The 72,089-nt window shown below is 39.9% G+C and overlaps 1 protein-coding gene across 1 annotated transcript; it reads left to right on the top strand.

The window, feature by feature from the left end:
* The first annotated feature begins 24,583 nt into the window (after positions 1-24,583).
* On the top strand, positions 24,584-60,212 carry LOC147614306 (very-long-chain aldehyde decarbonylase CER3-like). The gene is made up of 6 exons (XM_086780438.1): positions 24,584-24,836; positions 42,480-42,587; positions 57,896-58,099; positions 58,300-58,410; positions 59,324-59,497; positions 59,900-60,212. Exons 2-6 carry the CDS (start codon positions 42,486-42,488, stop codon positions 60,020-60,022), a joined length of 714 nt encoding a protein of 237 aa, XP_086636564.1. The 5' UTR covers positions 24,584-24,836; positions 42,480-42,485; the 3' UTR covers positions 60,023-60,212.
* The last annotated feature ends 11,877 nt before the right edge of the window (positions 60,213-72,089 follow it).

Genomic DNA, 72,089 nt, shown 5'->3' with positions numbered 1-72,089 from the left:
GGGGGGGCGCTGAAGAGGAGGGGGGAGGGCGCGAAGGCGAAGAGCTACGGGAGGGGGGGCGCGATGGCGAAGTGCAGGGAAAGGCGCTTCAGCGCAGGAAAACCAGGCGGAGGGGGGGGGCGGCGCAAACCCGAGGGCAGGCGGAGGGGGGAAGGCGTGAGGGCGGGCAGGGTGAGGGGTGTGCAGATAGAAGCGCCAGCAGGGGGGAGAGAGGGAGACTCAGCGAGCTGCATCTTTCATGTATCTCGAGGAATATTTATAAGATGATACTCTAGAGCAAACACCCCCAGCATTCTACTAGGATACTCTTAGTGTCAATTGAGAAATGGGTACCCACGGTTGTGTGTAGATACAGTCTTATCTTCAGAGGCTAGTCATGGTTGTTATTAGTTTTCAATTACAGAACTTATTGTCATGAAGGGTTCAGTTAAAGAGAAACCAGTGAAGGTACTCTTTCATATGGGCTCTAGTCATAATGTGGTTAGTTCTCAACTTGTCAAGAAGTTAAAGTAAAAAAATCAAGCATCACCATATCAGTACATAGGAGATGACAAAGGAACATAGGGTTGGGATCAACAAGTTGTAGGCCTTAGTCTCACCATTAAATCCTACTTTTAGGAGCTCAACTTTGATGTTACTCAACTAGTGATGACCCCTGGATCGAAGCCATTTTTTGCAATTTTTAGGGTTTAAATAGGGTCAATTATGGTTATTTTAGGTGCATTTTCATGGTATTTGGAAGCATATGTGTGTGGAGTGTCATGGTATTTGCATGCATTATGATGGTCGATGTTGTCCATTGGTGGAAGCAATTGCATGGGAATGATGAGACGATTAATATTATTTTGTAGACAAAGGAGGTTGTATGTAAGTGGGTAGAGAGAAGAGAGAGATCGAGGGGAAGAGAACGAGGGTTAGTATGGTTAGGTGGGAACACAAATTTGTAGACCTTAATGTGGTTAATGTGGGTACAAATTTGTAGACCTTAATGTGGGTAGAAATGAAAAATATCAAATTAAAAAAATTGGAGAGGTGGGTAGTTTTAGCACCCGTTGGCACCCTCTTGAGAGAATAGAAGAGAGAGAGAAAACGTTTTTTTTCTTTCTGGCTGGCGTGAAGAATACGAGGAGGAGGAGGAGGAGGAGGAGGAGGAGGAGGTAAGCCGTTCTGTTTATTTGTTTGTTGGTTAATTTATGTATGTTTGAATTCTGCACGTAAAGGAAGAGAGAGAGGCGTAAGCATAGAGAGAGAGAGAAGGGCTCGCGTAAGCGCAGGTAGAAGAGGCGACAGAAGCCTCTGGGGGCTGAGGTGGCATGGCCAGCTGAGGTGGGTGACCACGTGGTTGATGATGGAGCAGGTACGTGGCATTGGTCACAATGTTGTCAACAGGTGAGGGCAGTGTAGGAGATGGGCAGAGCAAGCCTGCAGTCGAGCATTGGAATTGAGAAGCGCCTAGAGGGGCTTTGCATGATGGCGACCAGAGATGACAGGTGGCTACAGAGGTGGGCGGCAAAGGAATGGCGAGGAGATGTCCCAGCAAAGCACGGTCAGCAGGTGGGAAGCCAGTGACGAGAGGGAAAAGGACTGGGCTGAGGTGGCGATGGTCAGCAATGGTGGGTGATGAGGAGGCTCTGCCTCGAGGTTGGTGGCCGACTAGATGAGTCGTGCGCCTATGGACCACGGGCTGGCCAACTCTGCAATGCTCAGGCGTGTGCTTGCAGAAGAGGGCCAAGTTCCTGCGCATGGGGTAGTTGGAGCGGGCCGTCTACTAGAGATGAAGAGAACCATGGTTGTGAGGCTAAGGCCTGGCACTCGTGTGCATTGACGAGCACTAGTGAGCGTTGGCTTGCTAGGCGCCATACCTCACAAACGGCCAAGAGTCAAGCACTGTGTGTATGGGCTTGTCGGTGGCTTGGAAGCCGTGCGTTTGTGGTTGGACGCCCTGCGCTCATGCGCTCAGGAGAGGGTCGTGACAGCCGCAAGGTGGCGTGAGGTGGTCAGCTTGCCTCATATGAGATTTGCGCCTAAGGCCTCGGCCGGGCACGGATGGAGATGAACTCCGTGAGGTGGTGGGCTAGGGAGCCGCCATGCGTTTCATTGGAGATACACCTTCATGGTGTGAGAGTTTCGCAAGACCAATGGGTACCTTTGGCTATGCGGTAGGTAGCTAGGTTGACCGTGCACTTTGCATGAAACAAGGTTGCCAAGGCTTAATGGACATAGCCTGGCCGTGAGGTCATGAAGAGTAGGGGGCATACTTGCAACGAAGGCAAAGGCAGCCTAGACCGTGTCTTGAAACCTATCGGGCAAGACATCATAATGGCAAGCCCTAGCCACACTGCTAAGGGGGATGCTCATGAAGAGAGCAAGCATGCACCTAGGAAGGCCACCCATGGTAGACTGTGTGAGAAAGAAAGAAACGTGTGTGTGTGAATGTGGGAGGTTTCCATGCTCTCATGGTAAAATGAGGAGAGAGAAGGTGGGGAACCATAGCAAGTAAAGGAGACATTGTGTGTGAGTAGAAGAAGAAGGAAAGAAGAGAGAGGGCAATATGGCTATGCTATATGTGTATATGCAAAATAGGAAAGAGAGAGAAAGAGATTTGATCATTTGACATGGTGCATAATTAAAAGTAAAAGCATGAGAGTGTGAGAGAATGTATTTGTATGCCTTATTCTTGTGTTTGTGTTTCAGGAGGAGGAGGCTGGAGAAAGAAAGAGCTAGAGAAAGAGAAAGAGCTAAAGAAAGAGCTAGAGAAAGTGAGAAAGAAAAAGGAAGAGAAAGAGAAAAGAAGAAGAAGAGAATTCATGAGAATAATGAGTAGAGAGAGAGAAGAAAGAAAGAAAAAGTTTTGAAGTGTGAAAGAGAGAGAGAGTAAAGAGTAGAGTAAAGTGAAGATTAGCCAACTGTGGAGTGCAGTGATGCTGTTGTCTGCTGAAACATGGAAGTGTTGAAATATCGGTTCTTTCTTGGAAACAATTTAAAACAAAATCATTTTAATATTAAATTTCTTTATTCAGTTTAAAAAGTGAAGTTGTGTCTTGAAGATCTGTTGGGGTCGTAGTTTGTTTTTTTTCCATTTGTGTGTCCGTGTGGGTGTGTGTTTCTAGGAGTTAGGCTCTGTGTGGTTGTTATCTAGGACGCATTCATTGTTTTAGTGGATATTTAGTGCGTTGGACTAGAGAGTGGGAAGGCAGGTCATTTTTGGTGCGTTCGCCGGGAGATCACTAGCTATTTAGTAGCTACGGGATATCTCGGCGCATATATTTTGCGTGTGAGAACCAGGGTTTAGGAGTTCAAAAAAAAACACAAACAAACAAACAAAAAAGGAAAAAAACGGCACGACCCCTAGGATCAAAAGGACTTAGGAGTGGTCGCGAGGAGTTAAATGAGAGAGGGACATTGGTAAACACGTGATTTTTTGGAGAGTTTTGCTAACTGGGTTCCGTACGAAGATGAACGACAAGAGTGGGAGGACATATTCATTCAAGAATATTACCCACAGTTTCCTAGTGATGTGATACGTAAGATCAAGGCCACGTATTGCAAGGATTATCTTAGATCCATAAAGCCCTTTGGTTTGTTCCATGCACGGCCAATTTGGTGGAAGTGGTTTATCAAGGCAATTTTAAGGTCCATCAAGCTAGATAATCCAGAGAATCATGAAGAACCTCAGGAAGTAAGAAGTGTATGAGTGAGTCTACTCAGGGTCGAACAATTGACCCAAGACAAGCAAGGGAAGAAAGGAGGAAAAGGAGGGCTGAACGAGCTGAAATCCGTCTCGCTGCGCAATTAGAGTTAGTGAACCTATTGTTGAGAGAGCAAGAACTGAACGGGACACAAGGAAGATCCTTGGATAGCGGCGGTCAATTTAAGGTTAGCGTTCCTTCTAGTCTAAGCGGGGAAGATCTTTCGTGTGATGACCAAACAATAAGGGATTTAGGAGTCAGCAATCGACTTGTACAGGTTGATAGCCCATTAAGAGAGGAAAGAGAGACTATTGCAGGCACTAGCGGTAGTGTGCCTAAAGGACTTAGAAGCTATCCGCGATTACCTAGGGTAAGACCTAGAGCCTTAAATTTCTGGGACGATCCAACTTTTGAGGTATTACCATTTTTCCAAATGGCTGTTTCCAGCACAAAGAGCAACAATCCGGTTAGCCGACTTTGTGCAATTTGTGGGACTTTGGGACGAGGATCCTGATGCGCATTTACAAAAGTTTGAGGTGACATGTGTTGCTAACGAGATAATTGATCAAGATCAAAAGCTGCATATCTTTCCGGCAACTTTTAAAGATGAAGCAGCAAGTTGGTATGGCAACTTGGATGCAGCTTCCAAGGCCACGTACCAAGATCTATCAACATCTTTTTTGGCCAAATTTAGAAGGCAAGGTTTTCAAGATAAATTGGCCCAACAATTAGACTACTTGTTGCAAGGAGTGAACGAGAGCATTGACCATTACATACAACGCATGGAGACCATTGTGAGGAAGATGGGAGTAGCAGCCCCTAATGATGACACACAAAAGCGTCGTTTGATTGATGGTCTAAGGGATCCAGAGGCTCAGAAGTATGTTGGGCTTCGTCGGCCTATTGATTTGAACGCGGCCAAACAAGAAGCTAGAAACTGGGAAGAGGTACAACTAGGACAGCAACGACGGAGGGAATTACTTTATGGCCCTATGGGGACATCACCTATGGTTAGCTCTATGAGACCCCATGAGGTCTCAACAATGGCCGGTCCCTCACAACCACAAGTGGTTGTTAATACCAATCCAGCACCATACATGCCTCCAAACCCATATATGACTGCACCGGCATATATGCTTCAGACCGGAACACCACCACCACCTTTAGTGAGCGAGGCAAGGGTGGGGGACATTGTGACAAGTATGTTGGGAAAATTTAAAGAGGAGATCTTAAGTGCTGTGCGAGCTCCAGTAAGGGACGTTATGGCTATAGAGCCACAGCTGCCTACTATGCAAGCCAGTGTACAAACTCCACCCCGATCGAATATATGGTGTGGGAAATGTCATGGCTATGGCCATTTGGCGACAGAGTGTCCTACTGTATCTCGAGTCGTACCTGATCAACCACGAATCTTGTTTTGTACTTATTGCTTGAGAAACAATCATACAGAGGAAAATTGCTTCATTAAGCAAGCACATGAGAGAAGGCAAGCGCAGGGGATGAACACTAATTTTAATTGCATGGATAAGAATAATATTACTTATGAAATTGGACCTCCACCTCGACCTTTTATGCAAAGAGGAATCCCAGAACCGTATAAGCAACAATTGCAGCAAGGATTACCTGCACAAGCCCGACCTCCATTTCCACGAGGGCGAGGGCAAGGTGGAATGAGGGGACAAAGGCCAGGGTCACCATATCGGCCATATTTTGGCCGGGGTTATCAAGGATATGGAAGTCCTAATACAATTACCCAAGGAAAAGTGATTTGTTGGAACTGCCACCAAGAAGGCCACATTGCTGCATATTGCCCGAATGCAAGGGCACACCAAGATTATGTTCCTTTATGCAAGCAATGCAGTGAGGAGGGCCACGAGGAGAAAGATTGCCCTAAAAGTAATGCAAAATTAATAGGGGACAAAGGGAAGCAAATTGTAGATGAGGGTCCAAGTACTTCAGCAAATTTAGTGGAAGTAGTCCCTATAGCAGGTGCTAGGAAAGAATCGGCAGACAGAAAATCTAGAAAGGTGACATTTGCTCATAATCATCCAATGGTGGGAGTTGTCACTAGATCCCAGGGGAAAGTGCAAAGGACTGTAGAAAGCGTGCCGAAATCAACCCAATTAGAAGGAGGAAAAGTAAGCATGCTTAAGGAGGCATCTTTAGAGGAAGTTGCAGAGAGTCAAGAGCCGGTGTCGGATGAGCAATCGTCTGATCAACCTCCCATAGCACGCGTAGGAAAAGGCCCTCACTTCCAACTTGGTGTAACACCTTTCCCTGATAGATTAAAAGTACCACATGCTAAGAAGGTCGGGATAGGTGCTAAAGTTGATCCAAAACCTCAATTTGACTTATGGGATATATTGGAACGGTGTGAGGTGTCTATTAGTCTACCTACATTAGCGGAGATCTCTCCAATATGTCGAAAGCAGATGTATCAACGACTTGCACGTCGACGTTCGCGGGTGAGAAAAGAAGTGACTCCTAAAGAACCTTTGGAAACAGGAGTGCAAGTAATTGATATGTTTATGGATTCTGAGGCTCCGACTATTACGGTGGAAATTGGACATCATCAGGTCATGGGGGTACAGCTAGATGGAGGAGCTGCGGTGAATCTCATGACTGAACACACGATGGAAGAGTTGGGCCTAAAGGGTTTAGAGCCCACAAATATCATGTTGCGAGTAGCAGATCAACGTCGAGTGAAACCCTTAGGTCTGCTTCAAGGAGTAAAGACTATAATAGCTGGATTGGAGTTTTGTGTTACCTATCTAGTAGTGCGACCGCATTCCTATGGTGCAGCATTTCCAATCTTGGTAGGACGACCTTGGTTAGTACAAGCTCGATGTGTTCAAAAGTGGCATAAAGGGATAATAACCATAGGTCCACGCACGGATAGAGTTCAATTAAGGGTTGTGTCTAAAGAATTCTTGAGGGAGTTCATTAAACCACCTTCTACAACCGAAGAAATGACGGGATATGGAAGTGATACATCCGTTGGTGAGGAAGTAGTCCAAGAACGCTTTGCATTAAATAAAGATAAGTATGCTCGTTTTCTTCAAAATGGGTATCAAATGCAAATGGTTGATACGAATGAGCCTATAATGCAAAAGAGAGAGTGCTCTAACTTTGCTTTGGATGCTGGTATGGGAGAATATCGAGTGCATTTTTCTTCAGAGAATGACTCTGACAATGACATTACCGATTGGTTGTCATCACCAGAGGAGTGTGTAGCGGATTGCTTTTGCATGGATACAATCAAGCAGAGGAGAGCAGACGATGGGGATAAAGCAAGGCACCAAGAGCTAGATGCCCTTATTGAGAAATTGCAAGAGCAGTTAGAGCTAGAACGCGTTTTTTCTAGTGAATCGATGGACGCATTATTAAGGAAGGTGAAGCTGCTAGAGGAAGATAAGGGACGAGCTGAGATAAAAATTAGACATTTGCAAGATTTGACCTTGCAACTTGAAGAGTGCCGTCATGAAGAAGAAACTTCTTGGGAAGCCTTACTTCGAGAAAAAGATCGTGAGATTGGTTGTTGTCGACAAGAACTCCAATATAATGCGAGGTATACTCGAAAGTTGCTTAGAGAATGTGAGAGATAAAAGCAAAAAAATAACAAGAGTGAGGAATACTCGTCGTTGCAAAAGATGAGTAGAAGGAAAAATAAGTCATTTTCCAGAGAGTTCTTGAAAGCACAATACAATGAAACAATAGGAGGTGATAGAGGAGAGTTCAATGATTGGACTGATTCCAAGATGATTGAGGTAGCGACGAGGGATGCTTTTATGGTTCAAATTGAGGAGCCTATCAATGAGGAAGAAGAAATAGACCCTTTAATGGTGAAACCTTATACCCATGAAAGTCTTGTAAGTGCTCGTTCTTCGCATGAAGAAGAGGAGGAGTGTAACACCAAGCAAAAGTTTCACCTTAACTAGATTGAGAGAGGTTCTACAAACATACAAACATGTCTTTGCTTGGTCCTATAAAGACTTACAGGGAGTGAAACCTGAGATATGCCAGCATTACATTTGATTTAGAGCCAAATGCTAGGCCGGTATGCCAACGTCAAAGGCGCACAAACCCTGTCTATGCAGAGCTTGTGAAAGCAGAAATAACAAAGCTATTAGACGCGGGTTTCATTTATCCTATGGCATACAGTGAGTGGGTTTCCCCTATTGTAATTGTTCCAAAGAAAAATCGTAAGATTAGAATTTGTGTGGATTATCGAAAGCTAAATGATAAGACTAAGAAGGATCACTTTCCATTGCCTTTCACTGATCAAGTTATAGATCGAGTAGCAGGGCATAAATTGTATTCTTTCTTAGATGGTTTTAGCGGTTATAATCAAATACAAATCCACCCAGATGATCAACCAAAAACCACTTTTACAACAGAATGGGGAACTTATGCTTATCGAGTGATGCCATTTGGATTATATAATGCTCCATCTACTTTCCAACGGGTGATGATGGCTTCATTTCAAGAGTTTTTACAAAAGTGGATGGAAATCTTTTTGGACGATTTTTCAATTCAAGGGGATGAGGAGGATATGCCTGAGAAGTTGGCTAAGGTCTTTGATCGTTGTCAGCAAACCGGTATTTCCTTGAATCCGGAGAAATGTGTTTTTGGCATTAAGAAAGGAATCTTGTTAGGTCACGTGATTTCATCTGAGGGCATTACTGTGGATGATAGTAAAATTAATAAGATACGTGATCTGCCTGCTCCTACAACCATAAAGCAATTACGAGGTTTTTTAGGACATGCTAATTATTATCACCGCTTCATATTGAATTTTGCTTCGGTGGTAAACCCTTTAACTACTCTTCTTCGGAAGGATGTACCCTTTGAATGGTCACAAGATTGTCAGGAGGCTTTTGATACGATTAAAGATCGATTGATAAAAGCACCAGTTTTGATACCCCCAGATTGGGCTAAACCTTTTCATATTCATGCAGATGCTTCACACACAGCTGTAGGAGCAGTTCTTTGTCAAGCAGACAATAAGAAGGTAGACCATCCGATTTATTATGCGAGTCGGAATTTGACACAGACAGAGAGAAATTACACTACAACGGAGAAGGAATGTTTATCCATGGTATTTGCCGTGAATAAATATCGACATTATTTATTGGGCAAGTTTTTTACAATTTATGTGGATCATCAAGCACTAAGATATCTTTTGAACAAGACAGATCTTGCGGGGCGAGTAATTCGATGGATGTTACTTTTTCAAGAGTTTGATTTTGAGGTGGTTACTCGTCCTGGAAAATCTCATGTATTGGCAGATCATCTTTCTCGGCTTTTGACTGAGGATATTGAGGAGGGAGTGGATGATGAATTGCCTGATGCGGCATTATTTCTGACCGATTGTACACTTCCTTGGTTTGCAGATATTGCAAATTTTTTGAGTACTGCTCATTATCCAGGAGGCGCCAGCAAGCATGAAAAAAAGAAAATTTTATTGCAATCTCGCCACTACACCCTCTTTGGTGGTTATTTGTATCGTTATTTTCCTAGGGAGGGGGTGTATCGTCGTTGTGTGCGAGAGGATGAGATACCTTCTATCTTACGTGCACTTCATGATGAGCCATGTGGAGGTCATTTTGCAGGGGAATTAACCGCTCGCAAAGTATTGCTAGCAGGGTATTGGTGGCCAACTGTTTATAAAGACTCTTTTGAGCATTGTAAACATTGTGATAAGTGTCAACGGGTTGGTCGACCCACACCACAATTTGCGACCCCTTTAAATCTAATCTTGGCTTTAAAACCTTTTGAGAAATGGGAAATTGATTTTGTGGGTCCGATTGATCCACCCACTCGTTATCGATCCAATCGATACATTCTTGTGTGCACGGATTATGTGACCAAGTGGGTTGAAGCTAAACCTTTGAAAACGGATAGGGCATTGGATGTCGCCAAATTTTTATATGAAAATATCATTACTCGTTTTGGTTGTCCGTTGGAGTTGGTGAGTGATCGTGGTTCTCATTTTTTAAATGAGACTATTACGGAATTGACGGAACTTTACAAAATCAAGCATCGGAAGTCCACTCCGTATTATCCTCGAGCTAATGGTCAAGTGGAGGTGACCAATCGAATACCGGGAACGATTTTAACCAAGACAGTATCGGAAAATCGACGTGATTGGGATGAGCGATTGTTTGAGGCTTTGTGGGCATACCGTACCACATTTAAGGTTACGACTCAAAATACACCTTTTACTCTAGTGTATGGTACAGAAGCAATTTTTCCAATAGAGAAGGAAATACCTACATTACGCGTTGCCTTGGAATCTCGACTAGGTGAGAAGGAATCTTTAGAGGCTTGATTACTCGCCTTGGTGAAGTTGGATGAGATACGTTTAATGGCTCTGCAAAATGTTGAGGCGATGCAACATAGACGAAAGGCTTGGCATGATCGTCACATTAAGGTGAGGGAGTTTCAAAAGAATGATCAAGTTTTAGTCTATGACAATCGATATTATAAGTTTTCTGGCAAATTACAAATGAGGTGGTTAGGTCCTTTCAAGGTGTTAGAGGCCTTTAATAATGGTTCTTTGATTGTCCAAGACCCTGATGCTGTAATAGCTCCTTTTCGTGTTAATGGTCTTAGGGTGAAACATTATTTTGTTTAAGTTGGTAAGTGAATCCATGTTGAGATTGCATATTCTAGGTTCATAGGAGGACTATGAATAGGAGGAATGACCTTTTAGAAGAAGTGGTAGTGTTGGAAGAAAAAAAAAAATAATAATAATAAGTGGTGAACCAAGAAGATAATCATTGCCATAGGGATTCTTGGTAGGTTCCTTGGAGAGAAATTTCCTTGGACCGATGCCTTGGCTTTTATGGGGTGAGACCTTGGTTGGTTGGAGAAAGGAAACAATAAGACCAAGAAGATAACCAGCGCCATGTGAGATTTTTGGTAGGTACCTAAGGTTTCTTTACGAGCCTGGGGCCGATGCCTTGATTTTCTGTGGGTTGGGACCTTGTGTCAAAAAGAAAGAAGAAAAGATGTGAAAAAGAAAAACAAAAATGAGGAGGAGAAATGAAACGAAAAAAAAATAAAAAACAAAAAAAAACATAGGAATAATGAGGGATTTTTGAATGTTTGTAGACTTTCTATGAGGTTAGAATGTGTAGTTTTGGGATGGTTTTCATGACTAGATGAGGTGTTTGAGACTAAGTTCATAACCGAAGACATGTTTTGAGTAGTGTTTGAGTATGATTTGGATCTATTCTGGTTTTGAAAAGTGGGTTAGTTTTAGTGGTTTTCTTTCTAGTATGCCTTGATGGAAATGTAGCTTGGTTATGCAATCCAATATTATATGTGTGAGTGGTATGGTGTGTTTGTGACTGAATGATTTTTGTGAGTGTTGTTATGAGGTGTGTATGTGTGTTGATGTGATATGGTATTGGAGTGTTTGTATTGTAATAATATGGTTGATGAGAGAATGCTATATTTGGAACTTTGCATTGGTGGTAATGTTTGGTGGCAGATTTGGTGGAAGACATAACGCAATGGATGAAGTGATGGATGTTCGAGTTTTATGTTCGCGAGGACGCTCACATTTCAGTGTGGGGGGAATGATGACCCCTGGATCGAAGCCATTTTTTGCAATTTTTAGGGTTTAAATAGGGTCAATTATGGTTATTTTAGATGCATTTTCATGGTATTTGGAAGCATATGTGTGTGGAGTGTCATGGTATTTGCATGCATTATGATGGTCGATGTTGTCCATTGGTGGAAGCAATTGCATGGGAATGATGAGACGATTAATATTATTTTGTAGACAGAGGAGGTTGTATGTAAGTGGGTAGAGAGAAGAGAGAGATCGAGGGGAAGAGAACGAGGGTTAGTATGGTTAGGTGGGAACACAAATTTGTAGACCTTAATGTGGTTAATGTGGGTACAAATTTGTAGACCTTAATGTGGGTAGAAATGAAAAATTTCAAATTAAAAAAATTGGAGAGGTGGGTAGTTTTAGCACCCGTTGGCACCCTCTTGAGAGAATAGAAGAGAGAGAGAAAACGTTTTTTTTCTTTCTGGCTGGCGTGAAGAATACGAGGAGGAGGAGGAGGAGGAGGAGGAGGAGGAGGTAAGCCGTTCTGTTTATTTGTTTGTTGGTTAATTTATGTATGTTTGAATTCTGCACGTAAAGGAAGAGAGAGAGGCGTAAGCATAGAGAGAGAGAGAAGGGCTCGCGTAAGCGCAGGTAGAAGAGGCGACAGAGGCCTCTCGGGGCTGAGGTGGCATGGCCAGCTGAGGTGGGTGACCACGTGGTTGATGATGGAGCAGGTACGTGGCATTGGTCACAATGTTGTCAACAGGTGAGGGCAGTGTAGGAGATGGGCAGAGCAAGGCTGCAGTCGAGCGTTGGAATTGAGAAGCGCCTAGAGGGGCTTTGCATGATGGCGACCAGAGATGACAGGCGGCTACAGAGGTGGGCGGCAAAGGAATGGCGAGGAAATGTCCCAGCAAAGCACGGTCAGCAGGTGGGAAGCCAGTGACGAGAGGGAAAAGGACTGGGCTGAGGTGGCGATGGTCAGCAATGGTGGGTGATGAGGAGGCTCTGCCTCGAGGTTGGTGGCCGACTAGATGAGTCGTGCGCCTATGGACCACGGGCTGGCCAACTCTGCAATGCTCAGGCGTGCGCTTGCAGAAGAGGGCCAAGTTCCTGCGCATGGGGTAGCTGGAGCGGGCCGTCTACTAGAGATGAAGAGAACCATGGTTGTGAGGCTAAGGCCTGGCACTCGTGTGCATTGACGAGCACTAGTGAGCGTTGGCTTGCTAGGCGCCATACCTCACAAACGGCCAAGAGTCAAGCACTGTGTGTATGGGCTTGTCGGTGGCTTGGAAGCCGTGCGTTTGTGGTTGGACGCCCTGCGCTCATGCGCTCAGGAGAGGGTCGTGACAGCCGCAAGGTGGCGTGAGGTGGTCAGCTTGCCTCATATGAGATTTGCGCCTAAGGCCTCGGCCGGGCACGGATGGAGATGAACTCCGTGAGGTGGTGGGCTAGGGAGCCGCCATGCGTTTCATTGGAGATACACCTTCATGGTGTGAGAGTTTCGCAAGACCAATGGGTACCTTTGGCTATGCGGTAGGTAGCTAGCTTGACCGTGCACTTTGCATGAAACAAGGTTGCCAAGGCTTAATGGACATAGCCTGGCCGTGAGGTCATGAAGAGTAGGGGGCATACTTGCAACGAAGGCAAAGGCAGCCTAGACCGTGTCTTGAAACCTATCGGGCAAGACATCATAATGGCAAGCCCTAGCCACACTGCTAAGGGGGATGCTCATGAAGAGAGCAAGCATACACCTAGGAAGGCCACCCATGGTAGACTGTGTGAGAAAGAAAGAAACGTGTGTGTGTGAATGTGGGAGGTTTCCATGCTCTCATGGTAAAATGAGGAGAGAGAAGGTGGGGAACCATAGCAAGTAGAGGAGACATTGTGTGTGAGTAGAAGAAGAAGGAAAGAAGAGAGAGGGCAATATGGCTACGCTATATGTGTATATGCAAAATAGGAAAGAGAGAGAAAGAGATTTGATCATTTGACATGGTGCATAATTAAAAGTAAAAGCATGAGAGTGTGAGAGAATGTATTTGTATGCCTTATTCTTGTGTTTGTGTTTCAGGAGGAGGAAGCTGGAGAAAGAAAGAGCTAGAGAAAGAAAAAGAGCTAAAGAAAGAGCTAGAGAAAGTGAGAAAGAAAGAGGAAGAGAAAGAGAAAAGAAGAAGAAGAGAATTCATGAGAATAATGAGTAGAGAGAGAGAAGAAAGAAAGAAAAAGTTTTGAAGTGTGAAAGAGAGAGAGAGTAAAGAGTAGAGTAAAGTGAAGATTAGCCAACTGTGGAGTGCAGTGATGCTGTTGTCTGCTGAAACATGGAAGTGTTGAAATATCGGTTCTTTCTTGGGAGACAATTTAAAACAAAATCATTTTAATATTAAATTTCTTTATTCAGTTTAAAAAGTGAAGTTGTGTCCTGAAGATCTGTTGGGGTCGTAGTTTGTTTTTTTTCCATTTGTGTGTCCGTGTGGGTGTGTGTTTCTAGGAGTTAGGCTCTGTGTGGTTGTTATCTAGGACGCATTCATTGTTTTAGTGGATATTTAGTGCGTTGGACTAGAGAGTGGGAAGGCAGGTCAACTAGCACATTTTGATGTTGTGTTAAGGAAAGAATGACATGCATGAAAGAAGCCTCTTATCTACTTCATAATGCATGTCTATTAATTTATGCATGAGGGGAGGACACATCACATAAAAGGTGAGCCAGATCTACCCAAGAACGCATTAATTATTGCTATCCAAATGCTTAGAATATCTTGTAAGTCTCTCTTTTTAGGTTGGGTTCAAAAATTTCCAAGTGTTATAGACACACATGAAAGTGGAACTCTAACTTGTAATGCCACAAAATCTTTGGGAGATTTTGGCCATTATGAGTACCTTGTTATGCTAGTTTGGCTTACTAATGCACCAACCACATTTATGATGTTAATGAATAATGTCTTTAGGCCATTCATGCCTTCAAGTTTTAACCATAATGACATATGCACATACAACCTTCTTTTATCATGTGAGAATATGTTACTACTACCTTCCCAAACATTTAATGTGCCTACTTGTCTTTATTTTACCTCTCATTTTGCCTGTCATGGAGGTACATTGTTTTAACCATAATGAAACATACATAGAGGCATCAAGTGGGCATTAAATGTGCATACTTGTTATTGATTTCTCTTTTCTATCACCTGCGAGAATAACTTCTCCAAACAACTTTTATCTGCACGTATAGGAAATGTGAATTCACTTTCATTATCGTACGTATAACATTTAAGCAAACATTGAATGACCTTGTCATTGTTTTACCTTTTCTCTCATGTGTGACTATGTACAACCTCGAAATGGGCATCAAAGTGGGCATTAAATGTGCGAATGTGCATACTTATTGTTTTCCCTTTTCTCACATGGGCATTAAATGTACGAACCTCCAAGTAGGCATTAAATGTGCCAACCTCCAAGTAGGCATTAAATGTGCCAACCTCCAAGTGGGCATTAAATGTGCCTACCTCCAAGTGGGCATTAAATGTGCCTACTTATTATTGTACCATTCTCATGTGGAGGTACATTATTTTAACCATAATGAAATATACATACAACCTTCTTTTATTCTTTTATTATGTGAGAATATGTACTACCTTCAAACATTTAATGTGCCTACTTGTCATTATTTTACCTCATGAAGGTACATTATTTTAACCATAATGAAATATACATACAACCTTCAAGTTTTAACCATAATGAAATATACATACATACCACCTTCAAGTTTTAACCATAATGAAATATACATACAACCTTCTTTTATCATGTGAGCATATGTACTACCTTCACAAACATTTAATGTGCCTACTTGTCATTATTTTACCTCTCATGGAGGTACATTATTTTAACCATAATGAAACATACAGAGGCATCAAGTGGGTATTAAATGTGCATACTTGTTATTGTTCTCGTTTCTATCACCTGCGAGAATATGTACAACCTCCAAGTGGGCATTAAATATGATAAAAATATTCGAGTGAATTCTCACGCATCATATGGAAATTTTTTGGGGATGGGAGTGAATTGACACGTTTTCCAAGAAAATTGTTGTTTTTACTATATAGAAAACCACATCCTCGTATAGACGCTTGTATAGTATAGTATAAGTTCAATATGAGAGCAATGTGAGAACAATCACAATCTTGTTCCCACAAGGAGAGGGATTTGCTATGTTCAAAGGGTCTACACAACCAACTACTTTCTTCACAAACTATAATTTAAAGCTACAAAATCACCTAAAAACACCATTTTAATAAAGGTGAAGCATGCAATATAAATCCTTTGCACAAGGTTTCTAGACAAAATAAACTTTTACTTCAATATTTCAATTAGTCATAATGGAGAAAAAAACCTTATTACAATATGGAAAAACAAATAATCAGCAAACCACATACCACATGAGGTAGGTTAATTATGAGATAATTGGGCCAATAATTATATAGGAGGGGAAAAACCTTATTACAATACGAAAAAACCTCATTACAATACGGAAAAACAAATAATCTCCACCAAAAAGCAAACCACATACCACATGAGAGGTAGGTTAATTATGAGATAATGGGGCCAATAATTATATAAGAGGGGAGAAGCCATGTTTCAAGGCAGCTTCCCAAGAGTTTTCCATGTGATGGGTGGAAATATCATCAACAAAGTCATGGTGATGCCAACCCTCAAGGCAATGGACCATGGTTGCAGCATAGCAAGCCCTCACAAAATACCTAGGCAACACATCCTACAAGCAAGATAAGCTCATTAACGACTCAAAGCGACAATTAACACAAAATCATATGCATGTAACATTGGTTATCACATCCTACAAGAAGCAAGGGAAGATCATTAATGACTCAAAACAACAATCAACACAAAATCATATGCATGTAACAATAGGTTATCACATCTTTCAAGAAAAGGAGTTCCATTAATGCTAGGCATCACATCCTACAAGCAAGGGAGCTCATAATTGACTCAAATCAACAATTAACACAAAATCAATGTGCATGTAACCATACATACCTTAAAAAAAGGGAGCTCATTAATGACACAAGGTAACAAAACCAATGTATAGGTGGCAATTTGAAAAAATAAAAAGGGGTGCTTTGTATAAACCATAAATTCAATATTTCATGTTTCTCACCTCACATGCGTTGATGGTTTTTGCATTTTCGGGCCGGGCACAGATCCATATGTGCAATCTTTTCTTGAAGTGTGCACCGGGAACAATGTGAATTGGTGGAAATGAGACCCATGTGGGGCAAAACTTTGATCGTGTGCACCTATTCGCTCACCTACAACACACACCTGCCATATACAATAAGCTTTATTATCTCAGCAAATAATCAATTTCAAATAAAGGGCAGCTTATATTAAGAAGTGAAGAGGAGGCAGATAGAGTGCTTTAATAAGCATCACATCCCTATCAAATAATCAATTGCGCCCACCTACCATATAAGAAGCTTTATTATCTCAACATATAATCAATTTCACAATCAATTTCTAATGCATGCTCCCAACGTAAAGTTGGGCTAATTCGAGCCTTTCCCCAAGTAACAACTGTGGTTAGAGATTGTTGAGAGAGACTGATATTTTTATTTCAAATCTCCCAATTAATTATTATTTCAACCATTTTTCAAGAAAGATTTTCAAAGAAACAAAGGAAAACTTTACTCTTAAAAAAAACAAAGCTTTTTTTTTGTAAAAACAGGAAAATATATTTAAAAAGTGTGAAATTACAGCGCCCCATGAGGAAGGTCCATGGGGGGGACCCTGAAGACAGCTTCACCCTCAGGACACTGGATTTTCTGCCATCTGTCTCTGTTTGTTCAGTTCGAAGTGCTTTTGGTTCTGTAGCTAAAGCATTTGTTTAAGCTTTTTTCCAATATTTTTCAATCATGAATCTCAAGTCATACAAAGATAAAAATACAAACGTGCATTGACAGAAAAATGATAAGATAAAATAAAAAGATCTTAAGAAAGCATATAAACGCAATAAGATAAAAAGACAAGATAGATATAAGTGTATGTACGTGTATAATGCAATTCGCATTTATATTGTCCGTTGGGGTATATATGTATGATATAATTCATATTTTTATTTTTATAATGTATAAAAAGATTCATGTTTTCATTATAATTCATATTTTTATTTTTATAATGTATAAAAAGATTCATCTTTTCATTACGTGTGATTCTGTGCACAAAAAAAAAACGTACATTAAATACATCAACATAGTGTGATTGTGTGCAAAAAAAAAAAAAATGTACATTAAATACATCAACATAACATCTATATACATACCTACATTAAATACATCAACATAACATCTATATACATACCTACATGCAGACAAACACACGTAATACATATATCCATATAGTGGATATACATACAAACATGCACATTTATAGTATGTACACGTTCATAAATGCACTTACAGTCGCAATGTGATCCATATACTACATATACATGCGTCGTCACGCACATACATTTAAGGCTCACCTTGCAGCTTTTTCCAGCTTCATAATGGGTTGCATGTACAAGATTCTGTTGAAACTTAGGGGCAATCTGCTGTGCCGCAGATTCTGCAACTGGTCCTTGAAGGGAGAGAGAGCCTAAAGAGGAAAGAATTTGAGAAAAAACACAATACAATATTAAAAGGATTCATCATCAAAACATGAGCTCGATTTGATTTAATTTATATATAGCAACACCTTCATGCAGGGTATGAAAATTGTGGAGGATGTGATGTGAAAGATTAATTGATGTTAATGATTGATTAGTAGTGTCTAATGTGAATGAATCAGATGTCCATATTACCAAGACTCTAATCCCATTCTCGCACAAGTAAATGGCGATGGCACGGCCGACCCTAATCTCAGTAGGAGTCAGGAAAACCTCCTCCACATCTGTCTTGGCCACCACCTCCTTGAGAACAATCACTGCCGCCAAAGACTCCCCTGTCACAATGGGAATACTCCCTCCTTGCTTGCACATGAATTTCTCATCCATATTCAATTTTTGGTCCTGTTATCACACATCCACATTTCATTCACCAATTTGGTTTGGTTTTAATCACATTAGCTAACCAAACAACCATTGTTTTTACACCACATAAATTAATACTAACCCACATACATTAATACTAGGTGCCTAAAAAGTCAAGATTTTAGTTATTTTTGAGAATTTATCATATATCATACAAAATTTCTTGCTCCTTTAGAGAGAGATTAATTATACATCTTTTTCAAAAGTGTAGCCAATCAAGCACCCTTGGACCACATACATTACTACTAACTACCTAAAAAGCCAAGATTTTAGTTATTTTTGTAGTTATTTTTGAGAATTTGTCATACATCATACAAAATTTCTTCCTCCTTTAGACAGATTAATTATACATTTTCTTCAAGACGTCCAAGTGCATCTTTTTCAAAAGATTTTAAATATATAAATCTCTCTTTTTTTATAAGAGTTGAAGTATTTATTATTAGTCTAACTTTTTTTTAAAAGAAACAAAATGCTCAGTGTGTGGGAATCTTTTTCAAAAGCAATTTATACAATAATGGTGCCCTTTCAGAGTGTCCATATTTCTAAATAATAGTACTTGCCCTTTCCAAGGATTTAGAAATAGTATCTTTTTCAAAAGAATTAAAATATATAAATCTTTTTCTTTTTTAATGAGACTTGTATGTATTAAAAAAGGAATGAAACGAACTTTATTATATTTTTTAAAAACTATTAAAAAAGGAATGAAAGGAACTTTATTATATTTTTTAAAAACAAAGTATTAAAAGGGAAATGAAAGGAGCATTATTATATTTTCTAAAAAAACAAAATACCCAGGGTGTGTGGGAACGGGTGGCATTTAGAATTCCCAATTGGAATTCGACACTGCCTTTAATTTTTTATTAAGGGTTGAAATATGTACACTTCTGATTATTTTTTCAAAAAACAGGCTAATGAATTATGATAAAGGGAGGGGCGGAATTAGAACGACTACAACCACGTGTCCATCATGCGTGGACACATGGCACATGTCCCCGACGCGTGGACATAGTGCATGTTTCAGCACGTGTCCATGCATGAGAAAAAAAACAAAAAAAAAATCCTATTGGCTACCAGTCTTTTCCAGGTAAGTCGTCTTCATCCCTGCTGATGGCGCCCAAGAACGGGAGATGGCGGGCTCTCCCAGTGGCTAGAAACCTTCATCCTCGATCATCCTTGCAGCTATCTTTGCCAGTGGTGCCCCAGGATGGATTTTAGAGGCTCAGCACCAGCTACATCTAAGGTACATCAACCTTCAGCAAGCTGATCTGATTCCTCAAAACGGCCTTGCAGGAGAAGAAGATGAGCAGAGGTCGTGAGCAGCGGCAACTTCATGTTCTGGTGTACCAGTCTTTTCTGGGTTCGTCGTCTTCATCCCTGCTGATGGCGCCCAAGAATGGGAGATGGCGGCCTCTCCCAGCGGCTAGAAACCTTCATCCTGGATCATCCTTGCAGCTGATGGCGCCCAAGAATGGGAGATGGCGGCCTCTCCCAGCGGCTAGAAACCTTCATCCTCGATCATCCTTGCAGCTATCTTTGCCGGTGGTGCCCCAGGTCCGATTTTGGAGGCTCAGCACCAGTTACATCTAAGGTACATCGTCCTTGTTGTCATTCAGCAGCAGCAGCAAGTCTCTGATCTGATTCCTCAAAACGGCCTTGTAGGAGAAGAAGATGAGCAGAGGTCTTGAGCAGCGGCAACTTCATGTTCTGGTGTACCTGCGCTTCGAGTTTTGGAAAGGGATGTGTCCGATGGGGGGACTGAGGGCCTTGATTTTATTTTATCAGTACTAAACTGTTCAGTCGTCCTTGCAGGAAGCTCCCACGAGCCATGAGCGGCGATCCGGTGATAGGAGACAGGCTGAAACTTTGGTGCCACTCCACTGCCAGCCAGGTCACTTTGCCTTAGCTTCATTTTCAGCTTCACTGAATTAGTTCCTGGAACCTGTCTGCATGTAGATCCACTTCTACACCTGTTGAGCATTGAGAGGGATTTGCTTACTACTGCCTGCAGATTGCTTCTATTAGTGATCTGTCCTTAGATAGGATGAGGATAATCTTATCTCTGGTTTTTTCTAGTTTTTCCATGGTGTAGTTTGAGGCTCTCTTTTGGAGCTTGATCATTAACCTCTTCTCCAAACTGAAGAGGACTTGCGTTTATTTGGTCCAATACCTGATGCATGTTGTAATTAAACACACAGAGAGAGGAGGGCCCTTGATTTCAGGGTTGTCAAAAGTAACTACAACCCTCTGTAACCAGGCATGCCAGAGATACTCACATCTGATTACATTCCATAGTGCTGATGAACATCCTATGTTTTCTCCTAACATTGTATTCTTCCAGTTTACATCTTTACCCCACCTAAGAATAGATGCATGTAGCTCTTTGAAAGTGTTGGAAATGTGCAGTGGAAGAAGATGTGGAGATCGTCCTCAGGTAAGCCACATCTTGCACATTGATCTTGCAGCCTTGCTCTGTGTCCATATGGCTCTATAGGCTACCAGCCAGGCAAGGCATGATTTCTTGGGTTCAATGTGTGGGCTCCACAGCTCCTTGAGACTGTTATACCATTTTTTTCTATCCCAATTGATATTCCATCTGCGGTTGAGAGTGACGTGAATTGGGGGGGATTTTTCGAAATTAGGGATGGGGAGAAGGGGTTTGTTCTCTAACCATTCAAAGGCTAAGATATTGAAGGTAGGGGGCCTGCTGATTTTCCAGATTTCCTGTTGGTTCCATTGAACTGCTCTGCTTTGGATTAGATCTAACTCTGGGGTTCTACAGTTGAATTTGGCTACAAGTTCTGCTCTTGTGAGCCAGGTACCATGGTGGGGGTTGAAAATATCTGCCCAGGTTGCTAGAACTTTTTTGTGGAGATTTAGAGCTTTTTTTTCCTTCCTCTGGCTCAAGGGGGGACAGTGGGAGAATAGGCCACCAGCAAGAATCGTTGGCTAAGATACCTTTTGATTTGTTGTCCTTGGGTATGATGGAAAGAAAACTTTTAATTCTGAACGAGGCTTTCCAAATGGAAGTAACTAGTTGGCTCCCTTTAGGGGTTATGGGGTGTTTGGAAGCTACTATGGTGATGATGGGTAAATTGAACCATTTATTGTGGCCTGTGATAGTGAACCTAGGGGTATCCTTAACCAGCAGCTGTGCCCAGTCTTCTGTGGGGTTCTCTATAGCTCTGATGATCCATTTTGAGGCCATTCTGTCAGCATACAGGCGTATATCTTTAATCCCCAGCCCTCCCTTGGTTTTGGGGATAGTACAGGTGTCCCATTTTACTTTAGGTCTGCTCCTGTTCCATGGGTCACCTCCCCATAGGTAGTTTCTGCATAGCTTGGTGAAATCATTGAGGTCAGCGTCGTCAGGGGGCCTCCAGTAGCTGAGGAAATAGATAATAGAAGGGATGATGAAATGGTTAAGCACCATAATTCTCCCTGCTAATGACAGTTGCTTCCTTTTCCATCTAAGTAGCTTGATTTCTATTTTCTCCATTACCCATTGCCATTTTTGTCTTAGTGACACCTTGAAACCCATGGGTATACCGAGGAGCCTGAAGATCTCACCATCCTGAATGATGTTACAGCTTGTATCAAGGAGCCAAGAGGGATAGGGTTCAATGAGGGTTTTGATTCCTGTTTTGCTGTGGTTAATTTTGGAGCCTGAGGCTTCACAGTAGGTTTGTAGACAACTCCAGAGTGCCTTGATGTTCTCTTCTTCGTTTGCTATAAGACTGTTAGTGTCATCAGCAAACATCTGAGTGCACATTTGATCTCCATTGGGTAATTTGATCTCCATTGAGTGCACATTTGATCTCCATTGGGTAATTTGATTCCAACCAAATCTCCTTTGCTGATCTTGTCCTTTATTAGCCAATTTAGACCATCTGCTGCTATAGCATAAAGCAGGGGAGCTAGAGGGCAGCCTTGTCTGATACTCTTTTCAAGAGGGAAGGGGTCTGAAAGTTCTCCATTGATGATAATTTTAGCTTTGGCATTAACACCATATTAGTGAATTTGGGAATTTCCCAATTCCCATTTTTGAATACCTAAAAAAGGGGACATGGAACTTTTGACCACGTGTCCCAAACTTGTGGGAAATTCCCATATTCCCCAATATGGTGTTCATTTCCAAATAGGGTTTTTACCATGTGGGTGAATTAGGGGCCCAGACCCATGTCTCTGAGGGATTGGAGGATGTAGTCGTTCGGAAGGGCTTGACTCAGGTTAGGGGGGGTTTTTTTCAGCTGCTTGGGGGAAGATGAACTGCGGGGTTTCAATGGGGCAGTTTCTGATGAGGTGCCCTTGCTTCCCACAGTGGAAGCAGGAGTTTGGGAGGTGTTTGTAGAGGATTGTCTGAGTGTGAGAGAACTCACCACACCCTATTGCTATCTCATCTGGGAGAGGGAGGGACAGATCAAGTTCTACTAGGACTTGAGGGTGCCAAGCAAGGTTGAAGTCTGAAAAAGCTTTGGTACCTAGGACTTGACCTAGGGGAGCTAAAATAGATTTGATCCATGGGTTCAGGTGAATGGGGAGATTAGGGAGTTCAACCCACACAGGGTATGCTGAGGATTTGGGGCCATCAGGATTGAAGTCCTTTGTCCATCTCATGAAACAGAAGGGGAGATGTCTATACATCCATTGTCCTCTGAGCTAATAACCTTCATTGCCATGCTTGGATCTTTGAATAAAAAAAGGTAATAGCCTTTGGCTAGGGCTTGAGTTAGGGTAACCTCTATTCCAAGAGGTGTCCAGCTTTCCCTTATCCAAGCTCTCATTGCTTCCTTTAGATGGTCTCGGACCAAAGAGAAGTCCAACCAGGCATCTTTCTGAATAGTCTTCTACTTTGCTTCTGACCTGTTCTATTGGTAGACTTACGTGAACAGTGTTGGTAGAGTTTTTACCTGGGAGGGTGTTATTGGCTGCCTCTTTCTGATGGGCTGCTGCTGCTGTCGGTTCTTTTGCTTACAAGAGGGACGGCTCTTTGAGTTGTTCCTTGTTCTTCATATTTAGAAGTTGTTCTTTGGCTTCATTAGTTCCTGAACAAGTCTGGTGTTTTCATCCATTACAGCGTCTATGATGGCTTCTCCACTCCAAGGTTTTTCTGGAATGGGATTCCAGGGGTTTGAGTGAGGGACTTGATGAGAGGTTGAGGGTGAAGCTAAAGGGAAGTTACTACTGAGCATTTGGTTTAATTTTGCAGGTGATGCTGAAGAAGTCTGGGGTCTGATAAGGGACGGGCTCCTCCGCTCAATGCCCATGCACTTGGGAGGGCATCCGCCCGCGAAGAAGGAAAGCCTACGCTGTAGGATTAAAAAGGGTGGGAAACTAGGGAAGATGAAGCGCAGAGGGTCCTAGCCTTGCTCCTTCTTTCGGTGCCTCTTGCTTGAAGTAAGGGCTATGATTATAAATCTGTGCATTTGTATGATCTTTATTGATTTTCTGTGCATTTGTATGATCTTTATTGATTTTCAGGCCTAAATTTATTGAGTTTTTATTACACCTAAATTTATTCAGTTTTATTACGGGCATTAATTATTTGATGGCCCACACCCATAGGCTCGCCCAAGGTCGGCAACCTTAGGCGAAGCAGGACGAAGCCAGGGGGAACGACGGGCGAAGGCAGGCAGCCGAAACTGCACGAAGAAGGGTGAAGGCAGATGAAGGTAGGCAGTGCGAAGGAGGGTTAAGGTAGTTGACTAGAAAAAAGGAGAAGAGGAGGAGGAAATGAGTGATGAGGTCATAGGAGAGCATGGAGAAGAGAGAAGAAAGATGGGCTTTGCATTGTGCTGTAGGAAAAGAAAAGAAAACAAATAGAGATTGCCATTTTTTTTCAAGACATTGCTTTTTGTGACTCATGTGCTGTTTTTAATTTATCAAATGTAGAAAAAAACATTTGGCGCGTCTTAATTAATTAATACACAACTACAAAATGTTGGTGGTGCATAGTATGGTTAATCCTAAGCATTGCTTTTTAATCTAAGTCTTAAATTTTTTTTTTCTTTCGAGCATTGCTTTTTGACTTTTTCTTGTATTTTCACTATTGTGATTTTGTAGTATGTCAGGTAGATTTAATTTCACATGTATATTATCTTATTGTTTTGAAACATGAACAAAGATCAAATTGACCTTTGCTAGATTTTGGTGTTTTTTTTTTGCATTTTTCAGGTTGATTTATTCAAACTGTTTTATTAAAAGTGCAACAATTAACTTATGGTGTTAATCCTAGAAATTGATTTATATAGGGAACGAGAAGAAAGTAGATTGCGTGTATCTGACCCATGCAACGGAGCTGCTGTCCACTTTCCATCTGCAATTTGGATTCCAAACATTTGCTGCGCAGCCATATGCAAAGAAATGGTACATGTGGATACTGTGGCCCGTTGCCTTGCTGATTATGGTGCTTGCATGGTTGTTTGCAAAGCCATTTATCGGCGCTACTCATTTCATCGGCAATAGCTTCGAACTACAAACCTGGGTGATCCCATGATACGAATTCCAGGTGAAACTAGCTATTTTATCCATTTTATTGATCGCTAATTTTCGCAATGCGGTGTTAACTAATTGAGCATCTTAGGTGATTCAAATGCATCTGATCTTATTATTTATTTGGGTAGTACCACTCGCGTGGTGCCCGTTGATTCCACGTTTTAAAGAAGCATCGAATTCCGTAATGTGGCAATAATTAATCACTCAATTTTTTTTCCCAAAAACTGGCTGTTTATATTAAGAAGAAGGAAGGAGACATGTTACAACATGTTGACAAATCTACAGAGACCAGAGTCTATGCACATTACATACAGATCCGCAAGCCTTGAGCTTGCCTTTGACTTAGTTGAGAAGTTTCTCTAGCTGTGAAACCAACTTTTCCCTCTTTTAATGAGTGTGGCTTTCAAAAGGCATAGAGTGCTTTGATGAGCACCACATCCTTGTAGATGACGGCCTCTCTCATCTTCCACACTTCCTGAATTTGCTGAGTGAGTTATCTGATCCTCTTGCTTTCCTTTAGCTTTTTCGTGCAGCTGATGAAGCTTGGAGTCCATATCTTTCAACTTTCTTTGTATGCATCTTTCACCTACATGAATCAAATTCTCTTTCGGCCTAAAATTGTTAGTATGCATACTATTAAAAATGGCATCAAGTCTATTTAACCATAAGCACCATAACATTTCCGTTCTCAAGACAGCCCATAGCTCTAAGGTGCACCCGATGCCTTCTCCAAGTAACAAGTTTTTCTAGCCGAGGGTGTAGCCATTCCATAGCTGAATGCACTTGGCCAATGACTCGAAACATCTCTTAGCAATAGGGCTACCATGAAAATGTGCAAGTCATCGTCCACCTCCTTGCATTTGGCACTTCCCATCCCCTATGTTTAGTCTGAAGGCGTTAAGCTGGGTCCAGATAGCTTTGAGCATGACCAACCAAGCTAGGCACGCTTTTTTTGGTTCCACATACTTATTCCATAGCTTGTCAAACAGAAGATACCATTGCACTCTATCCAGGAGGATTCTCCATCTCTTGTTTAGAGTGCAATGGATAGGATCCATCCTTTGTTTGGGGGGAATAGGGAGAAGACCTTTTTGATTCTTCCATTGGAAAGCTTCGTGCGCTGGCAAATCTTTGATCGAAAGCAGCCAAGTGTCCAATTGGTGCCACAATCTGATTCTTATCCCAATAAGGTCTAGTTCTGCATAGATCAGATCAGCTCTGGACATCCAAGCATTGATGTCTCTGTCCCAAATATCCCACCAACAGCATATTCCTTTCCTATGCATTCTCAAAGCCGCTTCAGCTTGGGCATTATCAATTGGGGGGAGGGGGATGCATGGCCACCAGATAGAGTCCTCCCGTGTACCCCCCATGTGTAGCTAGGCTTCTCGGACAGGATAAGGTCAGTCTTGATAGCATTCCAAGCGGACCAAAGCGAATGGACCAATTGACTGCCAGCCGGTTTCACCAAGTATTTGCTCGCCATAATTGTGAGCAGGGGGAGCTTCTTCCACTTGGGGAATTGTTTAAGCTGGAATTGTTCCAGTTTTTTGGTGATCAACCAGGCCCTGTCTTTAGAGCGGGAGAGAAGGCTTCTCAGCACCCACTTGGCAGCCATTCTATTAGCCAGATTAGACACGTCTTTGATTCCAAGGCCCCCTTTACTTGTATCCAAACAGCACCATTCCCACCTGACTTTAGGGATTTTCCTGATCCAGGGGTCCCCTCCCCATAGATAGTTCCTGCATAACCTTTTGAACTGCTGAAGATCAGAGTCTGGCGGTCCAGCAGCTAAGAAAGTAGATGATAGAAGGGATAATGAAGTGGTTAATTACCATCTTTCTGCCCCCAGGTTTAGATGCATTTTTGCCCATCTGGTGAGCTTCTCTTCCACCTTGTTTAACACCAACCTCCATCTTTGCTTCAGGATGACCTTGAATCCCATGGGAATGCCTAATAATCTGAAAATTACTCCCTCTTCCGGTTGTTGGCAGCCAGCTTGAATGAGCCAATCAGGAGGCTTGTCAATAAGGAACCTGATACCTGTTTTTTTATGGTTAATGGCTGAGCCAGAAGCCCTGCAGTAGATGTCCAAGCACTCCCAAAAGCACTTAATGCTTATCTCAGTATTGGCAACCATGGCATTAGTATCATCAGCAAACATTTGGGTGCATATCTGTTTATTGTTGGGTAGAGAGATACCATTCATTTTCCCTTTGTCCATCCTGTCTTTAATCAGCCAGTTCTTCAGACCATCTGCAGCAATAGCATAGAGGAGGGGTGCTAGAGGGTAGCCTTGTCTAATAGATTTGGTCAGGGAGAATGCATCAGAGAGTACCCCATTGACGTTCACCCTATCCGTGGCATTCCCACAAAGAGTACTCACCATCTGGATGAAGTACTCACCATCATACAGTCACCATCATACAGTGTAGGGATTGCATCCTTACTTTGTTTGACTTTAAGCATTTTGAACATCTTAGGAGTGGGAAGGTCAGCTTTCCCAGCTCACCTTCCTTATTGGCTGCGGTTTCCAGATCTTTAAGTTTCAGGTATAGCAAATCCCTTTTGTTTTTCCTGATTCTGGTTACATCTTTCCTAATGCAGATTAAAAGAGCTTCGGTAGATTTGATGGCCAGACTCCAAGACCTCGCCGGAGTAATGCCACAGCTGAAGAAATCAGTCCAGATTCTTTTGACTTCCTCCTGAATAATAGGCATTTTTAACAGGGCAGGATCCATGTGGAACCATTGATTAGAGACCTTTTTATCATGGTTGTCCAGCTCTAATATCACGGGGTAGTGATCAGAGAGGCAAGTAGAGATGTCAGTTCTACATTCACATCTGATGTAGGTATTGCCGAGGGTTTTGCTAATATATCCTCTATCCAATCTTGCTTTCCTGGTCAACTCCCCATGGGCTTAGTTCTGTGCCACGTGAAGTCTCCCCTATTCCCCACGTCACATAGCTCAAAGTGATCCGCGGTGCGCTGCCAAGCTAAGAGCTCTGCCCCTTTGATGATTTGTCCCAGTCCTCTTAATCTGTCATATTTGGATTCTACCATATTGAAGTCTCCCATTAGAATGATAGGATCAGGGACGCATCTCAGCGTACCCCAAGTTCTGATTCTGCTCGTCTGAGGATCTCCAGCATAAACTCCAATGAAGGAGAAGGTTTGTAAGATTCCTCTCCTAGCCCCTTTTTGATGTCTAGTATCTTCCCCTGTAATCAATCCCTCTTCAGAAATATAAAGACTTTGTTTCTAACTGTTTTAACCTAGAAAGAGAAAATATTCTAGAGAGAGAATATTCAGATTTTGAATATTTTTAGATAGAAAAATTTCTCATATTATTAAAATAAATTCCCCTGAAACAGAAATTCAAAAAGAACTTTCCAATGTGCAATTAGAATTTATTGGAAATGGGTATAAAGGACCTTAGCCTAAGGGTCTAGATTTTCAAAAATTTTTGGATTATGGTCCAATTAAGGTTCCTATGGGCCAATAGCATCAATCCATGTGTAGGGAGGAGATAAATCCAATTTGTAAAAGAAGATACCCAAAAATGAGTAAATGCTCACATAAGATGAAGAGTTGAAAATGTACAAGGTTTATTAGTAAAAAACTATGAGCAATATTAAAAATATGAGATATTTTGGGTATCCAAAAATGAGTAAATGCTCACATAAGATGAAGAGTTGAAAATGTACAAGGTTTATTAGTAAAAAACTATGAGCAATATTAAAAATATGAGATATTTTGGGTATCCAAAAATGAGTAAATGCTCACATAAGATGAAGAGTTGAAAATGTACAAGGTTTATTAGTAAAAAAACTATGAGCAATATTAAAAATATGAGATATCTTGGGTATCCAAAAAGGAGTAAATGCTCACATAAGATGAAGAGTTGAAAATGTACAAGGTTTATTAGTAAAAAACTATGAGCAATATTAAAAATGGGTATAATGATTCCATTTTGACACATATGTAAGGAAGGGGAGTTCTTTAAAGGAGGTTCATATTTCACATGCTTGAATGAGTTTTAAACTCAAAAATAATGTGATATTTTTATCTCTCCTCTCTCTTGAACCAAACCAAATCAAAATGGAACCAAACCGAATCAAAAAGTAACCAAACTAGGTCCAAATCTAGTCCAAATTCAAGCAAACTGAATTTGGAAAATTCTAGAATTCAGTTAGCTTTGGTTAGAGCTTCCCTCTCCTATAAATAGAACATGAGTCCTTTGAAAAAAATAGAAGAATTTTACTATACTAGAGTTATGCTGAAATAATGCTAATTTCTACTATTCTCTAAAATTCTCTCCAAATTGAAGAAATTGGAGCTTCCTTCTTTCTTCAATCCCCATTGGTGGCTCCATCAACATACTTAACCAATTGATTGGTTGGGGACCTCTACCGTGAACAAAGAATCAAGCAAATTGTAAGGTAAATGGTGAATTTTGATCTTTTCTATAAATTCTCAATGCTTCTCTCTTCTCAACCCCTCTCAAGCTTGAGAAGCTTAATTGGAATGGTTTTTGAATGCTATTGAGGTTAATTGATGAATGGTAGTGAAGAGTTACATAATTTGATGAATGCTATTGAAGTTAATTGATTAATGATAGTTAAGAATTACATAAATTTCTAATTATGCTTAATTCAAATGGTTTTTATGTAAACTCTCTCTCTCACTCAAGAAATGGTCATACTCATGATCCATTCTCAATCCAAATGAAGCTTTTCATAAAGCTTTTCCTTAATCCAAGATTAATCTATGCTTGAGGCCAAATTAATGGCTTTTTTCTATGCTTTTAGTTTATCTATATTGATGATTCAATCCATTATGGATTAATGATCCAATTAGGGATCATTCTAATTATTTCCTTAATGATAAGCTTTATCCCTTAGAAAAATTGAGATCTATCAGTCATAGCAGCGGAGCTATGGCAAAATTTTTATAAAAATTACGCATAAAATAATTTCATTCAAAGCATAAAAAAGAGGACTTCCTACCATATTCTAGGAATTATCATCCTAGATTAATTGAAAGAATTTCATTGTAATCATGGAGAAATTGAATTTTTATATTATGCATAAAGGATAAATTTTTATATCAAAAGTGTTACTTTTATCAATTTTTATTTTCATGCATAGAAGTATGCATAAAGAATAAATTTTTATATCAAAAGTGTTACTTTTAGCATAATTGAAATTCATGCATAGAGGTATGCATAAAAGATTATTTTATTATAAAAGTGTTACTTTTAGCATAATTGAATTTCATGCATAGAGGTATGCATAAAAGATGATTATTTTATTACAAAAGTGTTACTTTTAGCATAATTAAAATTCATGCATAGAGGTATGTATAAAAGATGATTATTTTATTGTAAAAGTTTTACTTTTAGCATAATTGAATTTCATGCATAGAGGTATGCATAAAAGTTAATTATTTTATTGTAAAAGTGTTACTTTTATCATATTGGATTTCATGCATAGAGGTATGCATAAAAGATATTCTTTTTATACTAAAAGTGTGATTTTTCATCATAAATGGATTTTATGCATAACTTAGATGCATAAGAGAAATTCTTTTATTCTAAAAGTGTAATTCCTACCAAATTGAATTTATGCATAAGAAGATGCATAAAGATTGATTTTTAATTCAAAAGTGTCATTCTCATCTAAATTGAATTTATGCATAAGAAAATGCATAAAAGATTGAAATTTAATTCAAAAGTGTCATTTTCATTTAAAATGAATTTATACATAGGAAGATCCATAAAAGATTGATTTTTTCTTCGAAAGTATTAATCTCCTTAAATAGAATTTATGCATAAATATAAGAATTCTCTTGTATTCTATAAATAGATATGAGATGTGATAGGATGTGATAAGAGGTGTATAAGATGTGATAAGAGGTGATAAGATGTGATAAGAGGTGATAAGATGCTTATGAAATAAGTTAGAAGGTGATAAGATGAATTAAGATGCCATAGGATGTGTATGGGATGAGGTAAGGCGAAAATGGATGTGATGTAAAAGATTAGATGTGAAGGCATATGGGGTTATATGAATGGGAATGTGGAAATGGATGTATGTATGTGGATGTGTGGATGTGGAAATGGGAGTGTGGATGTATGAATGTGAAAATGGATGTATGCATGAAGATGTATATGCATAGATGTGAATGTAGATGTAGATGTGGATGTATCGATGTGAATGGGAATGTGGATGTAGATGTATGTATGTATGTGGATGTAGATGTGGATGTAGATGTGGATGTATAGATGTGAATGGGAATGTGGATGTGGATGTATGTGAATGTGGATGTAGATGTGGATGTATAGATGTGAATGTGGAATGTGGATGTGGATGTATGTATGTATGTGGATGTAGATGTGGATGTATAGATGTGAATGGGAATGTGGATGTGGATGTGGATGTATGAATGAGGACGTGATAATGGATGTATGCATGTGGATGTGGATATGGATGTGTATGTATGAATGTGGATATGGGATGTGGATGTATAAATGAGGATGTGAAAATGGAGGTAAGCATGTAGATGTGGATGTATGGATGTGGATGTGGATGTGGATGTGAATATATGATATGTGATGTGAAGGAATCTGATGTGAAAATGGAGGTAAGCATGTAGATGTGGATGTATGGATGTGGATGTGGATATGGATGTGAATATATGATATGTGATGTGAAGGAATCTGAAGTGAAGAGATGGAAAATGATGTGATTGGATGAGTACACATATAAATGGAATGTGGAATAAGTAATGTGGATTAATGAGGGATAATGTGGAAAAATGAGAGTTAATATAGAAATTGTATTTGTAAACTGTTTGTAAATGCTGTTTGTAAATGGCCATTTTATGTCAAGAATGCTAGGGAAGCATATTGACCGTCTTGTGATTAGGTCGTGGAGACCTAACTGATAAAGTTGCAACTGCTGACGGAGAGTCAATGGAGGACGTCTCGCGTAGCAAGGTCGACCGAGGTCTTGACCAGCCTCGGTTTGATTAAAATGGTGAGCTTCCGGTACGGTGGATGAGGGACCAAGGAAGCGGCCTATAAGTGAAGCGCTAGGTCACCTGCGCGAAGGATCCTAGAGGGTGCTGACCATACGGTGCTCGGGCTCTGGGTCACCTAGGATACCCACACGTGCGTCGAGGAAGATATTGGAACAAGGAGTAAGAGTTGTTTTCTGAAACCGGGCATGGATCTGGTTGATTGACCTTGCTGGTCTTCAATGGATGAGTCCATGGTCCTTTTTATGGATTTGTTGGTTGATCTTGCTGATCTTCAACGAGAGTCCATCTTGATTTTTATAAGTGATTATATTGCCGAGTATTATGGGCTAGGAACTATTGAAAAGGCCCCTGAGTGGACAGGTGGTGAGCGTTCTAGTTGCCAATGATGCCATAGATACTCTGATGAAGGAATGATGGGAAATTATGAATCAACCGGATAAATTGGAAGATTGTGATCACTGGTACTATGGTTTCGTTAAAGGATTGTTTTAAAGTTAGCTGATGCTAAGAAAAAGGCAATTTCATATTGGGTGTGTAAGTGGTGTGGCTAGTTTTATATTTGCATGAACTTCCGGCTAGGGGGCCTTGGAACTCTTTTCCTTGGTACCCGGCACAAAACCTAACCAAATTCCAAATTGGATCCCATCACTACAGTGGTTGGGCAGTTGGCTAACCCATGGGATCGGATGGGGTTAGGCTGGACTGATGGATCCATAAATCGAGACTCAATTTCTGTTATTACGATAGATGAAGTAAGTCTCGGATAGTAATTGTTCTATGGATAGGAATCAACGGCTGTGCCTCTTGATGGGGAAATAAAGCGTTGATCCCAATGATCCAAATGCAAGTTTCTTCCTTGATCTGATCGAGTATCTTTATAGGTGCAGTCGGATTAGTTTGACCACTAATGGTCTTGACTACGTTAGAGTAAAAAGTTATCCTGGAGGAATCACCCGTGTTTTCCGGATAAGGGAAGTTTTTTCGGGTTCGGTTTTGGAAAAACCGACGGATTAGTCTTTTGTCCGAATATCCGTGGACGAGGCCCCGAGTGTGGGACCCTGCCTCGCGCAAGAAGTGCTAATTCCGCTGCTAGTACCCCGAATCGGTTGTGCGGTGGGGACAAGGATCTCACAGTTGGTATCAGAGCATTTGGTTAATGAGGATCAACCGAGAAGCCAAATATATCAAAAATTTATCTAGAATCACAAAAAGGTTGTAATTGTGTGATATAATTCATACAAATTGATATTCAAACTGAAAATTCGTAAATTAATAATTGGGTCTTCAAATGGAAGTACCGCAATTGTATGGAACCCTGACTTGCTTGAGGCCTAGACATGATGGTATTTACCTTATAGTTCCAAGTATCATGACTACCCGTATATACCGAGGGTATAACTGCAACTCTTTACCGGCAGTATATACGAGTAAATCTAAGACTTGAAATTATAAGCGTTAATGCTATCCAGATGATGATTTCGAATGTGGTTGATATGATTTTTAATTCTGTTTGAGAATTGATGAATTGATTTGGATTCTGATTGAAAAATGACGATTTCTGAAATTTAGTTGAAATATAATAACCTGAACAAAACCATAATGAGGATGAATGGGACGAGTCCCTGTGATGATATTCATAACTGGAATGATGATAATGAATTCAGCAAATCACTATGAGATTAGTGGATTGTGCTGTCAGATTGCTACTGTTAACACTTGATCGGTAGATCAAGCTAAGGGATGACAAATTCAGAACTTGTTTAACTGAAATTCCCGTGGAGGAATGTTCAGAAGGAAATTTTTGGTCTAATGGACCATTATCGTGTTAAAGATATGAATGATATGATCTGAATGAATTGTTATTTAATGATGAGTTCTATTTAAGGGATAATTATCCCCGTATTCTGTTGGGTTGACCAGAATATAAGGAACCCCAGAATAAATTAGATCTTAAGAAAAAGAGTTGTCCTCTACTTGGCGACATGAGAACATCTCGCACTTTTCAAATGGGGTAGAATGTAAGAATTCTTCCCAGTTTTTGAGGTATTCAGAAATAAGAACCTCCTTTCTGATCTTATAACTATTCTCTCTCTAATATATAAATTTTTGACAGAATCATGAGACGAGGAAACTGTAGCCGTCAGCAGCCAGACCTTGTCTCTGAAGATGACGAACTTGCCACCTGATGTTCGCAAGGCTCTTCATAGGACTCAGCCCCCACAGGACCCTTCAAAGGAGAAGGGGAGAACCTGGGTGAGACTGTGGAGAAATGGGTGGAAGCCATGGAAGAGTATTTTGACGTCACAGGTTATAATGAACTGAGCAAAATGGCTCTTGGCCGGTTGAAAATAGTGGAAACAGCCAGGGTAGCATGGAGGAACCACTGTGACACCAACCGTCTGAACAGAAATACTCAATCCTGGAACGACCTAAAAACCTATTTGAGAAAGAGATTTTGTCCCCCTGGATTTTTGGAAACCAAAATGAACGAATTTTTAGAGCTAAAGCAGGAGAACAAAACCATTGAAGAATATCACCAGGCCTTTGCTCTTCTACTCAAATACTCACCACCTCTAGATGAAGAACAGCTCATGGCCAGGTTCATTCGGGCAATGAACGAACCCTTGGATACACTGGTCAAAAATGCCAAACCAGTGTCCATGGCTGAAGCAATAAAAATGGCAAAGGATTTTGCCAAAGCCTTTGTAGTAAAGGTCCCACCAAAGCCTGCACCCTCTAACTTTAAAAGATTCCAAACCCAGGAAAGTACTTCAAACTTTCCATCCCAAAGAGGCAGCAAGGGCCGATTCAGAATCAAGATGCAGGAAGATTCCAAAGTGAAGGAAGACCCTTCCCCCAGAATACTTTCTCAGGAGGACCACCTATTTTAAGGATTCAGAACGATGAGCTCAGAAGTGAGAACCGGTGTTTTGGATGCCAAGGTTTTGGTCATCAGTTAAAAGACTGCCCAACTCCTACCATGTCAAGGGGACAGGGAAATATAGGACACCGAATTCAGAGACCAATCCCTTCATACCAGTCTAATCAGGGTCCGTCTCGCCCAAGCTAGGGTAACCCCAGAAGAACTCCAACTCAACCATCTGCCTCTATCCAGAGTAACCTCAGAACTCCTTTCCAGAACAGGGGCAACCAAAGAGAAAGAATTCCACCGCAAACTGCAGAGCAGCCAGAGCAGTCACAATTTCAGAAGAAGTAGAAGAGGAAAAAAGGGCAGATCTATACTACAATTGAAAACCAAGGGCTTAACCGACAGTTCTCAAGTCATCCATACTCCAGCAGAATACCAGGAAAAAAAATCGGCCGTCCACTTCCAAGGCGTAACGTTGAAAGTGATTGAAGAAGAAGAAGAAGATATAAGAGATCATACTCCACCTGCGAGATGAGGACATCTCGCGTTTTTTAAGTGGGGTAGAATGTAAGATTCCTCTCCCAGTCCCTTTTTGATGTCTAGTATCTTCCCCTATAATCAATCCCTCTTCAGAAATATAAAGATCTTGTTTCTAACTGTTTTAACCTAGAGAGAGAAAATATTCTAGAGAGAGAATATTCAGATTTTGAATATTTTTAGATAGAAAAATTTCTCATATTATTAAAATGAATTCCCCTGAAACAGAAATTCAAAAAGAACTTTCCAATGTGCAATTAGAACTTATTGGAAATGGGTATAAAGGACCTTAGCCTAAGGGTCTAGATTTTTAGAAATTTTTGGATTATGGTCCAGTTAAGGTTCCTATGGGCCAATAGCATCAATCCATGTGTAGGGAGGAGATAAATCCAATTTGTAAAAGAAGATACCCAAAAATGAGTAAATGCTCACATAAGATGAAGAGTTGAAAATGTACAAGGTTTATTAGTAAAAAACTATGAGCAATATTAAAAATATGAGATATTTTGGGTATCCAAAAATGAGTAAATGCTCACATAAGATGAAGAGTTGAAAATGTACAGGGTTTATTAGTAAAAAAACTATGAGCAATATTAAAAATATGAGATATCTTGGGTATCCAAAAAGGAGTAAATGCTCACATAAGATGAAGAGTTGAAAATGTACAAGGTTTATTAGTAAAAAACTATGAGCAATATTAAAAATATGAGATATTTTGGGTATAATGATTCCATTTTGACACATATGTAAGGAAGGGGAGTTCTTTAAAGGAGGTGCATATTTCACATGCTTGAATGAGTTTTAAACTCAAAAATAATGTGATATTTTTATCTCTCCTCTCTCTTGAACCAAACCAAATCAAAATGGAACCAAACCGAATCAAAAAGTAACCAAACTAGGTCCAAATCTAGTCCAAATTCAAGCAAACTGAATTTGGAAAATTCTAGAATTCAGTTAGCTTTGGTTAGAGCTTCCCTCTCCTATAAATAGAACATGAGTCCTTTGAAAAAAATAGAAGAATTTTACTATACTAGAGTTATGCTGAAATAATGCTAATTTCTACTATTCTCTAAAATTCTCTCCAAATTGAAGAAATTGGAGCTTCCTTCTTTCTTCAATCCCCATTGGTGGCTCCATCAACATACTTAACCAATTGATTGATTGGGGGCCTCTACCGTGAACAAAGAATCAAGCAAATTGTAAGGTAAATGGTGAATTTTGATCTTTTCTATAAATTCTCAATGCTTCTCTCTTCTCAACCCCTCTCAAGATTGAGAAGCTTAATTGGAATGGTTTTTGAATGCTATTGAGGTTAATTGATGAATGGTAGTGAAGAGTTACATAATTTGATGAATGCTATTGAAGTTAATTGATTAATGATAGTTAAGAATTACATAAATTTCTAATTATGCTTAATTCAAATGGTTTTTATGTAAATTCTCTCTCACTCAAGAAATGGTCATACTCATGATCCATTCTCAATCCAAATGAAGCTTTTCATAAAGCTTTTCCTTAATCCAAGATTAATCTATGCTTGAGGCCAAATTAATGGCTTTTTTCTATGCTTTTAGTTTATCTATATTGATGATTCAATCCATTATGGATTAATGATCCAATTAGGGATCATTCTAATTATTTCCTTAATGATAAGCTTTATCCCTTAGAAAAATTGAGATCTATCAGTCATAGCAGCGGAGCTATGGCAAAATTTTTATAAAAATTACACATAAAATAATTTCATTCAAAGCATAAAAAAGAGGACTTCCTACCATATTCTAGGAATTATCATCCTAGATTAATTGAAAGAATTTCATTGTAATCATGGAGAAATTAAATTTTTATATTATGCATAAAGGATAAATTTTTATATCAAAAGTGTTACTTTTATCAATTTTTATTTTCATGCATAGAAGTATGCATAAATGATAAATTTTTATATCAAAAGTGTTACTTTTAGCATAATTGAAATTCATGCATAGAGGTATGCATAAAAGATGATTATTTTATTATAAAAGTGTTACTTTTAGCATAATTGAATTTCATGCATAGAGGTATGCATAAAAGATGATTATTTTATTACAAAAGTGTTACTTTTAGCATAATTGAAATTCATGCATAGAGGTATGTATAAAAGATGATTATTTTATTGTAAAAGTTTTACTTTTAGCATAATTGAATTTCATGCATAGAGGTATGCATAAAAGTTAATTATTTTATTCTAAAAGTGTTACTTTTATCATATTGGATTTCATGCATAGAGGTATGCATAAAAGATATTCTTTTTATACTAAAAGTGTGATTTTTCATCATAAATGGATTTTATGCATAACTTAGATGCATAAGAGAAATTCTTTTATTCTAAAAGTGTAATTCCTACCAAATTGAATTTATGCATAAGAAGATGCATAAAGATTGATTTTTAATTCAAAAGTGTCATTCTCATCTAAATTGAATTTATGCATAAGAAAATGCATAAAAGATTGAAATTTAATTCAAAAGTGTCATTTTCATTTAAAATGAATTTATGCATAGGAAGATGCATAAAAGATTGATTTTTTCTTCGTAAGTATTAATCTCCTTAAATAGAATTTTTGCATAAATAAATGTGTAAAGAAATCTTATATCAAATATAAGAATTCTCTTGTATTCTATAAATAGATATGAGATGTGATAGGATGTGATAAGAGGTGTATAAGATGTGATAAGAGGTGATAAGATGCTTATGAAATAAGTTAGAAGGTGATAAGATGAATTAAGATGCGATAAGATGTGTATGGGATGAGGTAAGGCGAGAATGGATGTGATGTACAAGATTAGATGTGAAGGCATATGGGGTTATATGAATGGGAATGTGGAAATGGATGTATGTATGTGGATGTGTGGATGTGGAAATGGGAGTGTGGATGTATGAATGTGAAAATGGATGTATGCATGAAGATGTATATGCATAGATGTGAATGTGGATGTAGATGTGGATGTATCGATGTGAATGGGAATGTGGATGTAGATGTATGTATGTATGTGGATGTAGATGTGGATGTATAGATGTGAATGGGAATGTGGATGTGGATGTATGTGAATGTGGATGTAGATGTGGATGTATAGATGTGAATGTGGAATGTCGATGTGGATGTATGTATGTGTGTGGATGTATAGATGTGAATGGGAATGTGGATGTGGATGTATGTATGTATGTGGATGTGGATGTATGAATGAGGACGTGATAATGGATGTATGCATGTGGATGTGGATGTATGGATGTGGATATGGATGTGTATGTATGAATGTGGATATGGGATGTGGATGTATAAATGAGGATGTGAAAATGGAGGTAAGCATGTAGATGTGGATGTATGGATGTGAATGTGGATGTGGATGTGAATATATGATATGTGATGTGAAGGAATCTGATGTGAAAATGGAGGTAAGCATGTAGATGTGGATGTATGGATGTGGATGTGGATATGGATGTGAATATATGATATGTGATGTGAAGGAATCTGAAGTGAAGAGATGGAAAATGATGTGATTGGATGAGTACACATATAAATGGAATGTGGAATAAGTAATGTGGATTAATGAGGGATAATGTGAAAAAATGAGAGTTAATATAGAAATTGTATTTGTAAACTGTTTGTAAATGCTGTTTGTAAATGGCTGTTTTATGTCAAGAATGCTAGGGAAGCATTTTGACCGTCTTGTGATTAGGTCGTGGAGACCTAACTGATAAAGTTGCAACTGCTGATGGAGAGTCACTGGAGGACGTCTCGCGTAGCAAGGTCGACCGAGGTCTTGACCAGCCTCGGTTCGATTAAAATGGTGAGCTTCCGGTACGGTGGATGAGGGACCAAGGAAGCGGCCTATGAGTGAAGCGCTAGGTCACCTGCGAAGGATCCTAGAGGGTGCTGACCATACGGTGCCCGGGCTCTGGATCGCCTAGGATACCCACGCGTGCGTCGAGGAAGATATTGGAACAAGGAGTAAGAGTTGTTTTCTGAAACCGGGCATGGATCTGGTTGATTGACCTTGCTGGTCTTCAATGGATGAGTCCATGGTTCTTTTTATGGATTTGTTGGTTGATCTTGCTGATCTTCAACGAGAGTCCATCTTGATTTTTATAAGTGATTATATTGCCGAGTATTATGGGCTAGGAACTATTGAAAAGGCCCCTGAGTGGACACGTGGTGAGCGTTCTAGTTGCCAATGATGCCATAGATACTCTGATGAAGGAATGATGGGAAATTATGAATCAACCGGATAAATTGGAAGATTGTGATGAGTGGTACTATGGTTTCGTTAAAGGATTGTTTTAAAGTTAGCTGATGCTAAGAAAAAGGCAATTTCATATTGGGTGTGTAAGTGGTGTGGCTAGTTTTATATTTGCATGAACTTCCGGCTAGGGGGCCTTGGAACTCTTTTCCTTGGTACCCGGGACAAAACCTAACCAAATTCCAAATTGGATCCCATCACTACAGTGGTTGGGCGGTTGGCTAACCCATGGGATCAGATGGGGTTAGGCTGGACTGATGGATCCGTAAATCGAGACTCAATTTTTGTTATTACGATAGATGAAGTAAGTCTCGGATAGTAATTGTTCTATGGATAGGAATCAACGGCTGTGCCTCTTGATGGGGAAAAAAAGCATTGATCCCAATGATCCAAGTGCAAGTTTCTTCCTTGATCTGACCGAGTATCTTTATAGGTGCAGTCGGATCAGTTTGACCACTAATGGTCTTGACTACGTTAGAGTAAAAAGTTATCCTGGAGGAATCACCCGTGTTTTCCGGATAAGGGAAGTTTTTCCGGGTCCGGTTTTGGAAAAACCGACGGATTAGTCTTTTGTCCGAATATCTGTGGACGAGGCCCCGAGTGTGGGACCCTACCTCGCGCAAGAAGTGCTACTTCCGCTGCTAGTACCCTGAATCCGTTGTGCGGTGGGGATAGGGATCTCACAAGGTTGACATTTCAAATGCAGCCCATTGATCAAACGTATCAAACCTCATGTCTTTTAGATCATTCTGATGGTCCACATGCATCCCTATAGCCACTCCTCCCGATCCCTGACAATGGGCTATGTAGATCGAGATGTGCTCTTTAGAGATGTTGATCAGCCTTTTTTCGAGCTCATCCCCGCTAACTTTGACTTCTGTTAGAGCTATAAAGTCAAATCTTCCTTGTTTCCTTAGGCATTGTTTCACTAGTTGGACTTTGGAAAGGTCAGTCAACCCCTTGACATTCAAAGTGGTGCATCTCATTTGCTTTTTTTCTAGGAGTTGACCTTTTTAGGTCCCGCTTTGGATGCAGCTTGAGGTGTGGTGGAACCCACCTGTGCATGCATTCTTTTCAATTCCTTGACTATCTCCATGTCTTTGGGCAAGCCATTTTCTGTATCGGACAGAGATTGCTCACCCTTGTCTTGCTTATCTCCCAACGGGCCAACCGTCATTGCGTGGGACACGAGAACTTGGTCCATTTGATTAGTTTCGGCCAGAATTCTAGATCTATCCAATGGCGTGGAATGACTGGTCTCTTGGTGCCAACCGAGTCATCCGAGTAAAATAAGCTGTCTAATAAGGCAAAGGAGTTGGCAAATGCCCTCTGGTTTCCCGCCCTATTCTATCTAAAGGTCTTCTTCCTATTAGGCACTGTAAACTTTTCTCCCTTTTCTTTTGAGGTAGAGGGAACAAGGGGAGAAGGCACCATCGTATTCTTATTCATACTCGTAGACTGAGCTTGGTTGATGGCTAGGGGAGGAATTGGGGCACTAGTGGCACTCAAATTGGGGTATTTTGAAGGACACTCTCTGATCACATGTCCTTGCTTTCCACAATGGAAGCATGCATTGGGTAGATGCTTGTAAAGAATGCTTTGCTAGATGTTGTACTCACCGCAATTGATTTCAATCTCATCAATAAGGGGCCTATCTAGATCCACTTCCACAAGGACCTATGCCATGCTAGGTTGTAATCATTCTTGGGTCTCATGCCTAGCACTTTCCCTATAGGGGAGACAATTTTCTTTAGCCAAGGGTACAGGTAGAAGGGCATGTTAGGAAGCTCTACCCACACCGGGCAAGCTGAGGGTTTAGGGCCTTGAGGGTTAAAGTTCTTGGTCCAGCTAAAAAAACAGAATGGGATGTTCTTGTACATCCATTGCCCTGAACCTAGGACCTTAAGGGCCATATTTGGGTCCTTGAATAGAAAGAGGTAGTATCCATTTGGGAGGGCTTGGATGATCTCTACTTCAATACCAATGGATATCCACTTATCTTTGACCCACCCCCTAAGGAAATCTACTGGAGGTCGACCCAAACATTAACCCAACTAAACAACGGGTTGTGTAATCAGTTTCCAATGAATGAACCAGTTCAGGAGGAAGACAATAGTGGAAGAGGATTTACCTGATGTGTCCATTACCTTAGCTGGAGCTTGCTTGTTGTTTTGAGCCTCTTCTTTGACTTGTTTCTACAGCAACAACAGATTTAGCTCTTCCACTCGGGCTCTCGAATCTTCCAGTTGTTTCTTGGTGTCCATGAAGTCTTCTAAAACCTGCTCATACTTCAGCATGGTTTCTCTGTTGCCATCCATGGCCGGGGGCCAATGTAGGAACTGCTGAAATGCAGCTTGAGGGAGCTTGGCAAGCTGAGATGACTTGCTCCCAGAACAGAAACCCTATTCTCTGAGAAGAGTAGGAGCTCCCCTCCACTCGGTGCCCATGCACCTGAGGGGGGGGCTGTGGAAAGAATGGAAGAAATCACACAGAGGGCTTCAAGCCTCTGGGTAGGGTAGCATATGAAGAGGGGTGAGAGAGGAGGAGCTCAGGCGCAGCACAAAACCATCGCCACCAGCAGAAACCTACGCGCAACGGCTCTCTGTTCGTTTGGCCTTTTGACGTAACCAGGAATCACTCAATTTTCGATGAAAAAGGTATACTCTATATTAGTTGATCACTGAATTCATAGTATGGTGCTCATTAATTGCTCGAATTCCCGATGGGAAAGTAATAATCGTACTGATTAGGTACTAAATAATAATTGCTCAAATTGTGGCAAAAATGCTATAGATATTTTGATCACTAGATGCCATGGTGAGTGCCAGGTTAAGAAAAAAGCTAGAAAAGTTAAAAAAAAGAGTTCCGTGCTGATTGATTAAGTGTAGTTATTTTATTTCACTCGAATCAATTAAATAATTATGTGATGTGTGCAGTACTCTATGCGTTCCGAGAAAGCAAGGATTAATGGTTGGGTCAGAGATTGTATCTTGCAAGCTCAACAAGCGGGTGCTAAAGTGATTGCTTTGGCATTGCTAAACAAGGTAATCATCTGCATATACTCTAAAAGGACACCATTATTATTATTATTATTTTCCATAAGCGTGGTGAATTGAATTAGAATAGAACAAAAATTACATTAGCTAGAGCATGGAGAGCATCCAGGGAGAAACCATAGTACCAGACAGGGGTGAATCTATACGACCAGGATACAACCAACCAACTACAACCAGTCAAGGGGCAGACAAGAGAAAGTGGCCAGGAGCTGGGAATACAAGGGACTTCCACAAAATAGGGTGAATACACTACAAGGGATCGAGCTCATACCCGGGCTCCTAGCCGCTAAAAATGACTTGTGAAAAAAAGTAGCGGGCTCGTGTATTAGCACGTGTATCCTCGCGGCCAGAGACATGCTATAAAAGCACGTGTATAGGAATCGTCAGACGCCCTGATACACGGGTGTATACACGCGTTCTGTCAGTCAGCTAATGCTTAGACGCACTGAAGATGTCCAGGATTGAAGAAAAGGGGCTACCATTAGGGCAGGCTTCTATGCAAAGGCCTCAAAGTAAAGAAGGGTTGACATATAGATGCATATGGTGTGATGACCCAGAACATGCAAAGAAAGATTGTGCTAGCTATAAAGAAGCCCTTAAAAATCAACTTGTGTTTTTCAAAGATGGGAAAATCCACCTTACAGAGACTGGTCTTCCATTGAGTACAAACTTTGGGAAAGGAGGGATGAAAAAGCTGGTTGAGGATATGGCTGCTAGTCATGCCATCTATTCCATGATGAGATAATTGATATGATACGAAGAAAAAGGCAGTCCATAATTGAATCTATTCCATCACAAGGGGAGGCAAGCACTTCCAAGACTCATGGAGTACAGGTACAGCAAAAGGAAGAGAGAGAAAATGTGGTGGAATGTAATCACTCTGCTGATGGAGCACGACAAGTGCGCTTTGTGGAAGAGGATGATGAAAAAGAAGTTCTTACAAAGAGTCATTACTCCAGAAGCCATTGGGCAAGAGCAACTACTGAAACCCTTATCAAGATAGGTGATTTGGAAGAGCCATATGTCGCTCTAATTGATCATGGGTCTGAAATAAATCTTATGGCTAAAAATCTCTACAACAAATGTAAGTGGCCAATGGATGTAGATCATGGGTGGATGATTAAAGCAGCTAATAACTCATCTGGAGAGCTTTATGCAGCATGTCCAAATGTAAGGGTAACTATAGGGGATGTGAAGGATGATCAGAACTTTTTTGTTCAGGAGATGTCATCGTATCCCCTCATCCTTGGGCAACCCTACATTACAGCTGTAAGGATGGAAACAAAGGTTTTGGATGATGGCTCGACATATGCAAGAATAAGGAGTAAAGATGGCAAAAAAGCTGTTCAGTTTTTGACAGTTTGCATTAACCATGAAAGGAATCGTGAGTCTCTTCGAGCACAGTCACTCCCAAAGATAAACAGAGAATTCATGAATTACAGGGAGATGAAGGATTTTGGCCAGGTGCCATTGTAAAGCGGGATTCCAATGGTACGAGGGAAAATGAGTTCTCGCAGGACTCAATCAATGTAAATAACTTTTCAGCAAATTTTCAAGGATTCTCTAGCTATGGGTCACTGGTCTTTGTAAAAAGCAAGGATTTGAAGCATGGCATGCGTAGACATGTACAAAATGAACAAAAAAGTCTTGAGCAGTGTGGTCTTTTAGAGAAGAATGAGTTTATTTCAAGGGTGCTTGATGAGGTGTCATTTGTAGATACTATGGATGTGCTTTTTGATATGGGAAGAGCATGCTTACAGGGTGGAAATGAGATGATAGAGGTGTCATCTGTGGAGATGTATGATATAATCCGGGAATTTGAGGGGGTGGAATGTAAAAACATGAATTGCGAGATGGATGCTCATGTTGATACAAAGTACAAAACAGTTGCAAAGAAGGTAAGACCAGTTGCCTTGCCTTTGCCACCAGGAAGCAAGGAGAAAATAGATGAAGCTTCTATGCAACCAAATCTTAGAGATCCGAAGAAAATTGGGTATAAGTTTACACAGGAAACTCTAAAAGAGCTGAAGATTGGTGAGAAGGATTTTCTGTTGCCAGTTGAAAAGAAATGCTTTGAGGAAATGCTTGTGAGACATGGGAAAGCCTTTGCTTTTCAGCCGCATGAGATAGGCTGTGTTGATCCAAGTGTAACAGCACCAATGGTGATCTTTACTGTTCCACATGTGCAATGGAACCTGCGGACAATTCCAGTGCCAAAGGCTCTCTTGCCAAAGTTGATGGAATTACTAAAAGAAAAGATCAGGATGGGAATTTTGGAGCCATCATGTGCTCCATATTCCAACAGATGGTTTACTGTGCCAAAGAAAAATGGGACATTGCGCTTTATTCAAGACATGCAACCTGTAAACAAAGTCACAATCAAGAATGTGGGAGCAGGTCCGATTGTGGATGAGTTTGCAGAAGCATTTGCAGGGAAAGCTATATACTCTATGGGTGATCTGTATTCGGGATATGATCAGTTCCAGCTGGATATACAAAGCAGGGACTTGACCACAATGAGAACTCCTTTGGGATTAGTAAGGATGTGTACCTTACCACAGGGAGCCACCAACTCAGTGGCACATATGATGAATGGAATGAATAAAGTCTTGCAAGACTTCATACCACAAATAACTATGCCATTTCTGGATGATGTGCCAATAAAAGGCTGTGATGAGAAAGACAAAGATGGGGATTTTGATTCAAAAGGGTGCCGCAAGTTTGTGGCAAATCATATAAAGGATTGTGATATAATTCTATCCAGGCTTGAAGAAGTGAATCTTACTTTGTCTGGACTGAAATCAGTGTTTGCAGTTGGTGAAGTGCTAATAGTGGGACATCTTTGTAGCACTAATGGACGCCGACGTTGTCCAGCCAAGATAGATGCAATACAAAGAATGAAAGAGATATGCATTAATGTTACAAAGCTGAGGAGATTTCTTGGCGCATGTTTCTTTTATGTTATTTGGATCCCACATTATGCGCATGTAGCAGATCCTCTTTATCAACTCTTTGTTGCCATATATATATAGGCAGTGATGTGTGTGAACACACTTAGGACCGCCGGGGCACTTTTTCCCTCTTTAGGAGGTTTTTTCCCCCGGCTTGTATATACGCCCATCATTCTAGGGCTAACTTATCTTTGTACATTGACACAATCTAATACACTTTGTGTTGTGTGCATTCTTGCTTCTTCTTCTCCAAGCTTTGTGTGCTTTCCTGCAACCCTAATTCCAACAATTGGTATCAGAGCAGGCATCGGCTCCCAGGGCTACACCGTCAACACCCTCCGACTCACGTTCTCCGATTGAGGTGAGTTTTCACGAGCGCTTGCAGGTCCCTATACTCTGCAAAATAGCCCCTTGGGCTTTGCGTTCTCAGAATTTGCATCTGAGGTCGTTTCGGGCTCCGTTTTTGCATTTCAAGTTCTGCACAAGTGTTTTCGTCATTTTCTGCAGAAATTTCGACAGTGCAGTTTTCTGCAAAACAGGCATACGTACTCTATTGTGGACAGTGCTACATAGCACGAGTTGTTTTCTATTCAGTCTTTGCTTCATTACAGGCAGCTTTTGCATCAGTTTCAGTCAGTGGCCATGGCTGATAACAGCAATGATGTATTTCGCATGTTGTCTGCTGAAGACAAACTGGATGGAGACAGCAACTACCCACTTTGGGCATACATGATGCAGCATGTTTTGGTTGCAAAGACTGAATAGAAAACAACTCGTGCTATGTAGCACGGTCCACAAAGGAGTGTGGAACATTGTGCAGGGTATGGATGTGCGTCCAGGTTCTGTGGATGTAGGATCTGTTGAGGATGTTGCAGGTTCTAGCAGCTCTACTGTTGGTGCTGTTTTACCCACTGCTGAACAAGCTCGTTGGGATGGTAAAGATGCGCAGACTCATGCCTTGATTGCACTTTCTGTCAAACATAACATCACCCCACATATTCGTTCAGCTAAAACAGCAAAACAGGCTTGGGATATTCTAGCTGGTTTGTATGCAGGTCGTAACGAGGCAAAAATCGCTTACCTGCGTAAAGAGCTAGAATTGAAGATTATGCAAGAAGATGATGACATGAATGTTTTTCTTGCTGAGATTAAAGATCTCAAAGAACAGTTGATTTCTGCAGGTGAGATTATTCCTGATCATTCTCTTGTGCAGACTGTTCTTGATGCTTTACCTGAGACATATCAGACTTTTGCTTCCACATGGAGACTTCTTAATGAGGACAGACCTGATGCTGTCAAGTATGATACTTTAGTCAACAAGCTCTTGCAAGAAGCGCAGTCCAGGCAAAACAGGGCCAGGCAGCGTGCAGTTGATCAAGCATTTATTGCTGCCCAGCAGCAGAGAAGAAGTGGTAAGGCAGTCCCTTCCACTGTTTCTTCTCCTATTAGTAGGTCTGCAACTTCTTCTCCTTCCACAGGTAGTAACAATAAGTCTGAGAAGGCTCTTGATAAAGGCAAGAAAAAGACCAGGTGCAACTATTGTAAGGCAAATGATCATGTCATTAAGAATTGCCCTAAGCTAAAGGCTAAAGAGGCAAAGAAGAAAGAGTCAAATGCAGCCACAATAGCGGATGCTTCTACAAATGCAGATTCTGCAAATGTTGTGCAGGATACAGAATGGGCGTTTAGCGTGTATTGCCAGTATGACCCATCTGTACATGATGCATGTTTGGCAGTTTCTGTTGACTCTCATGTTTGGTATTTTGACAGTGGTGCTACAAAGCACATTACCTCGCATCGTGATATGTTCACTTCTCTTGAGGCTGTCCCTAATGGGAATACTGTCACATGTGCCAATAATGCTTCTTACCCAGTGAAGGGCGTTGGTAAAATTATGCTTACTTCTGCAAATGGCAGCGCTTTCACACTTTCAGATGCTTTGTATGTGCCAGGGATAAAGAAGAATCTATTGTCTGTCTCTGCGCTTGCTAGACTTGGATTTGTAGTCAAATTTGTGGATGACAGATGTACAGTTCATGATTTGACTTTTGGTGATACGATTATTGCATCTGGAACCTTGTTTCGTGGGCTGTATAGGCTCAATTCTTATGACAAGTGTGTGGAAGATTCAGCAAATGCAGTTTCTGATGAAAGGGCAGTTTCAAATGCAAAACTATGGCATGCTCGTTTTGGTCATCTGAACTTTGCTAGTTTGCTGCGTTTGCAGAAATTTGATATGGTTGCTTCATTGCCCCCTCTTGAGGCACCATTGAAACATGTTTGTGAAGGCTGTATTTTGGGCAAAATGCAGCGTTCTGCGTTTCCAAAGGATGGTTCTGTGCGGGCCACTCGCAAATTGCAGCTTGTACATAGTGATGTATGTGGGCCTATGCAAACTCCGTCATTTGGTAAACACTTGTACTTCGTGACTTTCATTGATGATTACTCAAGGCATGCATGGGTATATCCACTGAAGGCAAAGTCCGAAGTGTTATTGTGCTTCAAACAGTTTTTTCTTATGGTTGAAAATGTATCCAATTGTACTGTGGGCACCCTCCGTACTGATCGAGGGGGGGAGTACATGTCTAAAGAGTTTGATGCATTTCTGGCTAGTCGTGGGATAAAACACCAATGTACAGTGCCATATACCCCTCAGCAAAATGGTGTTGCTGAGAGGAAAAACAGGTCACTTATGGAGATGGCACGATGTATGGTCAAGAGCCAAGCTTTGCCACATGCGTTTTGGCTTGAGGCTGTCATGTGTGCTGCATATGTACTCAACAGGTGTCCCACTAAGGCCTTGCAGTCTATTACTCCATATGAAGCTTGGCATGGTAGGAAGCCTTCTATTGGTCACTTGCGTGTCTTTGGTTGCTTGGCCTATGCTTTAGTGCCTGTGCAACAACGCAGAAAATTGGATGATAAGGCTGTCAAATGCATTTTTGTTGGTTACAGTGCTGAAAGCAAAGGTTACAGATTGTATCATCCACAGTCAAAGCGTATCTTGATTAGTCGAGATGTTGTTTTTGTAGAAGATGCTGTGCAGCCTTTGTTATCATGTACCAAAGAGACAGGTGTGAGCTCACGGGATGTATTTGATACATTGTTGCCTCTGTTTACAGGTGGGAATTCAAATGTAAGTCCTAATGAGGCAAATATTCAGCCTATGCAGATTTCAAACGACATCATAGATCAGCCTATTTCTGATGCAGATTTACAGGATGTAATTCATGAGGATAGGGCTGAAAATGAGCAGGCTAGAGGTATGCCTAAATGGCTGGTGCAAACCTTGCGTGATAGTAAGATTGATGCACCTATGCCTAGTCGTACTCGTTCAGGTTTTCAGCATGCCTCTTATGCATCAGATTGTTATGCTTTGGCTGTGTCTAGTATGTGTGAAGAGGAAGAACCTCTTTCATTTGATGAGGCACAAAATTCAGAAAATTGGTTGGCTGCAATGCAAAGTGAATATGATGCTATAATGAAGAATGGTACATGGTCTTTGTGTGATTTGCCTATTGGTAAAAAGGCCATTGGATGTAAGTGGGTTTTTAAGTTGAAACGAAAGCCAGATGGCAGTGTTGATCGCTATAAGGCTAGACTTGTTGCAAAGGGTTATGCTCAAGAAAAGGGCATTGATTTTGATGAGACCTTTGCTCCCACTTGTCGTATGACTACCATTCGTAGCATTTGTGCATTGGCAGCTCATAATGGTTGGAATGTACATCAGCTGGACATAAAGACTGCGTTCTTAAATGGAGATTTGCATGAGGAGGTGTATGTATCGCAGCCTCGTGGTTTTGTTCAAAGAGGGCAGGAAAACAAAGTGTGCAGGTTAAAAAAGGCTTTATATGGTTTAAAGCAAGCTCCACGAGCTTGGTATGAGAAAATACATGCATATTTGACTGCACATGGGTTTCAGAATAGTCCAACAGAAAGCACTTTGTATGTTAAACGTGTGGATGGTGTACATCTAATCATTGCTCTCTATGTCGATGACATGCTGCTCACAGGACCAAATGAGAGTCATATTGCTGATTTTAAGGCTGATTTGAATGCCTCTTTTGAGATGTCAGATTTGGGGCATTTGCATCATTATTTGGGGATACAATTTAAGCAATGTGATGGAGGTATTGCTTTGTGTCAGACAAAGTATATTGAGACATTGTTGCGGAGATTTGGCCTTGAAGACTGCAAGCCTATTGCTACTCCAATGGAGACAGGTTTGAAGTTGAGTCTTCATGATGCTGGAGATCACTTTGATGTCACACTCTATCAGACAGCTGTTGGTTGCCTCATTTATGTATGCATTACGAGGCCGGACATTCAGTTTGCAGTCTCACAGGTGAGCAGGTTTATGCATAGCCCAGGGTCTCAGCATTGGAAGGCAGTTAAACGCATCTTTCGCTACTTGAGTGGCACCATACATCTTGGGTTGTTTTATCCCAAGGGGGGATCGTTGCCGCCAGATTTACATGCTTTTTCGGACTCAGATTGGGCTGGTTGCTATGACACAAGAGTGTCCACAAGTGGTTTTTGTTTCATGCTCGGTAGCTCATGCATATCTTGGTTGAGCAAGAAGCAACCTACTGTGGCCACTTCTAGTTGTGAAGCTGAGTACAGGGCAGCTTTCACAGCTACGGTTGAGTGTGTGTGGCTCAGACGGCTTATGGCTGACTTGGGTGTTGGACAGGAGTCTGCCACCTCTATCTTCACTGACAGTCAGAGTGCATTGGCAGTTGCGAGAAACCCAGTTTTTCATGCTCGCACAAAGCACATTGAGGTGCATTATCACTATGTCAGGGAGAGACTCTCAGCAGGAGAGATCAGCTTGGCCTATGTGCCAACACAGGACAACCTCGCCGATCTTTTCACAAAGGCGCTTCCTCGTGAGAAGTTCGAAGCTTTCCGCAAAGCTTTGGGCTTGCTTCCCTTTGTGGACTGATCTACTTCGGGCATGGCACTCCCCTATACATGAGTGCCAGCTCTCGTTCACACCATCACTCCCAGGGGGGATTTGTTGCCATATATATATAGGCAGTGATGTGTGTGAACACACTTAGGACCGCCGGGGCACTTTTTCCCTCTTTAGGAGGTTTTTTCCCCCGGCTTGTATATACGCCCATCATTCTAGGGCTAACTTATCTTTGTACATTGACACAATCTAATACACTTTGTGTTGTGTGCATTCTTGCTTCTTCTTCTCCAAGCTTTGTGTGCTTTCCTGCAACCCTAATTCCAACACTCTTGAGGAAAAATCAAAAATTTTTGTGGAATGTAGCACATACTAAAGCTATGCGGAAGCTGAAATGTTTGCTCCAATCATCACCTACTTTGAGGAAGGCAGATTATGAGTGTGGTAGGCCTGTGATTGTTACAGTTGATACTAGTCCTACTGGGATAGGATGGGCAGTAGGGCAAGATGATGAGGATGATCACAGGTATGTAATCAGATTTGGAGCAAAGGTATTAAGCATCCGACAAAGAAAATATCTGCAGTTCAAGAGAGAGTTATGGGGAATAGTCACTGCTCTAAAATGTGAAAAAGAATATCTTATTGGGGCATCTGTACTTGTGGAAACTGATTGCTTGCCACTTCTTGGGATGATAGCAAGTTGTACCGCTCCAGATATTGCTATGCTTAGGTGGATTGCCTATATCAAGTCACTAAATCCTGAGTTTGAGCATATTGCGGGAAAAGATAATTCAGTTGTAGATATGCTATCAAGAGCCAGGTATGAAGATGAAAAAGAGATGATTAGTGACATTGATGATGTGGGTACAAAGTTCTACACTACTGCATATGCAAAGGGGGACCACATTTGCCTATCAAATGCACTTGAGTCTTTTACTGAGGAAATGTATGAAGGAGATTGGTTGCATATTGGTCAATACTTGAGTACTCTGACAAGACATGAAAATTGGTCTGACTCAGAATTTAAGAGGATCCGCAGAAAAGCATATGGTTATTTTCTAAAGGATGGGTACCTCTGGAAGCATCCTAAGCAGAGGAATGCTATGCCACAGAGAGTCATATGTGATAAAGAGACTCAAGGGAAGCTTGTGAAAGAATTCCATGAGAGTCTCTGGGCTGGACATCGAAGTGTGTGGGCCACCTTTACCAAAATAAAGGAAAAATATTGGTGGTGGAAAGGAATGTACAAGGATATTTCCCAATATGTGGAAACATGCATGGTATGTCAAATGTACTCAAATGTGCGACATCGTGATGGATTGCAACCAACCTACCCACCTGCCATGCACTACAAATGGGTAGTGGATCTAGTTACAATGCCTTTGGGAATTTGGCAGATGCGGTACATAGCACTTGCAAGAGAAGATTTGACAAATCAGGTAGAGGGGCGTGCTCTTAGAACAAAGAGTACGGAAATAGTATGCAAATTTCTCTTGGAAGATGTGATTTGTTGATATGGTTGTGTTGGGAAAATAACAGCTGATAGGGGTGAGCTAGACGTTGAAGAAGCAAGGGAATTCTTCTTTAGAATTGGCATTAAACTGTCCCTAACATGTGCTTACAATCCTGAGGGCAATGGTAAAAGTGAGCGAGGACATCCTCCAATCATTAAAGCTTTGGCTAAGGCATGCAGAGAAAGAATGCGAGAGTGGCCAAGGCTGCTACCATATGCCTTGTGGGCTGACCGTACAACTCATAGTTCAGTGACAGGATACATGCCTGCAGAATTAATGTATGGTCAGAAGCCAGTAATGCCAGTTGAAGAAGTAGTTCCAACTTGGAATGTATTGCCCTGGGTGGAAGGATTGAGCAGAGAAGACCTCCTTGCATTGCGAATAAGACAGTTGGAGAGGAGGCCTGAAGATGTAGAGCTTGCTAAAGCTCGCTTGAAAGATGCAAGGTTGAAAAATAAAGAAAGATTTGATAGAAGACACAGACTCCGGCCAAAACCTATTGAAGAAGGTGATTGGGTTCTAATGTATGATAGTAGCCTTGACAACCAATTCACTGTTCAAAGAAAATTTGTAAAAAGATGGTTTGGCCCTTACATTGTCAAGCATGTGCATGGAAATGCCACGTATACTCTGTGTGAGCTTGATGGAACAGAGATAAAGAATCTTGTGGCAGGCAAAAGAATCAAGATGTTTAAAAGAAGGCATGATAGTGATCCTTTCGATTCATAGGAGACTCAGGATGAGAGGCTTGACAGTGGTAGTATGGATATGGTTGAAGAGGAAGAGGATGATCTTCCTGGTAATGTAGAAGATGAAGACGACATCCAGTTATATGTGGATCTTGATGATGATTTGGCACATACCAAAGGATGTGCAGGTTTAGAGGGAGTGGATGTCGTGCCATGGCACGCCTAAGGTGTGAAACCATGCATATGAGACCATTAAATGCAAATCCAGATGCATGGGGTTAAGTGCCATGACGAGTCATTATATGATGCCTGAGTACATATGTTCATATTGTAAATGAGGTTCAATAAGATGAGCTGAGGAGGCTGAGCCAGGTCTCGAAGCCTCTGTACATGAGTGTGGTGTGAATTATGGAGTTTTATGCATATGGTGGACCTTGTAGTAGGGAACACCCTTCTTAACATGTATGGAAATGCAAAGGTATGTAAGATGTGAGGTTTGGTTTTGAAAGCATGCCCTTTTGAGATATCGTGTCTTGGAATGCCATGATTTCTGTGCTTGCTCAGAGTCGATATAATCGGAATACTTTGGATTTTTTTTAACTGATGATGCTGGAAGGTTTGATGCCGGAAGACTTTAAGCTTGGAGAAAGTGAAAATGTTTTCCATCTCTTTGACAAAATGATAGGAGAAGGTATAAAGCCAAATTTGGTCACCTTCATTAGTGTGCTTAATGCATGCAATCACACAGGTTTAGTGGATAAGGGCCAGGCATACTTTGAGTCCATGAGCAAAGATTATGGCATTACCCCAACTCTTGAGCACCACGCTTGCATTATTGATCTCCTTGGCCGTGCTGGCCAACTAGAGAAAGCGGTATTGATGATAAAGAAGATGCGGGTCCATCCTGATCTTGTGGTGTGGCTCACTGTGTTGAGTGCGTGTCGAAAGTGGGGAAATGTGGAGCTGGGTAGACAGGCATTTGAACATGCAGTGCAAGGTTGAGGTAATGAGAATGGAAGACAAGCAAGCGCCAGCTGGAAATGTTTATGCAAGGTGGCGGGTGGCAGCTTGCGTGGTATAAAAAGAATATTTTTTTTGAAAATTTCCGGATATTATGCAGAATATAAGCAAGTGCAGTCTTTTAAATTGGAAAATCGTGAATTTTGGGCTGCAAAAGGTGGTGGGGCGCCGCTTTCCTTGCGGGAAAATGAGGAAAAACCAGAGATGTGAGGGAGGGCGCATATCGGAGTTCAGGGTCTGCAGAAAAGAGGAGAACCAGTGCGCTATCTACCAGAGAATTTCAAATCAAAGCTATATCTACTGTTCATAGCTTGTAGGTGCTAGAATTGAAGAGGGTTTTGAGTACTACATTAAGAGATGCTTTCAGTTTTCCATGCTTTCTTCATCGCGCAGTCTGCACAGCAAAGCGACTTTTGAGATTAGCAAAATAAAATCAAGAAAAATTTCACTTGAATACCTTCAGATAAGTGGTTTTTTTTTTTTTTTTGTTATCACTTCCTACGATTTAGAAAAATCGTATAACTCATATATCCTAAAAGGTTTTGGAAAATGAGAAAAAAGGCTTTGGAGAACAAGTTAAAGGTTTTGGAACTTGGAGATTTGTGGGAAAAAGGTATCGAAAATACATTTAAGCCGTGGGAAGTTGGTTTTACTTCTACTCGATCCAATTTTGGAATTCATGAGCATGTTATAGTTATGCCGTATGCCATCTTTTATTTGTGAGATGTTAGAATTTAAAAGCAGGCTTTCAAGTGATAAAGAACATCTTGAAATGATGAATTTGATGACACTTGGATGTACGGAATGTAAATGGTCACATGTATGTTGGAAATATTTGAAGGTCATGTTATGCCTACATGTGATTGGTTTTGAGGAATTTGGAAAGAGGAGCCAGTGAATCTATGCTTGGAAAGGATAAGCACTTGGAACACAATTTTTGTGCAATCATCAGGTTGAATTCAAGGATGTATTGAGGTGAACCGACACATGAATATGTCATTAAAAATGGATATGTCCTATGCTTCTCGGAGAATTTTGTGTGTAAGTTTCCTTGTAGAATTTGGTACCTACTCTCACAGCTAGAAGTCCTGTACTTTCCCAGCGACACCATCCACATCACGACAACGCGTGTATAAATACGTCAAATCTGAGAAATACGCGTGTATAAGCGCATCTAAAGTCACAAAACGCGTGCATAGACGCTTGTATCAGCGCGTCTAAATGCAGCTGAACTGACAGAACACATGTTTACGCCCGTGTATCAGCGCATCTGAACAGTCCTATACACGCGCTTTTACACGCATGTCTCTGGCTGCGATTATACACGCGCTGATACACGGGCCCGCTACTTTTTTTCACAAGTCATTTTTAGCGGCTAGGAGCGCGGGTATGAGCCCGATCCCTTGTAGTGTTAGATGGGTCAAATTCCTCCCACCATTGGAGTTTTATGGTCAAAAATATCCGCCAAGGGTTTATAGGGTCTTATCAGTGGTGGTAAACGAGCCCCGTTCTGGCATAATTTCTCCTACTACTCCTCAATGAGGTCAAGGCTAATAGACCTAGACACATGCCCCTCACATTATTTCTGATCAAAGAAGATGGGATTTTAATGATGTACAAGCTTTGGCATTAATTGCTTTTTCTATTGAAAGTTTACTTTCCACAAAATAGTTATTCTTGCAATACATCTAAACTTGCTTGGGACACTTTAGAGACTATGTATCAGTAGGCAATGCCCCATGAGGAACGTCCATGGGGGGACCCTGAGAACTGTTAAAATGCTAGATAGTGGAATTAGCTGCAGCACTTAAAACTGGGAAATATAGAGACCGAAGGCCCAAAAACTGAGGGCAATTGAAGATGAGAAACTTGAACAGTAACACTTCAAAAGCAGACTAAGAGTGAACATGATGAGATAACTGAAATAGTAGCCATAGCCGAGAGGGTTTAAAGTACCCCTCAAAAACCTTTCGAGACCTGAATGTGATAACAGAATATTGAAGCCTTCTGTGGCATTCAAAATCCAAGCCTTGACACATAATTTCCTTCTTTTTGGAGAGAGAGAAACTGAGCACTTTTTTCCACTTCCTCCATGGAAGATCCTGCCAGCGATCCACTTCATTCGGAACACCATTTGATTGGATTTGATTGATAAACTTGAGAACACTGTCAAGAAAAAGAAAGAAATTGTGATTAGTTTTGACTTCATAGAGGGCTTCATTCCTTTGTTTCCAGACATGCCATAGCAACAGAATTTTGACAGACTGCCACATTAAGGGGTCCAAGTGATGACATTCCCCTAAAAGCACTTCTTTCCAACTGAGTGGGGAACTTCTAATCTTCATAAAGGCCTCATTCAGTACACTCAAGAACTGTTTAGTGTCTGGGCAGGAGTAAAAGAGATGCGAGACAGTTTCTAGCTTTGCTTTGCATCGGGGACAAATACCATTCCCATGACCCAGCTTCAGAGCCTTCTCAAGAGTCCAGTTTGCTTTGTGGATAACCAACCAGGCCAGAATTGCATGTTTCCTTTCTTGAGCAAAGGCCCAGATTAATTTGAAGTGAAAAGCCCATTGATGTTTGTTCCAGGACAAGGACCATCTTTTGTTGAGTTTGAGAACCAAGTTGCCTGCATTATACAAGTTAGGAAGCTTGACAAGGTTAATATCAGACCCCCACCGAAGGGCTTTAGCAAATTCCTTGTAATCACATTTAAACCCCGGGGGAATGGCAACCTTCAGTGCATTACATCTTTGCATTATAAGCTCAACTCCACCCCTTGGCAAGGTGAACTTATTACTGATTTGAACACTGTTTAACATAACAGATGAGTCACATAGATCACCCCACACCTTTACACGATGAAACAGGAGAGGCCAATTTGAACTTGATCAATAGCAATCGGCTTCACCAGGTGTCCAAACCAAATTGAATCAGCAGCATACGCATACCGACCCCTCTTGGTATATATCTGAAAGGAAAAGAGCTTCTTATAACCCATCCATGACTCCCACATTCTGCAACAGAGCTTGCTGCCTATTGGTGAGAGATATGCCTTTGAGCACAGAGCCTCATTGAGGGAGAACCCCTTCTGAGCCCTTTTGTCTTTCAGCCAGAATTTTCCCACATCCCTTTTGAGCAGGTCTGCCCATACATCATTGGATAAGATAGCTCTTTGAACCCATTTTGCTGCTAGCTTTTCAGCCAGCAAACCAATGTTGATTATACCCAAACCCCCATGTTCTTTATCCATATAGCATACCTGAAAGGCTACCTTGCAGATCCTCTTTCTGTCAAGTGAACCTTCCCATAGGTAGTTACCCATGATAGAGTTCAGTGATTGAAGTTGGTTCTTGGAGGGCCTCCAACAACAGGCAAGAAAATATACTATTGAAGGGATGATGAAGTGGTTGAGAACAAAGGCTCGAGAAGCTATAAATATTTTGATCACTAGATGTCGTGGTGAGTGCCAGGTTAAGAAAAAAGCTAGAAGAGTTAAAAAGAGTTCCGTGCTGATTGATTAAGTGCAGTTATATCATTTCACTCAAATCAATTAAATAATTATGTGATGTTGCAGTACACTATGCGTTCCGAGAAAGCAAGGATTAATGGTTGGGTCAGAGACTGTATCTTGCAAGCTCAACAAGCGGGTACTAAATTGATTGCTTTGGCATTGCTAAACAAGGTAATCATCTGCATATACTGTAAAAGCGCACCATTGCTTTTGAAAAAGATTTAGATTGGCCACCCGTTCCCACACACCCTCTGAGTATTTTGTTTTTTTAAGAAAATATAATAATGTTACTTTTATTCCCTTTTTAATAATTTGTTTTTAAAAAATATAATAAAGTTCCTTTCATTCCTTTTTTAATAGTTTAGAAAAAAATATAATAAAGCTCGTTTCATTCCTTTTTTAATACATACAAGTCTCATAAAAAAAAGAAAAAGATTTATTTATTTAAATTTTTTTAAAAAAGATAATACTTCTAAATCCTTGGAAATAGTAGGTTCTAAATCTAGTACTTCTAAATCCTTGGAAAGGGCAAGTACTATTATTTAGAAATATAGACACTCTGAAAGGGCACGTAGTACTAATGTATGTGGGTTAGTATTAATTTATGTGGTGTAAAAACAATGGTTGTTTGGTTGGCTAATGTGATTAAAACCAAACCAAATTGGTGAATGAAATGTGGATGTGTGATAATAGGACCGGAAATTGGATATGGATGAGAAATTCATGTGCAAGCAAGGAGGGAGTATTCCCATTGTGACAGGGGAGGCTTTGGCGGCAGCGATTGTCAAGGAGGTGGTGGCCAAGACGGATGTGAAGGAGGTTTTCCTGACTCCTGTTGATTCTAGGGTCGGTCGTGCCATCGCCATTTACCTGTGCGAGCATGGGATTAGAGTCTTGGTAATATGCACATCATTCACGTTAGACACTACTAATCAATCATCAACATCAATTAATCTTTCACATCACATCCTCCACAATTTTCATACCCTGCATGAAGGTGTTGCTATATATAAATCAAATCAAATCGAGCTCATGTTTTGATGATGAATCCTTTAAATATTGTGTTGTGTTTTTTTTTCAAATTCTTTCCTCTTTAGGCTCTCTCTCCCTTCAAGGACCAGCTGCAAAATCTGCGGCAGCAGATTGCCCCAAAGTTTCAACAGAATCTTGTACATGCAACCCATTATGGAGCTGGAAAAAGCTGCAAGGTGAGCCTTAAATGTATGTGCGTGATGCGTGTGTGCACGCATATATGCATTATATGGATCACATTACGACTGTAAGTGCATTTATGAATGTGTACATACTATAAATGTGTATGTTTGTATGTATATCCACTATATGGATGTATGTATTACGTGTGTGTCTGTCTACATGTAGGTATGTATATAGATGTTATGTTGATGTGTTTAATGCACGTTTTTTTTTTAAAAATAATTTATTTTTTGGTATAGAATCACACGTAATGAAAAGATGAATCTTTTTATACATTATAAAAATAAAAATATGAATTATAATGAAAACATGAATCTTTTTACACATGTACATACACTTATATCAGTGCACGTTCGTATATATCTTATCTTTTTATCTTATTGCATTTATATGCTTTCTTAAGATCTTTTTATTTTATCTTATCATTTTTATGTCAATGCACGTTTGTATTTTTATCTTGTAATGTTTGAATGACTTGAGATAAAATTTCATGATTGAAAAATATGGGGAAAAAAAGCTTTGTTTTTTTTAAGAGTAAAGTTTTCCTTTGTTTCTTTCTTGAAAAATGGTCGAAATAATAATTAATTGGGAGATTTGAAATAAAAATATCAGTCTCTCTCAACAGTCTCTAACCACAGCTGTTACTTGGGGAAAGGCTCGAATTAGCATAACTTTACGTTGGGAGCATGCATTAGAAATTGATTGTGTTTTGATAATATATGATAGGTGGGCAAAATTGATTATATGTTGAGATAATAAAGCTTGTTATATGGTAGGTGGGCGCAATTGATTATTTGATAGGGATGTGATGCTTATTAAAGCACTCTATCTGCCTCCTTAACTTCTTAATATAAGCTGTCCTAATTGATTATTTGCTGAGATAATAAAGCTTATTGTATATGGCAGGTGTGGGTTGTAGGTGAGCGAATAGGTGCACACGATCAAAGTTTTGCCCCACATGGGACTCATTTCCACCAATTCACATTGTTCCCGGTGCACACTTCAAGAAAAGACTGCACATATGGATCTGTGCCTGCCTTGAGGTTGCCCGAAAACGCAAAAACCATCAACGCATGTGAGGTGAGAAACATGAAATATTGAATTTATGATTTACACAAAGCACCCCTTTTTATTTTTTCAAATTGCCACCTTTACATTGGTTTTGTTACCTTGTGTCATCAATGAGCTCCCTTTTTTTAAGGTTATGGTTACATGCACATTGATTTTGTCTAATTGTTGATTTGAGTCAGTTTTATGAGCTCCCTTTGCTTGTAGGATGTGATACCTAGGTATGCGTCATTAACGGGCCTCCTTGAAAGATGTGATAACCTGTTGTTACATGCATATGATTTTGTGTTGATTCTTGTTTTGAGTCATTAATGATCTTCCCTTGCTTGTAGGATGTGATAACCAATTGTTACATGCATATGATTTTGTGTTAATTGTCGCTTTGAGATGTTAATGAGATTCTCTTGCTTGTAGGATGTGATGCCTAGGTATGTTGTGAGGGCTTGCTATGCTGCAGCCATGGTCCATTGCCTCAAGGGTTGGCATCACCATGACTTTGTTGATGATATTTCCACCCATCACATGGAAAACTCTTAGGAAGCTGCCTTGAAACATGGCTTCTCCCCTCTTATATAATTATTGGCCCCATTATTTCATAAGTAACCTATCTCTCATGTGGTATGTGGTTTGCTTTTTGGTGGAGATTATTTGTTTTTTCGTATTGAAATAAGGTTTCTCCCCTCCTATATAATTATTGGCCCAATTATCTCATAATTAACCTACCTCTCATGTGGTATGTGGTTTGCTAATTACTTGTTTTTCCATATTGTGTATAACAAGGTTTTTTTCTCCATTATGACTAATTGAAATATTGAAATATGAAGTATAAGTTTATTTTGTCTAGAAACCTTGTGCAAAGGATTTATATTGCATGCTTCACCTTTATTAAAATGGTGTTATTAGGTGATTTTGTAGCTTTAAATAATAGTTTGTGAAGAAATTAGTTGGTTGTGTAGACCCTTTGAATGTAGCAAAAATCTTCTTGTGGGAAAAAGATTGTGATTGTTCTCACATTGAACTTATACTATACAAGCGAATATACGAGGATGTGGTTTTCCATATAGTAAAAACAACAATTTTCTTGGAAAACATGTCAATTCACTCCCATCCTTAAAAAATTTCCACATGATGCGTGAGAATTCACTCGAATATTTTTATCTTATTTAATGCCCACTTGGAGGTTGTACATATTCTCTCTTTTTTTTTAAAGTAAAAACACAGGAAAATATATTAAAAAAGAGTGAAATTACATCGCCCCATGAGGAAGGTCCATGGGGGGACCCTGAAGACAGCTAAACCATTGCTTTAGCTACAAAAACCAAGAGACCTTCGTACTGAACCATAGAGAGAGGTAGCCGAAAAACCAGTGCTGAACATAACTGAGAAGGTATCCTTCCAGAAACACCTGTATACAATGAACATGGCAAGGTGTATCCCTCTATAAGCCTCCGTGGACTAAACACATTGAGCCGCATACTGTATCCTTTTGTGGCATTCAATCTCCAAGCCTTGGCACATGTTTTCCCTAGTTTGGGAGAAAGAAGAACTCACCACTTTTCTCCACTTCCTCCATGGAAGATCTTGCCAGCGACCCACTTCCAAATGCGCACCGCTTGGTTGAATTTTCTTGACCAACCTGAGAATATTGTCAAGAAAGAGAAAGAAATTGTGATTAGTTTTTATTTCATAGAGGGCTTCATTCCTTTGTTTCCAGACATGCCACATTAAGAGACATGTGATAGACTGCCAAGTTAAGGGGTCAAGATGATGGCATTCCCCTAACAACACTTCTTTCCAACTGAGCGGGAAGCTTCTAACATTCCCAAAGGCATCATTAAGCAATTTCAAGAACTGTTTCGTATCTGGGCAAGAGTAAAAAAGATGAGGGACATGTCTCTAACCCATCTATTGATGGGGCCACTGCCCTTTCAGGGTTAGTGAGCCCCTTTCAGGGTTAGTGAGCCCCTTACAATTAAAAGAGAGCAGGTTTATATGGTTCATTTTTTACTAGCTTTGGAGGGCTTCCTTGAGGACATAGAGGTTCTCAATGCCTCCTGAACTTTTTCCTTCTTCCTCTTCATTTTAGCACCCAAAGGATGGGGAGAGAATCCTCCCTCCTCGGGCTGTTTAGATGGGGAGAGGGACATTCTTTTCATCATTGCTACATCCTCAGCTTCCAACTGAGACTTGAACACATCAACCGTGTGTTGAGTTTTATCTATGAAGTCCTCATTTGAATCCATAGGGGAGTCTAGTTCTTGATTGAATAAGACTCTGTCCTTGTGGGGAACCCTTCTAGGAGAGAGTTGTTCTTCCCCGATCAGGGCTGCCTTTGGGGCATCTTTGACTTGGAACTGATTGACTAGACCATCTTGGACATCTGCCAAGAGGGGGGAAAACCTATTGGCAGGAATATGCCAATTTGATTTGTTATTTTTGAACTTCGACACATGTTTTTTTTGGGAACCACAAAGGCCTCATCCTTGCCAGGAGCCTTATCAGGGCAGTCCCTGATAATGTGGCCTTGTTTATTACAATTAAAGCAGGCATTGGGCAGATTTCTATAGGTTAGCACTTGTTCATATATGATCTGCCCCTCCCTGTTTTTAAGAGGGACTTTATCCTTTAGAGGTTTAGCAGTGTCCACCTCTATGAGCATCTGCTGGGCCCATTGAGGGTTAGCCACCTGAAAGGGCTTTTGTCCTAACACTTTACCAACTGAGCCACCAATCCTTTTGGCCCAGATAGAGTACTTAGCAGGCATATCTGTTAGCTCAACCCATATTGGGATTTTTGTAGGTTTAGGGTCCTTGGGGTCGAAGCTATCAAACCATCTGAAGAAGGACAGAGGAGTATTCCTAATTATCCATTGACCACTGTTAATAACAGAGGTAGCACTTACCGGATCCTAGAAATGGAACATGTAGTATGCATTAGGTAAATGTTGGACTGAAGCCACTCTAATACCCTTCTGTTCCCAGTTGATCTTAATCCAGTACTTCAGGGCATCAACGGGGGGTCTAGCCCCATGAAAAAGGCCTATCAGCGAGTGTGTGGATAGGTGATCCTGCCATGCAACCAGTTCATCATCATCACAGATGACGGCTCCTTCGTCATCATCACAATCCCTGACCCTTTCTTCAAAGGCCGGTTTTTGAGAAAGATTAACCATAGGGTTTACATCAAACCTGAGGGGTACAGAAGAATGAACATGACCTGAAATAGCACGACCACCTTTCGGATGCCGAATAGCCTCTGCGAAGGAAAGAGATTGACCAAGGGGAACCGGACCGGGTTGAACCTGAGGAGAACTTTCTTGATGCTTCCCCTGACCATCTTCAGCTTCACGCGGACCCCCAAGGTCTTTCTGATGATGAAGCAGAGGAGAGGATGTTGAAAGAACGGTAGAGGGAGAGGAGACACACACACAAGAGCAAACCCTAATGTATATTGTAAACCCTAACCATAGAGGGAAGCCATGTCCACTCTCACACAAAGCATAATGCACTACTCCATAATCCACACAACACACAATGAGTTGTGTCCACACTCTACTAACCCTAGCTAATGTCCACACCCTATGACCAGCTGGACACGCGGTCATTTATGTCTCACACATGTTCCTACCTAATCTGCCAGCACATAGCATAGCTGGCTCACACTGACATCGAGCTTGAATCTCAACAGCCCCTCTCAAGCTCATGATGTACTGCCGATGAAGATGTAGATGAGCTTGGGATATCAAGACTCTCAACACTCCCCCTCAAGCTCATCCCATGTACTCCCAACATAGTCCGGAAGTACTCAAACTTCTCCCTGCTAAGTGGCTTCGTGAAGATATCAGCCACCTGCTCATCAGTCTTCACATACTGAAGATCAACTGTACCATCCAGCACCTTCTCTCTGACAAAGTGATAATGGACCTCTATGTGTTTGGTCCTTGCATGAAACACTGGATTCTTTGCCAACTGTATACTGCTCATGTTGTCACAATGTATGACAACTTTGCCACCAATAGGCTCACATAAATCTGTCAAGAGACCTTTAACCATATAGCCTCACAAGTAGCAATGGCTGCACCTTTGTACTCAGCCTCTGTACTGGATAAAGCAACTGTAGGTTGCTTCTTGCTACTCCAACTCACCACGGCACTTCCAAGTGTAAAAGCATATCCACTAGTAGATCTCCTGTCATATGCGCTACCTGCCCAATCAGCATCTGTGTAGCCATGGGTTGTAATTGTGTGATAAAATTCATACAATTTGATACTCAAATTGAAATTCGTAAATTGGTAATTAGGTCTTCAGATGGAAGTACCGCAATTATATACAATCCCTGACTTGCTTGAGGCCTAGACATGATGGTATTTACCTTATAGTTCCAAGGACCGTGACTACCCGTATATACCGAGGGTATAACTGTAGCTCTTTACTGGCAGTATATATGAGTAAATATAAGACTTGAAATTATAAGCATTAATACTATCCAGACGATGAATTTGAATGTGGTTGATATGATTTTAAATTCTGGTTGAGAACTGATGAGTTGATTTGGATTCTGATTGAAAAATGAAGATTCTTGAATTTTGGTTGAAATGTAATAAACTAAGCAAAACCACAATGAGGATGAATGGGACGAGTCCCTGGATGATGTTCGTTAGCTGGAATGACATTAATGACTTCAGCAAATCACTATGAGATTAGTGGATTATGCTGGTAGATTGCTGCTATTAACACTTGACCCAATGGATCAAGTTAAGGGATGTCAAATAAAAAATCCTTGACTTGCTTGAGGCCTAGACATGATGGTATTTACCTTATAGTTCCAAGGACCGTGACTACCCGTATATACCAAGGGTATAACTGCAGCTCTTTACTGGCAGTATATACTAGTACCACAATTGTATGCAATCCCTGACTTGCTTGAGGCCTAGACATGATGGTATTTACCTTATAGTTCCAAGGACCGTGACTACCTGTATATACCGAGGGTATAACTGCAGCTCTTTACTGGCAGTATATACGAGTAAATCTAAGACTTGAAATTATAAGCATTAATAATATCCAAATGATGAATTTGAATGCGGTTGACATGATTTTAAATTCTTGTTGAGAAGACTCATGAGTTGATTTGGATTTTGATTGAAAAATGAAGATTCCTGAATTTTGGTTGAAATGTTATAAACTAAGCAAAACCACAATGAGGATGAATGGGATGAGTCCCTGTGATGATGTTCGTTAGCTGGAATGACATTAATGACTTCAGCAAGTCACTATGAGATTAGTGGATTATGCTGGTAGATTGCTGCTATTAACACGACCTAGTGGATCAAGTTAAGGAATGTCAAATTAAAAATCTATATAATTGAAAATTTCCATGAAGGACTGTTTAGATAGAAATTTCGGTCTAATGGACCATTATTGTGATAAGGATTAAATGTTACGATCTGAGTGAATTAGATTGTTTACTCTTAAATAAAGTGAAAATTGATTAGATTAGATTAATTTAAATCATCTTGGATAATTTCTAGTAAATTTAAGAGTGAAAATTTTAAAAAATGGTCAGCCATACAAAGGAGATTATGGCAAAATTTTCTTAAAATTGGTGAAGTAAGTTTTATCTTTTTATTATTAAAAAGGAGTAATCCCCACCGCTTGTGTATTCTAAAAGTGTTATTTTTATTCTATGCAAAGAAAAAAGCATATTAGAAATATTTTTATTATAAAAATGTTATTTTCATTAGAATTAATTTCTATGAATAGAAAGATGCATATCAGGAATATTTTGATTCTAAAAGTGTTACTTTCACCAAAATTGATTTTATGCATAAATAGATGCATAAAAGTTTTTTTTTATTATAAAAGTGTTACTTTCATTAAAATTGAATTTATGCATAAATAGATGCATAAAAGAATTTTTTTATTATAAAAGTGTTACTTTCATCAAATTCTGATTTTATGTATAGAAAGATAATTAAAGAAATTTATTTTTATTTCAAAAGAGTTATTCTCATAAATTTTGATTTCATGCAAAGAAAGATACATAAAGATTTTTTTTTAAATTTCAAAAGAGTTATTCTCATTAATTTTGATTTTATGCATAGAAAGATGCATAAAGAAATTTATTTTTATTTCAAAAGAGTTACTCTCATTAATTTCGATTTTATGCATAGAAAGATGCATAAAGAAATTTATTTTTATTTCGAAAGAGTTATTCTCATCAATTTTGATTTTATGCATAGAAAGATGCATAAAGAATTTTATTTTTATTTCAAAAGAGTTACTCTCATCAATTTTGATTTTATGCATAGAAAGATGCATAAAGATTTTTTTTTAATTTCAAAAGAGTTCCTCTCATCAATTTTCATTTTATGCATATAGAAAGATGCATAAAGATTTTTTTTTTCAAAAGAGTTACTCTCATCAATTTTGATTTGTTGCGTGGTGGTGGGGATAGGGACCTCACAGCTGGTGTCAGAGCGAATTGGGTAATGAGGATCAACCGAGAAGCCAAAAATATCAAAAATTTATGAAGAAGCAGTTAAAGTTTGTAATTGTGTGATAAAATTCATACAATTTGATATTCAAACTAAAATTCGTAAATTGGTAATTGGGTCTTCAGATGGAAGTATCGCAATTGTATGCAATCCCTGACTTGCTTGAGGGGCCTAGACATGATGGTATTTACCTTATAGTTCGAAGGACCGTAACTACCCGTATACCGAGGGTATAACTACACCTCTTTACTGGCAGTATATACGAGTAAATCTAAGACTTGAAATTATAAGCATTAATACTATCGAGACGATGAATTCGAATGTGGTTGATATGATTTTGAATTCTGGTTGAGAACTGATGAGTTGATTTGGATTCTGATTGAAAAATGAAGATTCCTGAATTTTGGTTGAAATGTAATAAACTAAGCAAAACCACAATGAGGATGAATGGAACGAGTCCCTGTGATGATGTTCGTTAGCTGGAATGATGTAATGACTTTAGCAAATCACTATGAGATTAGTGGATTATGCTGGTAGATTGCTGCTGTTAACACTTGACCCAGTGGATCAAGTTAAGGGATGTCAAATTAAAAATCTATATAATTGAAAATTTCCATGGACTGTTTCAGAAAGAAATTTCGATCTAATGGACCATTATTGTGATAAGGATTGAATGTTACGATTTGAGTGAATTATTATCTGATGATGAGTTTTATATAAGGAATCTTTATCCTAGGATTCTGTTGGGTTCACCAGACTATAAGGAACCTCAGAATCAGTTAGATCTTAAGGAAAAGAGTTCTCCTCTAATTTTGCGAGATGGGGACATCTCGCGTTTTTTAAGTGGGGTAGGATGTAATATTGCTCCCTCCGACTTTTGAGGTGTGCAGGTGTAAGAATCTCCCCTTCTGATCTTATAATTATTCCCCTCTCTGAAATAAAAGAAAGATTTTGTTTTACCCAGTTTTGGCCTAGAGAGCGAAAATGTCTAGGGGGAGGTAACTCAAAATTGAGATATTTTTTGATATAAAAATCCTCCTAGTGTCTAAAATGGTTTCCCCTGAAACAGATATTCAAAAAGAAATTTCCAATGTGCAATTGGAATAAAATGAAATTAGGTAAAAAGGACCTTAATTAGCCTAAGGGTCCAGATTTTTTGAAATTTTTGAATTAAGGTTCCTATGGACCAATTAGATTAATCCAAATGTAGGGAGGAGATAAATGGAAGAATAAAAGAAAATCCCCCAAAAATGAGTAAATGCTCACATAAGATGAAGAGTTGACTAAGGACAAGGTTATTAGTTAAAAAAGAAGAGATATTTAGAAGAAATGATACATTTTTGACACCTCAGTGTGGGGAATTCCCCTCATGAAGGAGTCTCCTATTTCACATGTGTGGTTGAGTTTTAAACTCACAAATAATGAGATATTTTCATCTCTCCTCTCTCCTGCTTCAACTAGATTCAAAAAGTAAGCTAAACTGACCTAAAAATGGTCAAAAATTGACCAAACTGAAAGAAATTTATTTTTATTTCAAAAGAGTTACTCTCATGAATTTTGATTTTATGCATAGAAAGATGCATAAAGAAATTTATTTTTATTTCAAAAGAGTTATTCTCATCAATTTTTATTTTATGCATAGAAAGATGCAAAAAGAAATTTATTTTTATTTCAAAAGAGTTACTCTCATCAATTTTGATTTTATGCATAGAAAGATGCATAAAGTAATTTATTTTTATTTTAAAAGAGTTACTCTTATCAATTTTGATTTTATGCATAGAGAAAGATGCATAAAGAAATTTATTTTTATTTCAAAAGAGTTACTCTCATCAATTTTGATTTTATGCATAGAAAGATGCATAAAGAAATTTTTTTTTATTTCAAAAGAGTTACTCTCATCAATTTTGATTTTATGCATAGAAAGATGCATAAAGAATTTTTTTTTAGTTTCAAAAGAGTTACTCTCATCAATTTTGATTCAATGCATAGAAAGATGCATAAAGAAATTTATTTTTATTTTAAAAGAGTTATTCTCATCAATTTTGATTTTGCGCATAGAAAGATACATAAAGAAATTTATTTTTATTTCAAAAGAGTTACTCTCATCAATTTTGATTTTACGCATAGAAAGATGCATAAAGAAATTTATTTTTATTTCAAAAGAGTTATTCTCATCAATTTTGATTTTATGCATAGAAAGATGCATAAAGAAATTTATTTTTATTTCAAAAGAGTTATTCTCATTAAAATTGAATTTATGCATAGAAAGATGCATAAAAGATTTATTTTTATTTCGAAAGTGTTATTCTCCTTAAAATTGAATTTATGCATAAATAGATGCATAAATGGATTTTTATAAAAGTGTTATTTCTCTCACTGAAGTTGTTCTTATGCATAAATAGATGCGTAAAGTATCTTCATATCAAAAATAAGAATTCTCTCACATTAATTCTCTCACATTCTATAAATAGATGTGATATGAATGAGATAGATGAGAATGAATAGAGAATGGATGTGATGAGAATAGAAGTGATGAGGATGAGAGGTAAATAGATGTGATGAGATTTGATGTTAATCAGATAAATATGAATGAATAGCTGAGATGTGATGTCATGTGAATCAAGATGTAAATTAATAATATAGGATGAGAATGAATGAGTTAGCATGTGAATGAGGATGTAAATCTCAACCAGAATTTAAAATCATATCAACCACATTCGAATTCATCGTCTGGATAGTATTACTGCTTATAATTTCAAGTCTTAGATTTACTCATATATACTGCCCGTAAGCTGCAGTTATACCCTCAGTATATACGAGTAGTCACAATCCTTGGAACTATAAGGTAAATACCATCATGTCTAGGCCTCAAGCAAGTCAGGGATTGTATACAATTGTGGTACTTCCATCTGAAGACCCAATCACCAATTTACGAATTTCAGTTTGAATATCAAATTGTATAAATTTTATCACACAATTACAACCTTTTACTGCTTCTTCATAAATTTTTGACATTTTTGGCTTCTCGGTTGATCCTCATTAGCCAATTCGCTCTGATACCAGCTGGTGAGGTCCCTATCCCCACCACGCAACGAATTCAAGGGTGCTAGCAATGGAAGTAGCACCTCTTGCACGGGGCAGGGTCCCACACTCGAGGCCTCCCCCATGGATATCTAGACAAGAGATTAATCCATCGGTTCTTCCAAAACGGATCCCGGAGAAACTTTCCTTGCTCGGAAAGCACGGGCGACTCCTCCAAGATAACTTTTCTCTAACGTAGTCAAAAGCCTTAACTAACTAAATTGATCTGACCAAACCCGTAAGTCCCATAGTCAGATCAGGGAAAAGATTGAACTTGGATCATAGAGACCAACGCTTTTTTCCTCATTTGAGAGGCACAGCCGTTGATTCGTTTCCATAGAATAATTTTTGTCTGGGATTTACTTCATCTATCAAACCAGAACAGGATTGAGTCTCAATTTAGGGATCCGTCACAATCCAGCCTCTAACCCCATCGAGTCCCATGGGTTAGCCAACCGCCCGGAAAAGAGTTCCCAGGCCCCCTAGCTGGATATTCATGCAACCTTAAAACTAGTCACACCACTTACACACCCAATATGAAATTTCCTTTTTCACAGATTCAATAGCCTTTAAAACAATCATTTAATGAAACCATAGTGTCACTAATCATAATCCTCTAATTATCGAGTTGAATCCTTATTTCCAAACATTCCTTCATCGGTGTACCTATGGCATCATTGGCAACCAGAACGCTCTACCCCCTCTCCACTCAGGGGCCTTTTCGATAGTTCCTAGCTCATAGTAACCGGCAAGTATTCACTTTAACAAAAATGGAGTCTCCGTTGAAGATCAGCAAGATCAACCAACAGATCCATATAAAAGAGCCATGGACTCATCCGTTGAGGACCAGCAAGGTCAATCAACTAGATCCATGCCCGAAATCAGAAAATAACTCTTACTCCTTGTTCCAATATCTTCCCCGACGTACGTGTGGGTATCTTCAATGACCCAGAGCCCGAGCACCGTATGGTCAGCACCCTCTAGGATCCTTCACAGGTCATCTAGTGCTTCACTCATAGGCCGCTTCCTTGGTCCCTCATCCACTGTACCGAAAGTTTACCATTTAAATCAAACCGAGGCTGGTCAAGACCTCGGCCCACCTTGCTACGCGAGACGTCCTCGGTTGACTCTCCGTCTCAGCAATTGCAACTTTTACAAATAGGTCTTCACAACCTCATTCACAAGACAGTCAAAATGCTTCCCCAGCATTCTTGACATAAAACAGTCATTTAAAAACAGATTTCACATACAAATACAGTTCCAATAATATTTCCATCTTTTCTCATCACTCCACATCCTTTCACATTAGTCCCCATCTTTTCTCATCTTCCCACAAATTTTTTTTATTTTCATCGATCCCTCATACAACCATCCACATCAATCCACATCATCGAGAAATCCATCCACATCAATCCACATTATCCACACATCAATCCACATCATCTATACATCCACACACATCAATCCACATGTCAATCCACATCATCCATACATCCATTCACGTCAATCCACATTATCCACACATCAACCCACATCATCCATACATCCATTCACGTCAATCCACATTACCCACACATCAATCCACATCATCCATACATCCATCCACATTATCCACACATCAACCCACATCAATCCACATTCATTTCACAAGTATTCCCATTCTCATCTAATCACATCTTTTTCTATCTCATCACTTATTTCCTCATTTATCCTCATCAGATCTCATCCACTTGCATGTACCCATACATCTCATCACTTCACATACATTAACATCTATCCAATTTACATCGCATCTTATCACATCCCCATTTCACATCACATCTCATTCATTCACATCCCGATTCACATGCTAACACATTCATTCACGTCCCTTATCGTTCATTCACATCCCGATTCACATCACATCACATCCATTCACATTCCTTATCATTCATTCACATCCCGATTCACATGCTATCACATTCATTCACATACTATATCATTCATTCGAATCCCAATTCACATGCTAACACATGGGTGGTTGCAAGATGAGGTTATCTAGTTTCATGTAGTGGACGCCCTTGGCTTTAGTTGGAGAACAGGCATTTTTTCAAGAAGAATAGCAATCTCTCCTAGTTAGCCAAGGATTTTCACTTCAAGGTCTTCTAATGAAACATCATATGCAAAGTTGGGCACCTAAAACTATAATCTGATCGAATATCCAATAATTGCAAATCCCCTTTTCTTTGGGAACCAAGTTTGTATACAGGCCCTCTCGTAGGTTTAGACAGGTACAGTGAATGTGAGTAAATTGCCTATAACTTTTACATTATTACTCATATGATGTTCCCACTTTGCATATCACAAATACAAATAACATAGAGCTTAACTTGATTTATCGAGTAAATTTTGATGTGTTCTACTATTTTCTATATTATTTAAAAGGTATTAGAATTGTTAAAAAACATACTATTTTATCCTCCCACCACATCTACCATTTAAAATACTTAAATTGTATGGATCTAGTGATGATTAGATTGGGAAAGATTAGTATAATGTGGGTGTAAGGTAAAATTACAAATCTAACGGTTGGATTTTTGTAGATTTACTTTGGAAAATTTGTTATGACTGTTAGAGGCCCATTAAATCAATTGTAATTTAATTTTAGAAAATTAAATATTGAATCTTTCAATCTAAAAACTCTAGGGATCAATACTCTTGTTGCCATAAATTTATTTAAAAAATTTTGTCTTAATTTGAGTATGGGAAGGTCCATTTTCAATCCTCCCAAGTGAAAATTCCCATATTGTGTCCACTCTCCCCTTTTCAAGTCTAAAACCAATCCTAGTTAGGTTTGGAAATCTAGGCTTGATAAACTTCAAAGCTTAGGTTTCATTCCATGTGTGAGGCTTGGGTAGGCACAAATCTTATATATGCATGCCACTTTATGTCCACATGAGCTTCGAGAGGATCCACATAAGCAGCTTGCCACCTCAGCTTGCCACCTCCACCCTCCATGTCAACATGGTCAACCTAGTTGACTCTCCA

The sequence above is a fragment of the Cibotium barometz genome, chromosome 42, assembly GCF_041138505.1.
Source record: "Cibotium barometz isolate CiBa-2024 chromosome 42, ASM4113850v1, whole genome shotgun sequence".
Lineage (NCBI taxonomy): Eukaryota > Viridiplantae > Streptophyta > Polypodiopsida > Cyatheales > Cibotiaceae > Cibotium > Cibotium barometz.
This window is presented reverse-complemented; position numbering and strand designations above follow the sequence as displayed.

Coding starts and splice junctions, on each gene's coding strand:
- LOC147614306 (XM_086780438.1), top strand. CDS start 42,486: ATGCGTTCCGAGAAAGCAAGGATTAATGGTTGGGTCAGAGATTGTATC. Junction 58,411..59,323: donor GAGCTGGAAAAAGCTGCAAG/GTGAGCCTTAAA, acceptor TGTATATGGCAG/GTGTGGGTTGTAGGTGAGCG. Junction 59,498..59,899: donor AAACCATCAACGCATGTGAG/GTGAGAAACATG, acceptor TCTTGCTTGTAG/GATGTGATGCCTAGGTATGT.